A 72,089-nucleotide genomic window follows, 5' to 3' on the forward strand; every position below is an offset into this window, starting at 1 on the left:
GACTCTTGTATCTCTATCCCACAGCACACATAAAGTCTGTTCAAGAGATGGTCTGTTCTGCAAGGACTTTGAATTGACTTAAATAGCTTTTTGACATCAGGTTAGTTGTTGTCCTTCATACTCAATGAGGACCAAACTGTTCAGTGTCCGGCTGTGGCTGATCAGACCAAAGCAAGGCTCTACCAAAGGTTGGGCACAACTAGCCCATTTAAACATTTGAGATAGAGATGTTCTCTAAATGTGTGCATCTCACCTTTCATTTGAACTAATGTAATTTTGCTTTGTTCATTCAGCATAGTGCCTTCTTTGATTGGGAGCACACTATGAGGACATGTCTTCCATGTCTCACAATCAATACTAAAGATCTCCTGAGAGACCTTGAGAGTGTCCTTGTATTATTTCTTCTGATCTCTTTGTGAGTGCTTACTTTCTCCACAAAATAGTCTTTTAGGCAAAGGAAAGTTTGGCATTTGAACAATGTGGCCAGCTCACTGGAGTTATGCTCTCTGCAGTAGAATACGAATGCTTGATATTTGAGCTTGAGAAAGGACCTTGGTGTCTGGTGCCTTATTTTGCCAAATGATTTTTAGAATCTTCTTAAGACAATTCAAATGGAAGCTATTCAGTTTCCCAAAATGCTGGTATCCTGTCTAGGTTTCACAGTCATACAGCAATGAGGTCAGCACAGCAGTTCTGTAGACCTTCAGTTTGGTAAGCAGACTAAAACCTCTTCTTTCCCATATTTTTCCTTTAGAGCCTCCCAAACACTGAGCTCTCTCTGACAATGCATGCATCAACCTCATCGTGTGTGGACATCCCTGGAAAGTAAACTGCTACGGAAAGTGAACTTATCCACAGCATTCAAAATTTATCCATTTGTTGTAATAACCAATTGTTTCATGTATGGATGGTGTGGTGCTGGCTGATGGAAAACCTCTGTTTTCTTCATGTTGTCAAGTCACAATTCACACAAGTGACAGAGAATCAATCCATGCTCTATTGTTCTCATTCCCAGAGGATGCATTGAGTGTATAATCATTTGCAAACAAAAAGTTATACACCATCTGTCTCTCTACTTGGTTTGTGGATTTTTTAAGTTAAATAATTTACTATCAATACTGTTGTTGACCTTGATGCCCTTTTTTATCCTCACTGAAAGCATTTGACAACATTGCTGAAAATGTTACACTAAAAAAGCATAGAAGTAAGCCCAAAGTCCTACTTCACTCCACTGATGACTGGGAATGTGTGAGAAAATTGTTTATTATCCAGAACCCATGCAATCATACTGGCATACAATATTGATGAAGTTCTTCAGGCAAACAATCAAAGGCCTTCATTAGATCAACAACTGTGTACAGATCTCTGTTCTGCTCCTGGCATGTCTCCTGGAGTTGTCAGGCAGCAAACACCATATCAAGCATTCCTCAGCCCTTTCTGAAGCCACACTGGTTCTCAAGTAAATGCTCATCTTCCAGGTAAAAGGTCAACCTATTAAAGAAGACTCTAGTCAAAATCTTGCCAGCAATAACTAAGAGAAAAAGCCTTCCCTGTGGTTGTCACAGGACAATCTATTTCCTTATCCTTCATAGAGGTCCTGGGATAACCTCTCTTGCCACATAAACCATAAGATTTTATTCTCCTTTTGTATGAGCAGTAGATCCCCTGCCTTGTTAATGTCTGCTGGAATGGAATAAGCACCAGGAACTTTGCCACATGAGAGGAGTCTAGTGACATTCAAAACTTCTTCTTCAGTTGGAAGTTCACCTAGAAAAAAAATTGGCTTTAATGTAGGGTATACGGTCAGTGGTTTTAGCATTATTTGATGACCATCTGTTGAAAACCCCATGGAAGTATTCAGCACATCTCTCTCCAGGATCACAACCTTATCGCTGATCATTGTGGGTCCATCAGTGCCAAATAGTTGAGATACACCATAGGTTTTTGTCTTTACATAGCTTTCAGGCCATTATGTGCTTTGGGTTGTTACTATCAGCATAAAACTGCCAGGACTACTTTAGATTAGCTTAAATAGCTTTTAGACATTAGGACAAAATGATGAATGTGCCTCCAGAACATGATCTGTATTCACACCCTTTTATCCTAGTCATTTATCTGTTTAAGATTCCCCAGGTGAAACATGGGAGATGAAAATAACTAATCATCCTATAGCTATATGGTTTAGCTTATGACAGGAAGTGATTTTTGAGTGAAGAATTTTGAAAAGATAGGGGGCATTGTTTGCTGAAGAAACCTCAGTTAGAGAATGCTTTAGTCCCCATCCCTCCCCCCCCAACCTGATTTTAGTCATTAGCCAAGAAAGGAAAAAAGATAACAGCTGTCCATCCAGAAATAAACCTAGGAAGCCATCAAGTTGACCCATTCAGCAGAGGCCCCGTTCCCTGAAAAGAGCAAGAACAATCCATCAGGCCAAAGAATGAGAAACCAGCAAAGTGAAAACCCTCTGGAGAGAGTAAAAGCCTTGAGCACCTCTAGTCCTAGAGCTGTAAATTGCCTTTGGTCATATGTGTCCCCTATTTTAAATTCATGCCCACTTTTACCTTCCTAGACCCTGGGTGTATTTTTAAGAGAGTACATGCATGATGTGTGGTTGACATTCGCAGTAACTGCTGCTATTGGTATACCATTTGAGAAAATGCTTTGCAAAAGAATTGAATATGCTAGCTGATCAAGGGGAAGCATACTGGTTGAGGCTAATGAGCTAGTGTTTAGAAGGATAACAACCACAAGGTTAATTTTATAAATCCAGAAATAATAACAAATACCACTCTGAGGATCTACCATGTCAATACAAGTGTCAATGGGGGGGGGAGGGGACAGAGAGAGACAGAGGGACAGAGACAGAGATAGAGAGAAAAGATTTAACTGTTAGTCTACTTCACAAAGCTCAGGACATAGATCTTCACTATCTCTTGAATACCTCCTCTCTCTTCATAAGGAAAAAATCAGACCAACTGAATTAAACTAAACTCTCTGTGGAAGATTTATGCAAGACAGGGAGCTGTAAATAACAGCAAGAGATTAGTGCAATATGCCGAAATTCCATCAGTTAGGATCCCACCTGGCAGATTTAATAAATGAGATATGTCCCCATTTGTGGATGTAATAGCACAAGTAACATCTAAATGAGGATGGCACAGAATCAAGTGACCTGATAGCTATTTTTTAGCTGGATAGGAATTATATATACAGAATTTTAAAAGATCTTACACTGGGATTCAAGAAACATTATATTCATCTTGAATTAACTAATTTTCACAATCAAAATACTGTGAGTGATAAGCTCCTGCCAAAGAGGATTTGTGACCTGCCTGAAGTACCAATTATGCTCCATTTTATACGGTAAATCCATTTGATAACGTGAGTTGTTGCAGCAATTTTAACACAACAGCAAAGATGAAAATCAATTTATTTTGCTTAGCATCCGGAAACAAGTTTTGTAAATAAAACAAGAAGAGAAGAGATTTCTGAGGCCCCAGCCAGAGCTGCTGTATTATATTCTGTCTAGTAAAGCTTATTGTAAAAGCATGAGTTTTTTTGGTGGTGTTTTTTTTTTTTTCCTGAAGTGGCAAAGTGCACCAAGGTAAGACTCAAGATCAGTCCATTGGAGAAGTGTGGCTTTCCAAGGAAAGTTGTTTCCCCTCTACTAGAAAAACTGAGTTAACCATACCTGGAGTTTAACCAAATGAACTGAACAAATGAAGTGAATTAACAAAAATCCTTTAATATAGGGTTCCCCAAACTATGGCCCCCTGAGGCTGTCTATCCAGCCCCTGCCACACTTCCGGAAGGGGCACCTCTTTCACTGGTGGTCAGTGAGAGGAGCATGTATGTGGCAGCGCCCCAAAGCGTAGCAACGCTCACACACAGTACTACTTCAAGTGACATAATCTTTTATGTGGTGCCTTGTTCTGAGAGTAACTGAACGAGAACGAGGTGGCACTCAGAGGATTATGTGGCTGCACAATGGAAGACTTCAGCTTGGTGAGCAGCAATTTGGGAGAGGGGATTCCGCACTGTGCATACTGCTGCCCAGTATAGTGGTGGCAGTGATGGGCCTATGCAAGGTGTGACAGGCCCATCCCAGACAGTGCTATACAGATTTGTTCACAGTTTGTTTGTTTTTTATAGTGCGGCCCTCCAACAGTCTGAGAAACAGTGAACTGGCCCCCTATGTAAAAAGTTTGGGCACCCCTGCTCTAATAGATCAAAAGAGAAACTTTTTTTGGCCACCAAGAGATCATTTTTGGAATCTCAAGAAAAAAGTTTGGAATCAGAATAAGGAAAAGTCTTGGAAGCTCTGGTTAAAATAAAAACTTCAGTTAGAAGAAGGTTGGGTACTTCCAAGAAACAGTATGGGTCCTAGCTCAGAACAGTAGGAGGGAATCGCTTTTATGGTAGCTGACATTATGGAGAGATGTTGGTCCCACTATCCCACTGAGTGTTCCCACAGATGTTGTTGCCTTGCATGGCAGTATTTTTTTACTCATATCCACTCCTGGCTTTATATACCTCAGGGTTTTAAGTATAAAAGTTCTAGCCTAAAGTGGGAAAGACTATCTGGGGATATGGCTGAGTTTTTATAGGTCCTGAAAACACCAAGATGATTGGTTGCCATGGGACCAATGGATTTTTTCTGTCTGTGGGGACACTTTATTTGATTTCCTGACCTGATAATCTAGAAAGAAGAGAGGCATAACTTTTATCCCTTTTTAACCTTGTTTGACTATTTGACTAGAAAAATTAATCTAAATTAGATTTTTGTGGCCCATGAGTACTTATCGAACATCAAATCTACTGGACTGGCTATGGTTCACAATATTTGGAGCAGAAACCAAGTTTTTTGGTTTTTTGTTTTCTTTTTGCATTAGACTTATGGTTAAATTTATTTTATTTTTAAAGAGAGAAGGGTGTTTTGTAAGAAATAGAGATTTGGGTTTTGATATTGCTAGACAGTTTGGGTTTTTTTGTCAGGGTGGGGTGGGGTGTTGACCTGTACAAAAGGCTTATTTTATGGAATTGGCATATATTTAAGGACAGAAGAAATATTTCCCTTCATCTGAAAACTGTGTTAGGAATTGGGTAATGAAAGATAGGTTCTCTAACAAGAAGTTAGGGCACAGGAAACTTCTATTGCTAAGCTAAACTGGAATAGTCAATATTGTGTTTTCCAAGATTCCTCAGATGTGCCCTTCATGAATGGGATCTGACCTTGCTGAAGATCAAGGACTCCAGTTCTAACAATAATGCTTTACCCCTTCACCTAATTTAATGGTTCCCTACCTGTGAGGGCTCCTGTGGAACTCCCTCCCCCTTAGTTTACTGATGTCTTTGCCTAGATGACAAATAATAATACTGATGACTATTATTATTATGTAGCACTTTTAAATTTTGGGAAATGTTTTTATAAGTAATTATTCAGTTTATTCTCACAACAATCTTAGGAGATAGGTGTTAGAACTCTCATCATTTTACAAATGAGTCAAGAAAGATGTGTGTAATTGGATCTCTGTAATAATTTACCCATCAGTCAGGAATAGGGGTCCTGGCAAATTTGCCAAATGGGCTGAGCTGTGATCTGTATGTTTGACACAGTAGAGAACCTCAAAGGAAGGTCTAATTAAGATATTTACTTATACTAAGAGTTCTCAACCCTTTTTATGTCATGGACCCTTTGGCAGTCTAATGAAACCTCACAATAATGCTTTTATGAATAACATAAAATGCACATGATTACAAAGAAAATCAATTACATTAAAATACAGTTATCAAAATATTTTTAAAACAAATTCTTGAACCCAATGTCAAAGATTCCTGACATTGGTTTGGGAGGTGGCTATGGATTTGATTGAATGGTCCAGGATCCATAGAGAACAGAAAGAGGCATTTTAGTATCTATCAAAGGTTCAATAACCAAGATGATGCCTTCACAGAACAGCAGAAATTAGACATTATTCCATAATAAATCTGGACATGGGTGCCATGATTCTATGTTGTGGTAGGTAGCTAGACCACATGATCCCCTTAACCAAAGATGCTGCTGTTTCTTCTCATTGATGGTCTTTTTGCCAGAATGTTTGATTTAGAAGTATCAGTGATGGTTCTCAACATGCTTCTGTTTGGAAAATTGATTATGTTGGCCCTCTTCTTTCATTATGGGGCAAGAGATTGCAAATCTTGCGCCATAATGAAAGAAGAGGGCCAACATAATACATATATATATATATATACATGAAAGACTTTTACAATATGTATGTATACATATATGCACATTTATTTAAGATATAGGAGTACAATGCCAATTAATTCTGTTAACATGGAAGGAATAAGGTCTTTATGGAATATATTCCTCTTCCCTTTGATTTCCCTTGCATCACTGTGCATTGTTTTGCTATAATGAAAGTCTAGTATTAGGTGTATTGATATCACTTTTACTGGGTTGTACACCTTCCATACCATTCATAGGCAGCTAATATCATAGAATAGTGAAGTAACCTTTTAAAAGAATAGCTTTATGATTGCACCCCTGATTACCAGGAGTAGCTGACCTGTCTCCCAGAGGCTATGTTTTTGATAAATCATCACAACTTCGAGGAAGAAGAATAACTGTCCATTCCAAAAGTGTCTTGGATTCCACCTTTATAGAACCACTTTTGTATATGATCCCAGTTGACCCTTCTTCAATTCATCTTCTGTACGTCAAAGTTTTTAAACTCTCATGATGTCTTTTTCCTAACTGAGGAAATAATCCAGGTCCCTCTTAACCAGTAGGTTTCATTTCCCTAAAGGATTTGGGAGACCAAGGAGTAGAATTATTGGAAGGAGTTTGCTTTTTAATAATATGAGATGAAGGAAATTGTTTTAAAATTAAGATGAGTGGAAATTCACTTGAAGAAAAGGAGAATCCTTTAAATCACTTGATTGTGATTTTGAGTCCCTGGAAGAAGGTAAAAATGAATTTCACTCCTAGAGAAAGAGAGGGTATCCATTTAGCTAAGGACTCTAAAAGTCAAAATATATTTTTCTCATATGACTCTCAAGGAGTACCATCAAGACCTTGGCTATGATTGAAGAAAATATCTGAAGTGTTAGATAATACTCACACAGCTATTGTACCCTGATCTCTCTCTCTCTCTCTCTCTCTCTCTCTCTCTCTCTCTCTCTCTCTCTCTGTCTGTCTGTCTGTCTGTCTGTCTGTCTGTCTGTCTGTCTCTCTCTGTCTCTCTGTCTCTGTCTCTATCTCTGTCTCTGTCTCTGTCTCTCTGTCTCTGCCTCTCTCTCTCTGTGTCTCTGTGTCTCTGTCTCTGTCTCTCTGTATCTCTCTGTCTCTCTCTCTCTCTGTCTCTCTGTCTCTGTCTGTCTGTCTGTCTGTCTCTCTCTCTCTCTCTCTCTCTCTTCCCTGGAACTTTACATATCCAATGGTATTATGTATGAAAGGCTTAGCCTGAAGGGGAAAAGTCTATTGCAGAATATTGCTGAGCTTTTACTGTTCCCAGGAATGCCAAGCTGATTGGTTGCCAAGGGACTGTTGAGCTTTTACTGCCATTGGGTAGCTCTCTTGGGTGTCCTGACCTAATGATCCAGAAAGCAAAGGGGAATAACTTTTATCCTTTTTAACTTTGAAGCATATACTTTTAATGTTCAACTTAGTAAAGCTGATTTTAATTGGATTTTGTAGTCCATGAGCTTACATATAAGTAACCTACATATCAGACCTAGAACCTACTAGACTGACCTGTGATAGTCTTCAAGTAATTAATCTACATTTAAATTGAGGCTACTCAAAAATATGCCAAGAGTCCATACCTTCCAGGAACTTATATAGTAGAATAGATAAAATATATTTCTCTGAAAAGACAATGCCTTAAAATTTCTTAAAAAAAAAACAAATGTAAAATTGTTTTACAAGTAATTAAAGAAAAAAATAACATTATCAAATAAAACCAAAATAAATTAAAATGACGAATTAGGCACTCAAATAGGCAGTGCCTAAATAAAGGTTTAAGAGAAGATAAGAAATCATTGAAGGATGTAAAGTCTAAACAATGAAGGAAACAGGAATGTATCAAATGCTTAAAATATGCTAAGTACACTGTAAGTGATTTATGAATATTATCTCACCTTGAACCTCTCAACAACCCTGAGAGGTAACTGTTATTATTTTTCCCATTTTATAGTTAAGCAAACTGAAATAGACAAAGGTTAAGTAACTTACTCAGAGTCATACCGCAAGTTAGTGTTTAAGGTCAAATTTGAACTTAACATCTTCCCTACTCTACCACCAACACTCTATCCCACTCACCACCTACCTGGACCAGGGCTTTGAAGGACAGATACAATTAAAGTAGAAAAAAATGTTTACATTTTGTTCCAAGCAATGGTTCCATAGAGAGAAGGAGGGAAAGAATAAAAGCCGAGGTGATTTAAAAACAAAATATATAAATATGTGTATATGTGTGTATTTAAAGATTAGGCAGTGAGATGAAATAAGGTATTCTAAGCAAAGTGGAACCAATGTGATTGTTCAGAGGTAGAAAAGTACAAGTGAATAAGCCACTCTATCTGAAGCATGAGCTTTATAAAAAGCTATGGTAGCATATAAGGCTAGAAAAAGTAATTGTAATGTAAAGACCCTTGAAAATTAAGCCAGGAAATCATGTAATAAATCATTAATAATTTATGTAGCATTTACATCATGCTAATGGTCTCACAATTATTATCTCATTTGATCTTCACAATAATCCTGGAAATAAAGTACATTTATCATCTCTATTTTACAGTTGAAGACACTGAGGCAAACTGAGCTTACAGGACTTCCCAGGGTCATATAGTAATATCTGAGATCTGATTGGGACTTGGTTTTTTTGTTTTTTGTTTTTTTTTTTACTCTAAAGACAGCTACATGGCTAAATGTGGATAGATCACTGGATCTGTAGTAAGGAAGACCTGAATTCAAATTTAGCCTCAGACATTCACTATGTGACCCTGGACAAATCACTTAACTTCTATTTGCCTTGGAGGCATTGAGGTGACTCAGTGGAATAGAGCCATAGGTCTAGCACCAGGAATACCTGAATTCAAATTAAGCCTCAAACACATTAACTGCGTGACCCTGGACAAGTCTCTTAATCTCTGTTTACCTTAATCCACTGGAGAAAGAAATGGTAAATCAGTATCTTTGCCAAGAAAGCCCTACATATATTCATAAAGAGTCAGGCAAAACTAAATGACTGAAGAAATTTTTTTTATTGCAAGCCCAACACTCTGATAATGATGATGATGATGATGTTTATAAGTATTTTAATGTTTGCAAAAGGCTTCCTTCCCAAAGATCCTGTGTGTCAAGTAGTGCAAGTATTACTATTCCAATTCACAGATGAAGAAACTGAGGCTTTGAGAGATTAAATGAGTTGCCCATTATCACATGACTAGTTGGTATCTCAAACAGAGATCTAACTAGATCTCCAAGTCCAAGGCTTTGTCCCTTAAGACACATTGATTCCCACCTTGTATGTGTTAGAGATGCAAAGATTTTTGAGTAGGAAACTGACATGATTTCACTGAAGTGTGAAGAATGGGGGGGGGGCAACTCTGTGGAAGTCCTCATCATAGAGGGAGCCATGTTATACTTATTTGATACATATGTATGTAATATATATGTATACATAGCACACACACATGTTGTTTCCCCTTACAGAATGTAAAAACTCCTTGAGGACAGAAACTTTCATTTTTGTCTTCGGATTCCCAGAGTTGAGTATAAGCTTTGGTCACATATAGTAAATAATGAATAAATGATTGTTAATTTAGTGGGTGTTAACTGTGGGAAATAGCAAGATAATAATTGGAGATAGTCAACTAATATTTATTAAGCACCTGCTATTTGCTAGGCATTGTACTGAGTGACATTAGAAGGCAAAAATGAATAGGCTTTGGGTCAGACAAGACAATATGCCTTTATATCTACTCTATCTCTCTCAACATCAATCTCAGGAAATTAACATCTTCCCTTGTCTACACAACAGTAAGCCGTAGCAACTCCAATAAAAGCAATGAGCCAGTAGACATACTGGTGTATGATGTACATTCTAATTTTATCCTTCCCTTTATACAACAAGTAGACATTTCTCCCTCAAAAGTAGAATTTATTTGTGATTTATTTGTGAGGAGTTCTCAGGTAGGACAATCAACAAAACATGTCTGTTATCTGGCAAATATTAAAGAAATGAGGAGATTAACCCCTTACAAAAATAAAATGGATCACCTCCCAGCCTAAAATTAGGATATAAATTAAGTATAGTTGAACCCCATGTTTTAAGGGCTATCCCCAGCATGTAACATGGGGTATCATTGTGTGGCTCAAAGGGGGGTAGAATAGACCTCTCTAGCCTCTTCTTGCCACAACTTTCTCCAAGGGAGATTTCATTTCCTGCCAGAAAGGGAAGAAGGAGGTTTCTTTGGTCAGCTGTCCTCAAAGAAAGGATAGACTTATAACTATATGCTCCCTTAAATATTATTAGTCTAAGGAATATGATTTTCAGGTTCAAGCTAACTTCTAACTGCTATTCATTATTGAGGGGAAGCAATAAATCAAACTTTATATCTAGGAGTTGACTCCCTTCCCACCAAATACCAATTCCACAAAATACACATAGTGATGATCAAAGAAACCATCTGATTCAATAGCAAAATAGAATTCAGAGAAAGTATACAAAGGAATATAAAATATATATACATATATATAATTAAAATATAAACTACATATAGACTCCATGTGAAGAAGTTCTCTCATTAGGAATGAGTTCTCCATCAAAAGAGAGTGCTAGATCTCACTCAAGAGGAATTTCCCCAAAGTCTCTGCTATAGTAACCTAGGATAGGGTTGTGAGAGGCTGCCAGATCTTCTCATGTTTTCCCAGAGTATTTTTCTCCAGCAACTTGAAGTAGGGCTAGCATTTTCTCCTTTCTCTCTTAAAGTCAGAAGCACCTGAAGTCCAAAAGCAGAACATTGATCTTCACCAAGGAAAAGAAAGTCCACACCAATGGACTTTGAGACTGAAATTATATAACATTATATTACCTACAGATTTACACCTTAAAGTGAATGGACTGGATTCTTGGCATAATGAAAAAATTAGGAGATTTGGACTAGGGAGTCAGAGATACAATTTATATTCTAGTCAAATCTGCCATTAATGAGTTATGTGATCTTGTGGGTTAACTAAACTCTCTTGTATTTCTTCTCCATAAAATAGGAATAATTTTCTTACCTGTCACAACCTTTCCTTACCCTTCACCACCTCTGACATCAAAGGTCCTGTGATTTCTAGAGAAGGAAGAGTTGATGAAGGTCACATTTGTCACTAACCTTGTGACAGTGTCATAACTGTCTAGCCCTTTGGTGTATTATGTGCTTAGGACAGTAAGTATTTATAGTACTGCTCAATACATAAAATATTTCTAGGGATATGCATAATAGAGGGAGATGAAAATACATGTATACAGGGAAATTCAATACAGTATCCACACTTCCAAGAGTTATTGCTCTCAGTCAAAAAAGGTCTTACTTATTCCTCCTTTTCTCTTTCTTGCCAATACTCTCAACTGCAGTGTAAGGGTCTAACATTATCTGCTGCTCAAAATAAATCAATTCTTTTGCCATCCTGATTGCATACAATTTCTTACTACTAAGTGTTGGGTTCAATTGTACCTTACACCTGAAATGGTCTTCCTTTCTCCCCTGTCTCTATATACTCACATACTGCCCCTCCTTCAAGACTCAGTTTAAATGTCTTCCTCCGTAATCTTTGATTTTACCTCCACCTCTACCCAACAAGTAGTGATCTCTTTTTTAATCTGATTTCATAGTTTTTTGTACAACTCCAGGACACTCAGGTAATTCTGCCTAACATCTTTCTGCCTAGGCTTTATGTAATGTGAACTTATCCAGAGTTACTATGTTTTATTCTTCTAGAACCTGTTTCTTCAGCTCTCATTTTTGGAATAGGAAACCCCAACACTTAAATACTTCCATTCTACATACCTGCTAGAGAAATACCTCTATCCCAAAGTCACTGTCCCAGGGATCTAGGAAACTCTTTAACCATACCACCTCATCCTTATTCTGGAGCTGATTATCATAATGTATGTACACACGTAGCCTATATACATATATATGTATACATGCATATAAACATTTATTGCTTTATAACATGGATACATAAAATATACATGTTTGATGTGTGTATTATATATAACAATATATTTGTTTTATAGATTGATAACTATATTCAAAATACTTTATTTCCTTATCAATCCTATGTATTTAATTTTATGCATTTTAAATATTATTCTGAGAAAGGGTCTATAGTGTCCACAGACTGTTAAAATTCAGTGTATCCGTGGCACAAAAGCCTCCTGACAGCAAAGTGATGGACTCAAGGTGAAGAATGAAACTTTTTTTCTGATGTGAGGCAGGAATTTATTTTCCTTAACTATTCATATTTGTTATAAAGGTTTGGTAGCAATTATAATGAATTAAATTAAAAGGAGTTTCTAATTCTGATCCTGTCTTTTACTACTCAGTTGATACTGAGTAATTCGCTGCTTTTGAGAATCTCAATTTCCTCATCTGTAAAATAATAGAACTGAGCAAAAGGATGTCTATTAATTCACTTATTTTCCCATTTTTCTTTCTTCTGAATAATCCCTAAAGGCAAATGTTATTAACTGTATCTTTTTTGTCAGTTCATTTGATGATAATTATCCATTTATATTTCAGTTTAAGTGATGATAAAATCACCTCTTCTATCAGACTATGTGGTCTGTGAACTTTATATCCAATGACCTTGACCCATTGCCCAGGACCTTCTGAAACTTCTCTTCATGGCTTCTTCAACTCAATATAACTCCCCAGGTAGATATGAACTACTCCCTAATCCTCTTCAAGGTGATAAGTCATTACCACCATTTGGATCCCTTGTGCTATGTGTCTTTACAGTCTTCAAATGGAAACTGTGTACATGCCTCAATGTCCCATAATATCATATAAGCAAGTTCCCACTCCTACATAGAGAGAAGATCTAGTATAAGTTGGTGGAGAAAGGGAAAAAAATGTTAGCTGATATGTGATAAGATACAAGGCAGCTAGGTGGCACAGTGGATAGAGTACCAACCTGCATTCAGGAAGACTTATCTTCCTGAGTTGAAATCTGACCTCAGACACTAACTAGCTGTGTGACCCTGAGCAATTCACTTCCTCTTCTGTAAAATGAGCTGGAGAAGGGAATGGCAAACCATTCCAATATCTTTGCCAAGAAAACAGAACATACATATATATCCATATATATGTACATTCACGTATATGTATGTATATTTATACACATATATGGATACAAATATATACAAAAAGGGTAAATGCAAGGTAGTTTAGGAACAAGGGCTCTAGCATTGAGGCAATTGGAAATATTTCAGGCAGAAGATGATGTCTAGTGGAATCCTAAAGGAAGAAAGAGACTCTTTCTTGCAGGTGAGAAGGAAGTGAATTCCAGTCAGGGAGGATGGCCATTACTACAAAAGCCCAAATATAGAATATGGAATATCTTGAAAGAGGAAGAAAGAGAAGATCAGTTTGTCTAGATTGCAGAGCAGAGAGGGGATTGTTATGTTCAATCAGGCTGAAAATGTGAAAGCCAGAAATGAGGCTTTTAAAACTAAATAGAAGAATTTATATTTGATCCTAGAAGCAACAGGAAACCAGTGGAATTGGCTGAGTAGGAGAGTCCCATGTTCTGGAAGATGACTTAGGGGAAAGGGTTTAGGATAGAGGTAGGATAGAGTCCTACCCAAGCCATGTGGAGCCCAAAGTCCAGGGATCTTTCTATTACAGCACAAAGTATGGAATGAAAGATGCCATCCCTTGATAAAGGAGCTTTAGACATTCAAAATCAGAAGAGGTATCTTATGGGAGCAGACTGCTATGATTCACAAAAAAAAAAAAAAAGGTTAGGAAACCCTGCTCTAGTGAGCCCAACCCACAGTTGCACCTTCTTGAGCACCAACCCAGAGTCCTTAAGTAGTAGTAGGAGGGGCTACTAAAGAAGATTATATCTCCTCCTACCTCTGAATCTGATACCCTATCAGATTCTAAATTTAAATTCTGATTAAGCAATATGAATGCCTTTGCAATGATGGACTATTTCCCAGTAGCAGGGACAATTGGCCATTTAATCTTAAGAAAAGGAAAGGCACATGAAATTTTCTTCCCATTTCACTATAATTGGCAGGGTATGATTGATGGACTTGTTCTGTATTTGGATCCTCTGACATGTGTCTTTTTTTTTTCCTCCCTTTTTCTCTGTGCTTGTACATAGATAGATAGATAGATAGATAGATAGATAGATAGATAGATATAGATATAGATATAGATATAGATATAGATATAGATATAGATATAGATATAGATATAGATATAGATATAGATATAGATATAGATATAGATATAGATATAGATATAGATATAGATATAGATATAGATATAGATATAGATATAGATATAGATATAGATATAGATATAGATATAGATATAGATATAGATATAGATATAGATAGATGCATCACAAGTCAAGCAGAAGCACATGTATTTCCTTCCTTGATGAGGAAAAATGTGACAGCTGTAAAGAGTTTTCTTATAGAAACCCCCACGTGTTAGCTTAAATGTGAATCAAGTTGCTTCTTACCAGGATGCCCGAGTACAGTAGATGGCTTGAATGTTACACAGACAATGTATCATATTGGGTTCCCTTTTCAACCTGGCAGCCCGTGGTTTCTAAAAATCTCCTTCTAGGAGTATGCTTGAAGCAATTTTCACACTTTTTGTAGTTATATACCCTTAGGCCAATTTCCAAGTTAATGAGGGACAAAGAGTCTATACCAAGGTTAGCTTTAGTTTTTCTAATAAGAACATTTGTGGGAATACTCCAGAGCTCCTTTTGGGATGGAAAACAATATTCTTTTATTCACTTCCAAATTCCCATTGGCTTCTTTGGCTAGGTAGATAGGTGGTGCAGGAGAAACAATGCCAGGCTTGGAATTAAGAAGACCTGAATTCAAATTCTGCATCAGACATTTACTGTATGATCCCTGTTAAGTCACGTAAGCTCTACCTGTTTCAGTTACTTCCATTGTAAAATGAGGGAAAGAGCACTTACTTCCCAGGGTTGTTACTTATTAAGTTTTTTCTATACTTTATAATACTCCATTAGTGTATCTATTTTTCCTCATTTCTTCCAGTATTTGTCATTTCTGATAGATGTGAGTTGATATCTCAGAGTTGTTTTTAATTTCCATTTCTCTAATCAATAGTGATTTAGAGTATTTTTTCATGTGACTATAGATAGCTTTGATTTCTTCTAAAAACTGCCTGTTCATGCTCTCTGAACACTGTTAATTGAGAAATGGCTCTTATTTTTATAAATCTGACTCAGTTTTCTATGAACTGAGAAATGAGACCTTTATTAGATAAATTTGCTATTAAAATGTCTGATATTACTTCAGTTTCTATGCTACTTTTAGAATAATTCAGTTTTCTAGATAATCTCTTTAAATTAGGTTTATTTTTGCTTTTTATTTGTCTGAGATTATGATTGCTACCCTTCCCTTTTTTACTTCTGCTAAAGCATATTAGATTCTTTTCAAGTCCTTTATTTTAACACTGTGTCTTTCTGCTTCAAGTATGTCTCTTGTAAAGAATATATTATTGGATTCTAATTTCTAATTCACTTTGCTATCAATTCTGTTTTATGAGTGAAGTCATCACATTCACATTATAAATATTAATGGTTTATTCCCCTCTATCCACCTTTCTTCCTCTTCTTGTTCCTTTTCTTCTCCTCCTACTCCTCCTTCTTCATAAAGTTGTTCAACTATTTCCCAATTGAAGAGCAATCCCTCAATTTCCAATTCTTTGCCATCTCAAAAAGAACTGCTATAAATACTTTTGTACATGTAGATAGGCCCTTTGTCCTTTTCCTTTTATTTCTATAGGGTAAAGACCTAGTGGTGGTATTGCTACTCTCCTATTTCCATGTTGGGTAAAATAGATTTCTATTCCCAACTGAGTGTATATATATTTTTCCTTCCCTCTTTGAACCAATTCCAATGAGAATGAGGTTCAAGCATTGCCTGTCACTTCTCTCCATTTTCCACTCCACCATAAAACTTCTTCCTTAAATGTCTTTTATATGAAAGTTTTCCTTAGTCTGTCTCCCTGTTTTCTCCCATGCCTTCACTGTTTTTGAGATTACTCTAAGATAATCAACTCACATCCATGCCTTCTGTTTATGCAGATTCTTTCTAACCAACCTAAAAGTGATAAAGTTCTTAGGAGTTGCATGTATCATCTTCCCTTACAGGAAGATCAACAGCTTTACTTTATCAACACTTTATTACTAATCTTTCATGTTTACATTTTTATGCTTCTCAGCTCTTAGGTTTGAATGTCAAATTTTCTATTCAGCTCTGATCTTTTTGTGAGGAACACTTAAAAGTACTCTATTTACATTTTTTTCTCCTGAATGATTATACTTAGTTTTTCCCCTTAGGCTATTCTTGGTTGTAATCCTAGTTCCTTTGCTTTCTGGAATATAACAATTCAAGCCCTCTACTCCCTTAACATGGAAGCCACTGAATCTTAGGTGATCCTGACTGTGGCTCCATGATATTTTAATTGTTTCTTTCTGGTTATTGATAATATTTTCTCCTTAAAACAGGAGCTCTGGAATTTAATTATATATTCCTTGGAGTTTTCATTTTGGAATCACTTTCAGGAGGTGGTTGGTGGATTTTTTCAATTTCTACTTTATCCTCTAGATTCAAGATATCAGGACAGTTTTCCTCTGTAATTTCTTGAAGTATAGTTTAAAGAATTTTTTATTGTGATTTTAAGATAGTTCAATGATCTTTAAATTATTTCTCCTCAAACTATTTTCTAGATAATTTGTTTTACTCGTGAGATTTTTCATATTATCACTTACTTTTCATTCTTTTCACTTTCTTTTCTTATTTCTTGCTGACTCATGGCATCATTAGTTACACTTATCCAATTCTGATTTTTAAGAAATTGTTTTCTTCACTGAGTTTTTTTACTACCTCTTTCTTCATCTGATCTATTCTGCTTTTTGGAAAGTTCTTTATTTCAGTACAATTTTATGCCTCTTTTACCATTAGGCCAATTCTGGCTTTTAAGTGCTTATTTTCTTCAGTATTTTTTCTCCTCTTAATGTTCTTTTCATAATTTTCTTGCATCATTCTTATTTCTTTTCCCAATTTTCCCAATTTTTTCCCTTTTTAGGAATTCTTAATGGGCCTGCAAAGAACTAGATGTTTTTCCTCTTCTAAGCCTTTGTTTGTAGCTATTTTCACATTGTTTTCTTCTTCTGAGTTTATGTCTTTAGTCTTCCTTGCCACCATGGTAGTAGATTTTTTTAGTCAAGTTCTTTGTTGTTGTTTCCTCACTTTTCCAGCCTACTTCTTGACTTTTAGCTTGGGCTTTGTTCAACCAAGAGTTCAGGGGATAAGGCATACTATCCCAAGGTTCAATCTTTTTTTTTTCATGCTACTGTTTTCAGAGCTAGTTCTTGGGGTCTTCAAGTTTTTTGGAACATTTAAAGTAGTATGATCCAGGAAGAAGTTTTTCTTTGTATTCTGGTCTGCTCTCTGGTCTTTCTCTAGGATTGAGCTCCATTTCCCTGCAGCCACAGCCATCAGTGCTCCTCTTAGTCCTGGAACTGTTATCAGCTCCCTTGCTCTCCTATGGCAGCAAAAGCTAGTGATCCTCTCTACCTTGAAACAGGGATCAGTACCTCTATGCCCTTATAATTATCCACAAGTTTTCCTCTCCTCCCTCAAACTATGCCCCAGAATGTTTTGAGCTGAGATATCCCTAAACTATTGCTGCCTCTGTCCCTGCTGCCTCCAGAGCCTGCTTCTGGTGCTGCAACTGCATTTTCTCTGGGCCAGTCCCTATATCCCAGGTCACAGTCCTTTCATGCTGACTTCTTAAATTTTCTTAGGCTAGAAAAAAAATGTCTTACTCTGACCTTTCATTGGTTCTGCTTCTCCAAAATTAAATTGAGGCATTATTTTAAAGTTGTTTGAAAGGGAACATTAACATTGAAAGATTTCATTTGGGCAGCTATTTCAAATCCATCATCTTGGCTCCACCTCCAGGAATTGTGAGGATCACTTTGGAAGCCTTAAAACATTTTATATGAAAATGTTATCTATCTATCTATCTATCTATCTATCTATCATCATCATCATCATTATTATGTTTGTATTATTAACTTTGCATTAAATGTATTTTTGTTTGAACATTTCTTCCCCTTTAGAATTCAAACTCATACTTAGATGTATTGATACAAAGTAAAGTGAGAAGCAGGAAAACAATGAACATAGTAACAGCACTATTATAATGATAATCAGCTGTGAAAGACTCAGCAACTTTGATCAATACAATGGACCCTGACAACTACAAAGGAATCATGATGAAAAATGCTAAGTACCTCCAGATAGAAAGCTGATAGACTCTGAGTATAGAATGAAGTACATTTGTTTCTTTTTCTTGCTTCTTTTTTTGCAACATGGCTAATGTGAAAATGTTTCATATGATTTTAAATACATAATTGACATTGTATTTCTTGATTTCTCAATGGGTAGGGGAGGCAGTAAAGCAAAAAAGAGAATTTGGAGTTGAAAATAAAAAATCTAAAACAATTTTTTTAAAATTCAAATTCATTTTGAGGAGGGACCGTTTCAGTCTGCCAAACATTTAATTAGTATAGGGCCTAGCATACTGCCTTACACATAGTAGGTGCTTAATGAATATTATTGATGATTAGGGAAGTTACCTGGCTCAGTGGCAGTTACAGCATCTAACCTGGAGTCAGGAAGATTTGAATTCACATCTGGCCTTGGACACTTCTTAGCTGTGTGACCCTAGGCAAGTCACTGAACGCCAGTTGCCTAACCTTTATCACTCTTCTGCCTTGGAACTGATACTTTAACAATTCTAAGAGAGATGGTAAGAGTTTTGAAAATGAATGAATGAATGAATGAATGAATGAATGAATGAATGAATGTGTTGACTGATTAATTGTATAACCTTAGACAGTCCTTTTGTTTCTTTGATCTTAAATTTCCCTATCTATAAAATGAGTGGTTAGATTTGATGATCTCTATAATGCCGTTTCTACTTCTAAAACTTAAAGTTAGGGAGTTAGATGCTTGTATAAAATGCACAACTGAACATACACAGATATTTTGTATAAGACAACATATTGATGTGAATTTGTAGTAAGGTCTAAGGCTCTGATATGAAATCCTGAGAGCAGACATTCATAAGAGGAGAGAATGTTAGTTATCTAAAGGTTAAGAAGGAGAGGATCATTACCGAAGTAAGAATTTGTTGGTTAATGTTCAATTATTTCAGTCATGTCTAGTTTTTCATGATTCCATTTGGGGTTTTCTTGACAAAAACGCTAGAATTGTTTGCTATTTCCTTTTCCAGCTCATTTTACAGATGAGGAAACTGAGGCAAATAAGAATTATGGGACATTCACAGTATCACACATCTAGTAATTATCTGAGACTATATTTGAATTTAGGTCTTCCTGATTACTGACCAGGTGCTCTATCCACTGCATCACACAGCTGCCTCCTTTCAACAATGACATACAAATCATGAGCAGGGGGGAAAATCAGAAAAAAAATCTTCTTCCAGTTTCAGAATGTCAGAGTTAGAAAAGTTCCTAAAGAACATAAGATATGAGAAGATGTACCCAAGATGGTACACAGAACCACCAGATCTCTACCAAATTACTCTCAAAACTCCTATGCTTCAAAATGAATTCTACAGCAGCATAACCCACAAAAAGATAGGGAGAAATAATTTTTTCAGTATAGAACAACTTAGAAGGCCAGCATAAAAGAAATATTACACTGGGATGGAAATGGAACACAAGGCATTTCACCAGTATAGTCTCTACCACAGCAATAGGAATTGGGGGCAGCAAAATTAGCAGCAAACCTTCTAGAACTCTCAGCCATAATTATTAAAGGGGGGCAAACAGCTGCTACAAAGGAGATTAGGGTGGTCCCTTTGCTGGTTCTGAGTGTAAGACTTATTGCATTGTCCATATAAAGACCTAGGTACCAGCCTTTAAAAATAAAATAAGAGAGGTAGAAGAAAAATTAGAAAAAGAAATGAGAGTAATGCAGAAAAATCATGAAAAAAGTTAACAGCTTGGTAAAAGAGGGACCAAAAAAAAAAAGATAAAGAAAATAATACCTTTAGTCCAATTGGTAAAAGAAGCATAAAATTTCACTGAAGAGAAGAACTGTTTGAAAAAGCAGAATGGAGGGGGAGGGACAGCTGAGTAGTTCGGTCTACTGAGAGCCAAGCCAGAACAATTCTGAAGGACTTATGAGAAATAACACTATCCACATTCAGAGAAAGAACTGTGGGAGTAGAAACACAGAAGAAAAACAACTGCTTGATCACATGGATTGATGGGTATATGATTGGGGATGTAAATTCTAAATGATCACCCTAGTGCAAACATCAGTAATAAGAAAATAGATTTTGATTAAGGACATATATAAAACCCAGTGGAATTGTGGGTCAGCTATGGAAGGGAGAGGAGAGAGGGGAGGGAAAGAACATGACTCTAGTAACCAAGGAAAAATATTCTAAATTGACTAATTAAATAAAATTTTCAAAAAAAAATACCCTTTGGGGCAGCTGGGTAGCTCAGTGTATTGAGAGCCAAGCCCAGAGATGGTTGGTCCTGAGTTCAAATCTGGCCTCAGACACTTCACAGCTATATAACTCTGGGCAAGTCACTTAACCCCCATTGTCTAGTCATTACCATTCTCCTGCCTTAGAACCAATATATGGTATTGATTCTAAAATAGAAGTTAAGGGTCTAAAAATGTTTTAATATTACCTTAATAATTAAATAGAGCAAGTGGAAGCTAATGTAGGCATCAAGAAAGAATTTGTAAAAAGTCAAAAGTATGAAAAAGTAGAAGAAAATATGAAATATCTCATTGGGGAAACAACTAACCTGGAAAATAAATCAATAAGAGATCACCCAAAATTATTAGATTACCTGAAAACCATTGTCAAAAAAAGAATTTAGACATCATCTTTCAGAAAATGATCAAAGAAAACTGCCTTCATAGTCTAGAAACATTGGGTAAAACAAAACTTTAAAGTATTCACCAATTACCTCCTAAAAGAGATCCCAAATATATACCATTCAGGAATATAGCCGAATTTCAGAATTCCCAGTCAAGGAGAAATGTCATGCAGCTAAAATGAAACCACTCAAATAACATAGAACCACATTCAGAATAACACAAGATTTCACAGTTTCTACATTAAAGGAACAGAAAGCCTGGAATATATATGCCAGAAGGCAAAGGAGCCAAGACTTCAACCAAGAATCACTTACTTAGTAAAAGTGAGCATACTCCTGTAAGGGAAAAATAAAGGGTATCTAATGAAATAGAGGATTTCAAACATTCCTGATGAAAAGACCAAACTGGATGCAAAGTTTGACTCACAGATACAAGACTCAAGAGAAGCACAAAAAAAGGTAAACAAGAAAGAGAAACCAAAAGACATACAATTAAATTAAAATTTTGTATAACTATATAAAAATATGATTCTTCTAACTCCTAAGAATTTATCATTATTAAGGCAATTAGAAGGCAAATACATAGGCAGAAGGCAAGGAGTTGACTTGAATAGGATGAGATGATATTTAAAATAATAAAACTAAGATATGAGAAAGAAGAATACATTGGGAATGGGAGGAAGGGAGAATAGAATGGGGTAAATTAACTCACACAAAAGAAGCATAAAAGAGCTCTTACAAGGGAGAGAAAGGTAAAAGAGGTGGGGAGGGGAACCCTTGAACCTTATTATAATCAGAATTGGTTCAAAGAGGGAAGACATACACAACCAATTAGATATAAAAATCTATCTTACCCTATAGGAAAGAAACTAGGAAGGAAAGAGGGCAAGAAATGGGAAGGAGGGAGGGAACAGGTAATAGAAAAGGAGGAAAATTAGTGATGTAATGGTAAGAAACTAAACACTTTTGAGGATGGACAACATGAAAGGAGAGAAAAGGATAAATTGTGGGAAATAAAATTGAGAGTAATATACAGTAATCATAAGAGAAATAAAAATTTTCATAAGAAGTCTCTAAAAAAGGCCTCCTTTCTCAAATACATAGAGAAATGAGTTGAATGTATAAGAATTCAAGTCATTCCCCAAATGATGTGAACAGGAAGTTCTCAAAGTAATTAAATTTCTTTATAAGCATGCAAAAATGCTCTAAAATTCTCTAAGTCACTACTAATTAGAGAAATGCAAATGAAAACAGCTCTGAGATACCACCCCACTCCTATCAAATTGCCTATTATGGCAGAAAAGGAAAATAACAAAACTTGGAGGGGATGTGGGAAAATTGACATTAATGCACTTTTGGAGGAATTGTGAACTGATTCAGCCATTCTGGAGATCAATTTGGATCTATGTCCAAAGAGGTATAAAACAGTATAGATCTGACCCAGTAATATTATTAGTAGGTTTATTTTAAAAAAAAAGATTTAAAAAAATACTTAAGGACTTCTATTTACAATATTTAAAGCTGCTTTCTTTGCTGGGGTGAAGAATTCAAAGTGAGGGGATACTCATCAACTGAGGAATGGATGAATAAATTATAGTATATCATGGTAACAGAATACTATTGTGCTATAAGAAATGATGAGCAGGAGGAACTCAGGAAAGCCTGGAAAGACTTAAACAAATTGAAGAAGAGTGAAGTAAGCAGAACCAGAAGAACGTTGAACATAATGACAGCAATACTGGAAGATGAACAACTGTGAATAACTTAGCTATTCTCAGCCATACAGTCATCCAAAACAATCCCAAAGGCCTCTTTATAAAAAAAAATGCCATCTGCTTTCAGATAAAGAACTAATGGAGTCTGAATCCAGACCAAAGCAAACTTTTTTCAGTCTCTTAAATTTTTTGTTTATGTTTCCTTCCACAAAAAGATTAAAATATTAAAATGTTTTACATGATTACACAAGTAAAATCTATATCAGATTGTTCACCATCTCACTGGAGGAGGGCAGTGAAGAAAGCTTTATACTCAAAAATCTTTTTAAAATGTTTAAAATGTTGGAAGAATAATGCAGTGATGATGACAGATGAAGATCCTATAGAAGACCCCTAGTGACAACTCAGAGAAATACTGAAGAGATCAGGCCAAGATAGCCAAGTACAAAAAACTCAAAGCCTGACAACCATCCTCCAAACAACCACAGGAAAAAAAATGCCTCAAAATTAATACTGGAGCAACAGAATCAACAGAAGAAGGGATGAAGCAATGCTCCAGTCCAGAACAATAAAAAAAAAGACAGCAAAGAAGACGGATCTCACTGGGGTATGACAAAAAAAAAAGCAGTAAACAAGCTTGAGTGGAACTCAGATGCAATACAGTGCAAGCTATAGGGGAAGGGACACCGCCAGCTTAGTCAAACCTCAGAATTGTCAGAGTGGAAACCAACGCAATATAGAAAAAGTAAAATTGGAAGAAACTCAACCCAACAAGGTACAGCCTCTATGGTACTGGGAAGAACCTAATTCTAAACAGCTAAACTGATATACTGCAAACCTCCACACAGAAGACCAAAAAGACTAACTCTGCAAAGTGCTCAATCTGAGATTGAGACAGCTGAGTTGATCCCAGGCACAGTACAAACACAGGATAGTACCCCTCACCACCAGAGAAATGGCACTAGACTTCAGCATATAGACAAAATCAGGGGGAGGAAATAACCCCCAAATTAGCAAAAGACAGAGAAAGAACCTGATGCTAGAAAAATACTTCAGCCAAAGAGATAACCAAAATACAATCACAGAAGAGGCCAGCAAAACAAAAATGAAAACATGTGAAGTCTCAAAGGAAAAGGTGAAAGGATTTCAAATCCAAAGTAAACCCCTGGAAATGCTCAAAAAAAATGAATGAAAGACACATAATACAAAACAGGAAAAAAATTAGAGAAGAAAATTATAGAAAAAAATCAACAACTTAGAACAAAAACTTACTGAAGAAAACAGTTCCCAAAAGAAGGAAACACAATAACTTAAATAGGAAAATAACTCCCTAAGAAAAGTACAAAACCTCAAAGAAAAAAAAATGCTTCCTGAATATCAGAATTATGTCCATGAGTAAATAAATAGAAGCTAACAGATTCTTGAGACAACAGGAAACAATATCAAAAATTCTCACAGTCCTCCTACTCTCTGAGCAATGCTCCTTTGCATAGTTCTATCCATATTTCAGGTCCTAGATCTGATTCCTCTGCTATGCTCCTCTCCTACTTCTTGCCCTCTTTGGTTTCTTCAGGAACAAGGGATCAGGGGCCATTGACCAGTCACAGAACAGTTTCCGCAGAAGAGACTGCCTCCCTCCTACTATAACTATACCTGCTTCAATCCAAAGTTCAGCAAGGACCTATAGTGAAAATCCAGGGATTTTCTACACTCCACATAGAGATTTCAGCCAAGTTCTTTACCCCCCACACACCAAACTTATGCTTTCCCCAAGCACAAGTTCCTACTTATTGATATTAGAACATGTATGATTTGCTATTATACATAAAATGTGTAAATATCACTTAGCAATGAATGATCATAATCCAAGAAATTGAATCTAATGGATTTCCTGAGCTCTGGAGTTCAGAGTTGGCTAAGTCAATCAGCTGCACAAACTAAGTTTAGCATTAATATGGTGATCCAAAGGAGTGTGGTTGCTCAAGTAGAAGTGGACTGGCCCAAGTCAGGAACAGAGCCAGTCAAAGATTCCATTCCATTTAGATTCAGCCCATGAGTAATCATTGTACTTTCAGCCTAGGTAAGACTGGATGACCCAATCATTAAACAAATTAATGAATAACCAAACATTGGTTTTTATATTTTTTAAAAGGAAGAAAAAGTGGATAGATTATGATGTCACTGTACCAGGAGTCAGGAGGAGGAAAAGAAGACTAACATGCTGTTTCACCAGCTTCTAACATTTATACATAAATTGGGTCACTTTCTATGTACTGCCATAAATAGGCCAATAAGAATTTAGAAGTGAAAGAGGGTTTAGAGATCATTTAGCCCAAATCCCTTACTCCCATTTTATAGATGAGGAAACTGAGTCTAAGAGACTAAGTAATTTGCCCAAGGTTGAACACAGTAACTAGTGTCAGAACTGGTATCCAAACCTGGGTCTTTTAATGTCAAATCTAGTGGTTTCTCCATGGTTATTCCTGTGGTGTTTTCCCTAAAGGGAGATTGGAAACATTGATTTCTTGACAGTTTTCCCTCTCCAACATCTCTTCTAAAAACTGTAAAACTCCACCACAGGTGGAAGTGTCACATTTTGTCAATAACCAGCAATTTTGACTGGTATAACACACTGACAAAGACAAGTTGAAAAGAGACCAATGGGAGGTGAAAAATGAATCTAAAGGGAAAGAAATGCCCACTGTCCAATAGGAAAGCATGACTCAATGAACAGGGGAAAATCAATGAACCAAAAAATGATCTGCTTAAAAAAAACAATAAGGTGAAAATGGACTGTATGCAGTCCTACTGAGAGACTTTCACCTTCTCTTCTTGACTCCAAAAATGGTTTGCATTATCTTTGCTTACCAGGCAGGTCCTACTTCATCTGAAACAACTGCTATGCTGCATCTACCTCTTCTTACTCTAACAATATCTTTATAGGTGCTTAAATCATAAGATTATAGACTTAGAGGTAGAAAGAATTTTCATTTTACATATTAGGAAATTGAGGCCCAAAATTATTAAATGACTTTTCCAAAGTCGCATAGATAAGATAGCTCAGCAAAATTTGAACCTAGGGACTCTGATTCCAAATTTTGTATGCTTTCCATTGACCACACTGCCTTTCATGCACTGTTTATAATAACTATTGTATTGGAATCAGTTAGACTAGTTGAAGAAGTGCCAATTATTAAATTTTCAATGTGAGCATTTATACATAGGAAATAAACAATATCTACAAATCAAGTAATTTATTGTGTTAATTGACTAGACTTTAAAAAGTGATGAAGAAAATGCCATTGATACAATTAAGCATAAATTATATCATGAGTATATTCCCCCCACCCCAGAAGCTACTTGTTAGATATTTACTGGCATACCCCTGACTATAGCCAAACTAGACACCACATAACAATGTCTCTCGCATACCTTACTTTCTTTTCATTACTATCACCAAACCAATTCAGTTCCATGAGCATAGCAAAGTGTTATGCTATAGGCAGGGAATACAAGGATCAAAAACAAAGACCTTGTATGCATGTGTGTGTATAAATATATATGTACATATATTTGGAAAACAGGACAGCTAATTCATGTGGGGCAGGATTTGAACATAGGTCTTGCTGATTGCAATTCCACCATTGTATCCCTTGAATGATCTAGGAAATACAGATGACTTTATTTTTTTTTAATTTAAGGTAATTTATTTAGTCAATTTAGAACACTATTCCTCGGTTACAAGAATTATATTATTTCCCTCCCTCCCTTAATCCCATCCTTCCCACAGCTGACATGCAATTTCATTGGGTGTTACATATATCCTTAATCAAAACCTATTTCCATGTAGTTGGAGTTTGCATTAGGATATTCATTTAGAGTCTATATCCCCAACCATATTCCCTAGAACCATATATTGAAGCAGTTGTTTTTTCTTCTATGTTTCTACTCCCACAGTTTTTCCTCTGAATGTGGATAGTGTTTTTCATCATGGACTTCTCCAAGTTGTTTGGATCACTACATTGCCACTAATGGAGAAGTCCATTACATTCAATTGTACCACAGTGTACCAATTTCTGTGTACAATGTTTTCCTGGTTCTGCTCCTCTCACTCTGCATCAATTCCTAGAGGTTGTTCCAGATCCCATGGAATTCCTCCACTTCATTATTTCTTTGAGCACAATAGTATTCCATCATCAACATATACCACAATTTCTTCAGCCATTTCCCAATTGAAGGGCATCCACTCATTTTACAAATTTTTGCTACCACAAAGAGCTCAGCTATGAATATTTTTCTACATGTCTTTTTCCTTACTATTTCTTTGGGGTACGAACTCAGCAGTAATATGGCTGGACCAAAAGGTAGGCAGTCTTTTATCGCCATTTGGGCATAGTTCCAAATTGCCCTCCAGAATGGTTGGATCAATTCACAACTTCACCAGTAATGCTTTAATGTCCCAACTTTGCCACAACCCCTCCAGCATTCACTACTTTCCATTGTTGACATGTTAGCCAATCAGCTAGGTGTGAGGTGATACCTGTAAAAGAGAGAATATACATGCATTCATTACATACCTAAGAATTGTTTTAATTTGCATTTCTTTGATTATAAGAGATTTAGAACACTTTTTATGTGCTTATTAATAGATTTGATTTCATTAACTGAAAATTGCCTATTCATGTACCTTGCCCATTTATCAATTGGAGAATGGCTTAATTTTTTCTACAACTGGTTTAGCTCTATAAATTTGAGTAATTAGACCTTTGTCAGAGGTTTTTGTTATGAAGATTTTTTTCCCAATTTGTAAAACAATGTTTTAATTTGATGTAATCAAAATTATTCATTTTATATTTTGTGAGTTTTTCTAGCTCCTGCTTGGTTTTAAAGTCTTTCCTTTCCCAAAGATCTGACACATACACTATTCTGTGTTCACCTAATTTGCTTATAGTTTCCTTCTTTATATTCAGGTCATTCACCCATTCTGAATTTATCTTGGTGTAGGGTGTGATATGTTGATCCAAACCTAATTTCTCCCATAATTTCTTCCAATTTTCCCAGCAGTTTTTTATCAAATACTGGGTTTTGGTCCCAAAAGCTGTGATCTTTGGGCTTCTTATAGACTGTTTGGATGAGGTCACTAACATCAAGTCTATTCCACTGGTCCTCCTTTCTGTCTCTTAGCCAGTACCAAATTGTTTTGATGACCACTGCTTTATAGTATAGTTTGAGATCTGGGACTGCAAGTCCTCCTTCCTTTGCTTTTTTTTCATGATTTCCTGGATATCCTTAATCTTTTGTTCTTCCAAATGAACTTTGTTATGTTGTTTTTCTAATTCAGTAAAAAAAAGTTTTTTGGTAGTTCAATAAGCATGGCACTGAAAAAATTAATTAATTTGGGTAGGATTGTCATTTTTATTATGATAGCTGGTCCTACCCATAAGCAATCAATATTTTTTGAATTGATTAGATCTATTTTTGTTGTGTGGAGAGTGTTTTGTAGTTGTGTTCATATAGTTCCTGTGTTTGTCTCAGAAAATAGATTCCCAAGTATTTTCTATTGTCTAGGGTGATTTTAAATGTTATTTTTCTTTCTAGTTCTTGCTGCTGAGCTGTATTGGAAATATATAGAAATGCTGATGACTTATGTGGGTTTATTTTGTATCCTGCAACTTTGCTAAACTTGTTGATTATTTCGATTAGCTTTTTGGTTGAATCTCTAGGATTCTTTAAGTAGACCATGATATCATCCGCAAAGAGTGACAGCTTGGTCTCCTCATTGCCAATTTTAATACCTTCAATTTCTTTTTCTTCTCTAATTGCTACTGCTAGTGTTTCTAGTACAATGTTAAATAAGAGAGGTGATAATGAGCATCCTTCTTTCACTCCTGATCTTAATGGGAAGGCTTATAGTTTATCCCCATTGCAAATGATGTTTGCTGATGGTTTTAGATATATACTGTTTATTAATTTTATGAAAGGCCAGTCTATTCCTATGCTTTCTAGTGTTTTCAATAGGAATGGGTGTTGTCTTTTGTCAAAGGCTTTTTCTGCATCTATTGAGATAAGCAGGTGATTTTTTTTTGGTTTGCTTTTTATATGGTCAATTATGTAGATGGTTTTTCCAATATTGAATCATCCTCGCATTCTTGGTATGAATCCTACCTGGTCATAGTGAATAAACTTCATAATCACATGCTGCAATCTTTTTTGCTATTATACTATTTAAGATTTTTGCATCTATATTCATTAAGGAGATTGGTCTATAGTTTTCTTTCTCTGTTTTTTACCTGCCTGTCTTTGGAATAAGTACCTATTTGTGTTGTAAAAGCAATTTGGTAGAACCCCTTATTTACTCATTCTGTCAAAAAGTTTGCTTAATATTGGGATTAGTTGTTCTTTGAATTTTTGATAGAATTCATTTGTGAATCCATCTGGACCTGGGGGTTTTTTCTTAGGGAGTCTTTGATGGCTTGTTCAATTGCATTTTTCTAATATGGGGTTGTTTTGGTAATCTATTTCTTCCTCTGTTAGTCTAGGCAAATTATCTTTTTGTAAGTATTCATCCATATCACCTAGATTGCCATATTTGTTACCATATAATTGGGCATAATACTCTTTAATGATTGCCTTAATTTCTTCTTCATTAGAGGTAAGATCTCCCTTTTCATCTTGTATACTGTCAATTTAGTTTTCTTCTTTCCTTTTTTTAATTAGACTGACCACTACTTTGTCTATTTTATTTGTTTTTTCAAAGTACCAGCTTCTAGTCTTATTTATTAAATCAATACTTCTTTGACTTTTAATTTTATTAATTTCTCCTTTGATTTTTAGGATGTCTAATTTATTTTTCATCTGAGGATTTTTAATTTATTCGCTTTCTAGTTTTTTTTTTTTAATTTGCATGCCCAATTCATTGACTTCTGCCCTCCCTAATTTGTTAATATATGACCTCAAGGATATAAATTTCCCCCTGAGTACTTCCTTGGTTGCATCCCATAGGTTTTGAATAGATGTCTCATTATTGTAATTTTCTTCAATTAAGTTATTAATTGTTTCTATGATTTGTTCTTTGACTGGTTTTGGAGAATTGTATTGTTTAATTGCCAATTAATTTTTTATTTCACTCTCCATGTACCCTTACTAATTATTATTTTCATTGCATTATGATATGAGGAGGTTGCATTTATTATTTCTGCTCTTTTGCACTTGTTTGCAATGTTTTTATACCCTAATACATGGTCACTTTTTGTGAATGCACCATGTGCTGCTGAAAAGGTGTATTCCTTTTTGTCCCTATTTATTTTTCTCCACATTTCTAATAACTCTAATTTTTTCTAAGGTTTCATTCACTTCTCTTATCTCTTTCTTATTTATTTTTTAGTTTGATTTTTCTAGTTCAGATAGAGGAAACTTCAGGTCTCCCATTAGTATAGTTTTTCTATCTATTTTATCCTTGAGCTCCACTAATTTCTCCTTTAGAAATTTGGATGCTATGCCATTTGCTACATACATATTGAGTACTGATATTTCCTCATTGTCTGTACTGCCTTTTATCAGGATGTAATTACCTTCCCTATCTCTTTTAACTAGATTTATTTTTACTTTGGCTTTGTCAGATATCATAATTGAGACTCCTGCCTTCTTTATCTCAGTTGATGACCAATCAATTTGGCTCCATCCTCTTACTTTCACCCTATGTGTATCTACCTTCCTCATGTGTGTTTCTTATCTAGTTTTTGTTGTGTGAAGAGTTTTTTCTAGTTGTGTATATGTAGTTCCTGTGTTTGTCTTGGCAGATAGATTCCTAAGTATTTTCTATTGTTTGGGGTGATTTTGAATGGAATTTCTCTTTCTAGTTCCTGTTGCTGAAATATGTTGGAGATATATAGAAATGCTGATGACTTATGTGGGTTTATTTTGTATCCTACAACTTTGTTAAAGTTGTTAATTATTTCCACTAGCTTTTTAGTTGTTTCTTTAGGATTATTTAAGTAGACCATCATACATCCACAAAGAGTGATAGTTTGGTCTCTTTATTGTCAATTTTAATACCTTCAATTTCTTTTTCATCTCTAATTGCTACTGCTAGTGTTTCTAGTACAATGTTAAATAATACAGGTGATAATGGACATCCTTGTTTCACTCCTGATATTATTGGGAATCCATCTAGTTTGTCCCCAATGCAGATGATGTTGGCTGATGATTTTAGATAGATACTGTTTATTATTTTAAGGAAAGACTCTTCTATTCCTATAATTTCTAATGATGTTAGACTTTTTCTGCATCTATTGAGATAATCATGTGATTTTTGTTGTTTTGCTGGTTGATATGGTCAATTATGTGGATAGTTTTCCTAATATTGAATCATCCTTGCATTCCTGGTATAAATCCTATCTGATCATAATAAATAACCATCCTCATCACTTGCTGGAGTCTTTTTCCTAATATCCTATTGAAGATTTATGCATATTTATTCATTAGGGTGATTGGTCTATAGTTTTCTTTCTCTATTTTTGACCTCCCTGGCTATAGAATCAGTACCATATTTGTGTCATAAAAGAAATTTGGTAGAACTCTCTCTTTGCTTATTATGTCAAATAGTTTGTATAGTATTGGGATTAGCTGTTCTTTGAATGTTTGATAGAATTCACTTGTGAATCCATCAGGCCCTGGGGATTTTTTCTTAAGTAGTTCTTTGATGGCCTGTTCAATTTCTTTTTCTGATATGGGATTATTTAAGAATTCCATTTCTTCTTCTATTAATCTAGGCAATTTATATTTTTATAAATATTCATCCATATTACCTAGATTGGCATATTTACTGCCATGTAATTGGGCAAAATAGTTTTTAATGATTGCCTTCATTGGAGGTGATCTCTCCCTTTTTATCTATGATACTATTAATTTGGGTTTATTTTGTCCTTTTTTTTTTCATTAGGTTGACCAGTACTTTGTCTGTTTTGTTTGTTTTTTCAAAATACCAGATTTTAGTCTTATTTATTAGTTCAATAGTTCTATCTCTCTCAATTTTTTTAAATTTATCCCTTCATTTTTAGGATCTCTAATTTAGTTTTCTTCTGGGGTTTTTCATTTGTTCACTTTCAAGTTCTTTTTATTTGAATTTCCAATTCATTGACCTCTGCCCTCCCTAATTTGTTAATATATGAGCTCAAAGGTATAAATTTTCCCCTGAGTACTTCTTTCACTGTATCACATAGAGTTTGAAAGGATCTCATCATTGCCATTTTCTTTGATGAAATTATTAATTGTTTTTATGATTTGTTCTCTAACTGATTTTGGAGAATCATATTATTTAATTTCCAATTAATTTTTGATTTGGCTCTCCATGTACCCTTACTGATCATTATTTTTATTGCCTTATGATCTGAAAAGATTGCATTTAGTATTTCTGCTTTTCTGCATTTGTTTGACATGCTTATATGACCTAGTATAAGGCAATCTTTGTAAATGTACCATGTACTGCTGAAAAGAAGCTTTATTCCTTTTTGTCCCTATTTATTTTGCTCCATATATCTATTAACTCTAATTTTTCTAAGATTTCATTCACATCTTTTACCTCTTTCTTATTTATTTTTTTAATTAGATTTATCTAAATTTGATAGTGGTCTGGTCTCCCACTATTATAGTTTTACTATCTATTTCCTCCTTCAATTCTACTACTTTCTCCTTTAGAAATGTGGATGCTATACCATTTGGTGCATGCATGTTAATTATTTATATTTCCTCATTGTCTATACTCCCTTTTATCAGGATGTATTTGCCTTCCCTATCCCTTTTAATCAGGTCTATTTTTACTTTGGCTTTGTCAGATATCATGATTGCAAATCCTGCTTTCTTTATATCAGTTGAGGCCCAATAGGTCTTGCTCCAACATTTAATTCTGACATTGTGAGTATCTACCCACCTCATGTATGTTTCTTGTAGACAAGGTATGGTAGGATTTTGGATTCTAATGCAGTCTCCTATTATTTTACATTTTATGGGTGAGTTCAAATCATTCACATTCTGAGTTATGATTGTCACTTGTGAATTCCCTAGCATTGTGATATCTTTTTCTAGTTCTGTCCTTTCACCTTTTGCTATATCATTTTAAACCAGTAGTTTACTTTTAATCAATCTCCCTAATCCCCTCCCTTAATATGCTTCCCTTTCTGTTCCCTCCCTTTTTATTCCCTTATTGATTTTTTAGAGTATTTTAAGTTCCCTCCCCCTTCTCCTTCCCTCCCTTTTTGTACTCCCTCAGCCATACCCCCTTTAGTTTTCCCTTATCACTTATCCTGTAGGATAAGATAGAATTCAAGATCCCAGTGGATCTAGATGCTCTTCCTTCTCAGAATTGATTTCACTGAGAGAAAGGTTTAAGTTTTACCTATTAGTACTCTCTTCCTCTCCTTCTTATAAGATTATTCTTCCCCTCCCCTTCTCATGTGTATCTTTGTGTAATAAGGATTATTCTGTTTATTTTATTTCTTCAAGTATCTCTTTGTACCATCTTTGATTCCCCCAACACTTTTTCTTTTTGTGAATATCATCTTATAACCCTTAATGCCCCAATCTTTTCCTATGAGTGATTCTTCTAATTACTATAATAACAAATACAATTTTGAGAATTACAAATAACATTTTCCCCATATATAATTTCATCTCATTGTAGCCCTTAAACAAGGGAGTTTGAATTTTTAAAAAAATTCCCTTTTTCCCTCTCTTTCTCATCTACCTTTTCTTCTTTCTCTTGATCGTTTTGTTTGCATATCAAACTTTCCACTTAGTTATGGTCTTTTCTTTAAAAATACTTTGAAATCTTTTATTTTGTTGAATGTCCATACTTTCCCTGGAAGTATATAGTCAGTTTTGATGAATAGATGATCCTTGGTTGAAGACACCAGTTCTCTTGCCTTTCTGAAAATCATGTTCCAGGCCTTGTGGTCCTTTAGTGTGGAAGCTGCCAGGTTTGGTGTGATCCTGATTGGTGTTCCTTGGTATCTGAATTGTCTCTTTTTGGCTTCTTGTAGAATTTTCTCCTTAGCTTTAGAGCTCTTAAATTTGGCAATTACATTCCTGGGAGTTGTCTTTTGAGGATTTAGTGTAGAAGGTGCTCTATGCACTCTTTCAATGTCTATTTTGCCTCCTTGTTCAAAAACATCAGGGCAGTTTTCTTGGATGATTTCTTGTAGTATGGTTTCAAGATTTCTATTTATTTCTGGCTTTTCAGGTAGATCAATGATTCTCGAATTGTCTCATCATGATCTCTTTTCTTGATCTGTCATCTTGTCAGTGAGATATTTTATGTTTTCTTCTATTTTGTCAGTCTTTTGACTTTGCTTTATTAATTCTTGCTGTTTTGCAAGATCACTGGCTTCCAATTGCCCATTAAGTCCAGCTGGGTTGGGTTTGATGTGCCCTGAGGCCAAAACCTCCTGGAAAGGGGGAGCAATATGGAGAGTCTCCACTGCTGCAACTAGACTGCCCACTCTGGGCTTCTTCTCTAATTCCTTACCCACCACCTGTGTTTGATTCTCTGAGCCTAGCACAGCTTTTCCCACAAGGTACTTCCTCCAGACCAGCACCTTTGCCCACCCCGAGGTTCCAGCTGCCACTGGAGGCTTAGTGCTCTTGGTGGGCAGGTGGGGAGGTCCTGGGACCTTCCTCCTTCCTTCCCCTTAAACTGAAGTGTTCTTGAATTCTGTCTTTTCTGGGGCATATCTTTTAAATTGAGTCCAGCAAGAGTGTTCCTTGGCTCTGTCTTGTTGTTAGGTTTGATTTTTCAGTCCCCTAGGAGTATTTAGTTTGTAATTACTAAGGAAGGGTTTTCAGAGGTCTGAACTTTCATTGCCTCTCTGCCACCATCTTGACTCTGCCTCTACAGATCACTTTAAGCTGAGTGAGAAATTATGGTCAATCCCTTCCCTGATATCTTCTCCTCATCTCTAGGTTATTATTGAAAACTTTTCTGCCTCTAAGCTACTCTTCCTGATCAATCATTCAAGGCTCTCCATAATTTGACTTTGCCCTACCAATTAAACCTATGACTGCTGCCCAGCATGTACTCTTTTGTTCTAGTATAATTTAAGCTCTTCCTGTCACCCATATGTATATATTAGTTAATTCTAGACTTTGGTTCTCTCCACCTAAAATGACTTTCTCCTTTCCCTCTTCCAATTCAATTCCTATATTTTCCTTAAAGTCCAATTCAATTCTTACCACATTTGAAGGGCTTTTCCTGAATTCTTCAAACTTTATATGCTTTTCTCGTTTCTGAATTTTTCAATCATTCAATAAACTTTTGTTAAGTGCCAGGCACTATGCCAAGCACTGAAAATACAAGAAGAGGCAAAAGGCAGTTCCTGTGGTGTTTCTGGAGTGGGGTGGGGATAAGGGAGCTAGGGAGATCAGTGTATTAAGAGCCAGGTTTAGAGAAGGGAGTTCTTGGGTTTAAATATAGCCTCAGACACTGCCTACCTGTGTGACCCTGGGAAAGTCACTTAACCCTCATTGCCTAACCTCAACCCCTCTTCTGCCTTGGAACCAATAACCAATATCAATTCTAAGAAGGATGGTAATGTGTTTTTTTAAATAGTCCCTGCCCTTACCATCTAATGGAGGAGACAAGCAAATAAATATATACAAACAGACTATAGATAAAATAAATAGGAAATAATTAACAGAGGGAATATATGAGAATTAAGAAGGTCTTAGAAAGACTAAATTTTGATATCATTTAATATTAGTGCAATTTTAACCCTACTGTTGCCCCTGCTTTTCCCTCTAAATCAAACCTCCAGAAATCATGCTCAGCCAGAGATAAGCTCCAAACTACCTCATACTATGCTTCATCCTATCCTTTACTGTTCTGTGTGTCATCCCTTTCCTTTTCCTTAAATTTTCATCTTGGTCTAAGAATTGTAATCAAATCAGCATTACCTTTGAACCTGAAGAGGGAATATCAATTAATTACCCTATTGATCTACATTTCATCTCTATGGCTTCTCAAGCCAAAATGCCTTCCCTGCACATCATTTTTCTATATGCAGGAATTTGCTGGAGCCAGATCCTGCTAACTATTAAGAAACAATATGGGGCAGATAGGTAGCACAGTGGAGGACCTAGCCAAATCTGGCTTCAGACACTTCCTCGCTGTATGACCCTAGGCAAGTCACTTAACCCCACTTGCCTAGTCTTGCAACTCTTCTGCCTTAAAGCCAATATTTGGTATCAGAAGGGAAGGATAAAAAGAAAAGAACAAATTGCTAAATTTTCAATGTGAGCATTTATTTACATTGAGAAAATCAGGTAACACTACAAATTGGGGCTTGTTTTACTGTTTCATTGATTGCCTACACAGACCTTTAATAATACAGATTAATATAATATAATGTATCAAGCATATTTTTGTACTATATATGTGTTATATAATATATATGCATTTATCAATACTCCTCTTTTTATAGGTATTCATCTCTCCTTATTAGAACATAAGGTCCTTGAGGGCAAAGACTATCTCACCTTTATATTTGTATTCCCAGTGCTTTAACCTGATGCTTGAAAAATATCTAAGTACTTAATAAATGCTTTTTCAACTTTTGATTAAGATGGTAATGGTGAAATGATCTAAAGGAATTGCAAAGATGCAAAAGAATATCAAATGGAATAAAGACTAGTCTCTATGCTTGCTTTGGCAAGCACATACACTAAAATTAGAATGATACAGAGAAAATTAGTATGGCCTCTACAAAGAATAACATAAAGAGTTACATATTTTTGCATGTCAGACTGCATGTTCCATACACATTTTAAATTTAACATGGTTAAAATTGGATTCATTATCTTTCCCCCCAAACTCTCTTCTCTTCTTCACGTTCCTGTTAGTGTCAAAGGTATCACTATCCTTGTAGTCATGCAGGAGGCTCACAACCTAGTTTTCATATCTGACTCCTTACTCTCTCCAACCACCCCAGCACACTTCCCCCATACCTATGTGTTGTCAAATTCTATCAATTCTACTGTAACAGGGCTTTGGCATATATTCAGATCACCTAAGATCATGGTACTCACATAGGAAAAGCCAGTGACCTCTTCTTGGAGAAAACATTCTGCATTAGCCTACCTTGTCATGCTGAGAGTGGTCTCTTTACATTAGCTATGTAGCCAGAACTGGCTTCATCACTGAGATATAATTATTCACTATTTTCCTGGTCGTGTCCAAGGACAAAGGTGTCCTTCACCAACAAAAGGGGAATTTAGGTTTAGTGGTCCTAAAAGACCAGCTTGGAATTTGGTTTTGGCTTTGTTCATTCTTTTGGGCTCTCAGTGAAGAGAATAGAGTCCCTAATTTAATTGCTCCAAAAATAGTGACATCAGAGTCCAAGATTTCAGGCTAGATTTTACAACCAGCCCAGCAGAGGTGCCATGAGAATCCAGAGTCTCAGAACATAAGACCTTTGCACTTGCAAGTTGTTGGGACTGATGCCATTTAGGAATTAAGTTAAGTTGAGAACCTAACCTATCTTCTCTCCTAAGAGACTTTATACTATAAAGATTATGCTTTAAAGGGTAGAGGGAGAGGGTTGTATACTTATTTTTAATACACGTTTGTAGTAAATATTCTTTGGTAATATTTGTCACATTAGTGGGTGGTTAAATTAATAGCAGTACTTGGACCCTCAAAACTAAGGGAATACAATCAGTGGGGATTTGAGTCAATGGCAAAAACTATATCCCCCAACTCTTAATGGAACCAGAGAACTCTAGAGTAAGGGTGGACATACATATACCTAGTATTCAGCCAATGGAGAAGGGGTGAGGCCAGAAAAATCACTGTTCTACTACTTTTTTTAAAAACTCTTACCTTTTACTGAGTATTGGTTCCAAGGTAGAAGAGAGGTAGGGACTAGGGAATTGGGATTAAGTGATTTACCCAAAGTCACACAGCAAGGAAGTGTTTGAGGTCAGATTTGAAACCAGAACGTCCCGTCTCCAGATCTAAATCTCAATCTACTGAGCCACCTAACTGACCCTGTTACACTGCTTTTATAGTATATTTCATATCTCCTCCTGAGACCAAGTGTCATTCCCCCCACCTTTATCCCACACAGAGAGGGAAAAAGCACTCTCACTGGGCTGCTGGGCAAGGGGGCGGGTGAAGTAAGGAACATCCTCAGCTAGTATAGAAAGGGGAAGAGAGTGGCCTGAGTGTTCCACTCCTCTCTAGCTCTGCTGCCTGTGAGCTGCCCACCTTACCCTCTGTGCACTCCCATTGGGCTGCTGGGCAGAGAGGTGGAGGATGGGAAAAAATGTCATCAGGCTTGGTGGAGAGAGGGGGAGGTAGAAACTCTGCTCAGTTCCTGTGCCTTTCTAGTAACAAACTGTATAGGTGGAGAGGGGTGACTGTGTGCCCACACAGAGCACCTATGTGGAATCTTTGGCATGCATGCCATGAAGTTTGCCATTACTGCTCTGATCCATCTTCCATTCAGCTAGCATAATGATCTTCAGGTCTTCCCATGCCACACATAAATACTAATAATCATCTCTTATTGTGAAGATTAAATTATAATCCCCTGTCTATTTTTAGGTTCTAATCCCTAAAGTGTAAACCCAGTATTTAAAGTAGATCTACCCATTTTAATCACAAAAAGGCATGAACTAACTACAAAAAAGATGTGAACTAACCACAAAAGGTATGAACATACATTTCATACAGTAAGTGGGAGCTCTGTGACCCATGTGTGAAAGAGTGGGCAGTCCTGGAGAGGAGCATTGGCTGTGATTGGTAGACAGAAAATTTAGGGGAGGTGACAGAGGAGAAAAAGGTCTTTAAATAGTGGAAACAGAGATACACAGGAATCATCAGTCACTCGGGCTTGGACTGGGATGAATCAGTCTCTCGGAGTTGGACTGGAAGACAGATCACTCGGAACACAGAATTGGAGTGAAGACTGACACTTGAGGAGAGACTGGAGGACAGACACTTGGACTTGGATTGAAGAGGGAGACTTGGCAGTGGAACTTGATCCTGGAGGAGCTTGTGCAGGAGACCTCAGACTGCTTTCCTTTTAGACAGTGACCATGGTGAGTGATAAGGCTGATTCCCCTTTTCCTTGGCTTTCTGGAGAGGCCTCTGAACTCCTGCCTGGCTCAGATCAGGTCAGAGCAGATCAATTCCCTTTTCCCTCTTTCTCTTCATTAATATCTTCCCTCTATTGTAAAAGAAACTACCATAAATTCCATTTGATTTTAGTAATTCGTTTTTGGGACTTAGAAATTAGAAATTAAAGCCCTGGCAATCACCAAGTTGATATTCAGTCCAACTATAAATTTAACAGCCTAAAGATTGTTGTTTAGTTGTTCTGGGTCTTGTCCCATTCTTTATGACCCTATTTGGAGTTTTCTTAGCAAAGATCCTGAAGTGGTTTACCATTTTCTTCTCCAGTTCATTTTATAGATGAGGAAACTAAGGCAAACAGGATTAAGTGACTTACTCAGGATCATACAATTAGTGAATGTCTGATACCAATTTGAATCCAGGGTGATGAGTCTTCTTGCCTCCAGTCCCAGCACTATATATCCACTTAGCCCACTGCCATCTCTAATCACCATGAAAATATCTACATATAAACAAGATAAATGCAGGGGGAAAATAGGGGTTATCTCAGAGGAAAGGCACCAAAATTAAAGAGGACTGGGCCAGGCATCTTGCAGAAAATAACACTTTAACTGAGTTTTAAAGGAAAATCAGGAAGCTAGAAGGCAAGACTATGAAAGGAGACAAACTGAAAATAGTCAGGAGATGGAGTGTCATGTGTGAGGAAGAGCATAAGGCCAGTGTCACTGAATCAAAGAGTACAGGAAGAGGAGCAAGATGTAAGAAGGTGGGAAAGGTAGGAAAGGGCTAGGTTAAGAAGAGCTTTAAAAACCAAAGAGAAGATTTTATATTTGATTCTGGTGGTAGCAAGAAGTCACTGGACTTAATTGACTTAGGGGTTGAGCAAGGGGAGGAGATGATAAAGTCACACCTGAGCTTTTAGAAAATTAATTTGACAACTGAATAAAGCATCCCAGAGTTGGGGAAGACTTGCTTCAAGGAGATGGATGAGCCCCAGGACTGTGACAGTGTCAGGGAAGAGAAGGGATGTTACCAAGGCAAAATCCACAGGCCTTGGCAACAGATTGGCTGGAGGGCAGTGAGAGGGAGAATGAGGAGTTGAAGATGACACTTAGGTTTGGAGTTTAGGTACCTGGGAGGAGAGTGCTATCAAAAAAAAAACATAATAGCAAAGTTAGAAAGAGGGGAGGGTATGGAGAGAAAGATAATGAGTTCATTTTTGGACATGTTGAGACAGGAGAAATTGAAGATAATCTCAGAAGGGAAAACATTCATTAAGAAGGATCAGGAAAGGTTCTTTTTTCTCTTTTTTAAAAATTTATTTATTTGTTATATAAAAATATTTAGTTAACCCCCTCCCTCCCCTCCTCTCAATAAAGAAGGAATAATTTAACAAAAAGATATACATATATAAAACTATATCTAATTTATTTATTTTTATCAGTTCTTTATCTCAAGTGGGCAGATATAAATCATTCTTCAAACTGATGTGGGAGAGCTTTGAAGTAAATCCCTGGGCTCAGAACCCATACCTTTGTCAAGAATGACAAACTCCAATAAGCTTAAAATAAAAGAGAAATTTATTAAATTGAATGCAAGCTGAATTAAGTTAAATGTCTGGGGAGGCAAAAATAGGTGGAAAATTGCCTCCCAGACGAAATGGGGTTTGGGATATTTATACTCTCTTGAGTGACCAGAGATGAAGAGACAAGATAATGGTATTATTTAATCTGGAATTGGGCAGTATTTTGTGTCCTGAAAGCACAAGGAAGGGATGACCTGTGAAGTTCAAGGGATGACTAGATTAGATATAACCCAATGCTTATCAGGGTGGAACATAACTATGCTAATCAAGGGTCTAGGGGGAAGTTCAAGAGGAATGTTTCTCTCACGGATCTTAAAGGAATACTTCTGGAGTTTGTGGTGTCCAGAGGGAAACCCTGGGTCCCATGCCAAAACAATATTTCTGTTGCTGCCTATAGTGTTCTCTTGGTTCTTCTAGTTCCATTCTATTTCTTTTTTAAATCCTTCCCTTCCCTCTTAGAATTAGTAGTAAATATTGGTTCTCTAAGGCAGAAGAGCTGTAAGGGCTAGGCAATGGGAGCTAGGAAGTGTCTGAGGCTATATTTGAACCCAGGACCTCCCGTATCTGGACCTGGTTCTCACTTTACTAAGCCACCTATCTACCCCCTTGTTTCATTCTTTTTAATTTCAAGTAGGTCTCTATGTTTTTCCAAAATTAACCTGCTTGTCATTTCTTACAGCATGGTAGTATTATCACAATCAGATGTCACAATTTGTTTAGCTATTTTATTTTTTTCCTTTAAGTATTTTATTTTTCCCCCAATTACATGAAAAAGCACTTTCCTACATTTTTTAAACCCTTAACTTCCATCTTGGGCAGAAGAGTGGTAAGGGCTAGGCAATGGGGGTCAAGTGACTTGCCCAGGGTCACACAGCTAGGAAGTGTCTGAGGCCAGAGTTGAACCTAGGACCTCCCGTCTCTAGGCCTGACTCTCAATCCACTGAGCTACCCAACTGTCCCCTTTTCCTACATTTTTAAAAGAATATCGGGTATCAAATTCTCTTGCTCATTCTCTTCCCAACTTGAGATGGTAAGCAGTCTCATAGATTTTATATGTGCAATCACATGTAAACCATTTTTCCATATTAGTCCCTTTGTGGAAGGAAATGCAAATAGAAAAAAATGAGATGTTTGCTTTATTCTGGATTCAGATTCAGTTATTTTTCTCTGGAAGTAGATGTTTTATTTTGTTTTGTTTTGTTTTTTTATCATGAGTCCATTGGGAAAATTTCAGGTCATTGTATTGCTGAGAATAGTTGTTATTCACCATTGTTCTTGTCACTATGTACAATGTTCTCCTTGTTCTACTTATTTCACTCTGCTTTTGTTCCTGTATGAGCTCTTTCTGCTTGTAATTTCTTACAGCACAATACATTTAGATACTTTAATTTCCTCAGTCATTCACCAATTGATGGGTATCCCTTCACTTTCCAAATCTTTACCCCTCTAAAAAGAGCTGCTTTACATATTTTTGTACATATAAGTCCTTCCCATTTTTGATTCTTTTTAAATCACTTTGGGGTACAAACCTAATAATGGTATTGCTGGGTCAAAGGATATCAGGTTTATAGCCCTTTGGGTATAGGTCCAAATTGCTCTCCTGAATGACTAAATCAGTTCACTCCTCCCCAAACAATGCATTCATGTCCCAGCTTTCCAATATCCCCTCCAAGTTTTGTCATTTTTTTCTATCAAAATAGCCAATCTGATGGATGTGGAGTGGTACCTTAAAGTTGCTTGAATTTGCACTTCTCTAAATAATAGTGATAGAGTGTATTTTTGCATCACTATAAAGAGCTTTAATTATTTTGTCTGAGAACTCCATGTTCATAACCTTTGACCATTTATCAACTGAGGACTGACTTGTATGCTTATATATTCAACTCATTTCTAAATGTATTTGAGAAATGAGGCCTTTATTAGAAAAATTTGTAAAATATGTTTGCATCATTATGATTACTATGTTTTTAGTTTCCATCCTATTTACCTCTGTTTAGTTTCTGATCTCCAACTCCCCCAACTTACCCTTTTTTCTATCAGCTCCATCCACACTCAACTGATTGTATATATTCTTCTTTTGAAATATATTCTTCTCTTGAGTCAATTTTGATGAGAGGAAGATACACATGCTCACCTCCCCATCTTCCCCTCCATTGAGAATGTGCATCCATGCCTCTTTTATGTGCAATAATTTACCCCATTCTTTTTTCCTTCCCCCATCCTGCATTCCTCTCTCTCATGCCTTAATTTAATTTTACTTATATCATCCCATGAGATTCAACTGATACCTTCACCTTCTGTCTATTTATATTCATTCTAATTGCCCCAATAATGACAAAGTTCTTTGGCATTACAAGCATCATCTCCCCACATAAGGTTCTACATAGTTTAGTCTTTTGATTTCTCTTTTCCTGTTTACCTTTTAATGATTCTCTTGATTCTTGTATTTGAGGGTCAAATTTTCCATTTATTTCTCCTCTTTTCATCAAGAACATTTGGAAGTTCTCTATTTCATTGAATATTTATTTTTTTCTCCTGAAGGCTTATGCTCAGTTTTGTTGAATAACTGATTCTGAGTCAAAACCCTAGCTTCTTTTGCCTTTTGGCATATTGTATTCCAGGCAACCATATCCTTTAATGTAGAAACCATTAAGTCTTTTGTGATCCTAACTGGGCTCCATGATATTTGAATTGTTTCTTTTTGGCTGCTTGAAATATTTTCTCCTTGACCTAGGAGTTTTGGAATTTGGCTATAATATTCCTGAGAATTATCTTTTGGAGATCTGTTTCAGGAAGTGATAGGTAAATTCTTTCAATTTTTATTTTGTCCTCTGTTTCTAGAATGTCAGGGCAGTTTTTCTTATTGATTTCTTGAAAAGATGAAGTCTATGCTCTTTTATTGATCATGGCTTTCAGGTAGTTCATTAATTCTTAAATTATCTCTAATAGATTTATTTTCCAAGTCAGTTATTTTCCCATGAGATATTTCATATTTGGTTTCATTCTTGTGACTTTGATTATTTCTTGATGTCTCACAGAGTCATGAGCTTCTACTTGCCTAATTCTAGTTTTTAAGTTTGGATTTTCATGAGTGAAGTTCCTTTTCCATTTGGCCAATTCTACTTTGTAAGTTACAAATAACATGTCCCCATATATTAATATATATATATATATATATATATATATATATAATTTCATCTAATTGTAGCCCTTAAAGAAGAGAGTTTGAATAAAAAAAAAACATTTTTCCTGTTTTCCCTCTCTTTCTTATTTATCTTTTCATGTTTCTCTTGATCTTTGTGTTTGCATATCAAACTTTCCACTTAGTTATGGTCTTTTCTTTAAAAATACTTGGAAATATTCTATTTTGTTTAATGCCCATACTTTCTCCCTGGAAGTATATAGTCAGTTTTGATGGATACATGATCCTTGGTTGAAGACACCAGTTCTCTTGCCTTTCTGAAAATCATGTTCCAGGCCTTGCAGTCCTTTAGTGTGGAAGCTGCCAGGTTTGGTGTGATCCTGAATGGTGTTCCTTGGTATCTGAATTGTCTCTTTTTGTCTTCTTATAGAATTGTCTCCTTAGCTTGAGAGCTCTTGAATTTGGCAATTACATTCCTTGGAGCTGTCTTTTGAGGATTTAGTGTAGAGGTTGTTCTATGAACTCTTTCAATCTCTATTTTGCCCCCTTATTCAAGAACATCAGGGCAGTTTTCTTGGATGATTTCTTGTAGTATGATGTCAAGATTTCTACTTTTCAAGTAGACCAAGGATTCTCAAATTGTCTTGGCATGATCTGTTTTCCTTATCTGTCTTCTTGTCAGTAAGATATTTTATGTTTTCTTCTATTTTGTCAGTCTTTTGATTTTGCTTTATTAATTCTTGCTGTTTTGCAAGATTATTGTCTTTCAGTTGCATAATTCTGGTCTTTAAGGACTGATTTTCCACTATAATTATTTGATTTTTCTTTCTGGTTTGGTCTATCCTGCTTTTCATGGCTTCCAGCTGTTCCTCCAATTGGGAGCTCTTGTCCTTTAAACTGTTATTTTTCTTTGAATTATTTCCCACTATTCTTGCCAGAAGGCTTCCATCGTTTTGATAAGTTCCAATTTAAATTCTTCAAGAGATTGTGGAGGATTTCCATTTTGGGAAAATGTTTTGGGTTTATTTAAATTTCCTCCTGTATTTCCTTTATAGCCTGGGTTTTTTCCTCCATAAAAATTTTCCAGGGTCATCCCCTTCTTCCTGTTTTTCTTGAAGGGAGATTGTTGCTCCTGGGCACAATTTGCCATCACTGTGGGGTTTTTTCCTTCCCTTTTTAGTCAGAAATCTGAGTGAGATGGGTTTTCTGTGTATGGAGCTAAGGAGCAAGGATTTTGCCTAAGCCTAACTTTCGATTCTCCACAGCTTCTGCTGTTTTCTGCCCTTCTTTGTGCTATATTCCCACAACCGCCCATGGTCTGTACTCTTCAGCCTGCTGGGGTTTCAGGTGTAGCTTCTCTCAGTGGTAGGTCTTTCCTGGTCTTAGTCAGCTCCCAAGGACCTAGAGGTGCCCCTCACTCACTAGAGGTTCCCCTCACTCACTGATTCTGGTGCACGCTGGCTCTGACTCTGGCTCCGTAGGTGGGGTGGGGGAGGGTAGATCAGCTTGCATTTTGGTGGGAGCTTTCTCACCCCCTTATAATGTGGAAATGCCCAAATCCCACATACCTTCAATGCTGCACCCTACCGTAGAGTACCTTCGTTCTTATGAATTTGGTTTTTTTGGTCTTTTCAGGTAGTCTATATCGTTGGGTGCTGAGGAGAGTTTTGCATCTAGACTGCCACCATGTTTAAATGGAAGCCTGGCCAATTCTACTTTGTAAATAATTCTTTTCCTTGGTGAATTTTATACTTTTTATTCCAGAGAGCCAATGACAGTACATTTTTGTATATATTTTTTCATTTGTCCAATTCTGCTTTTTATGAAGTTCTTCGCTTCTTTAGATTTTTGTGCCATTTTTACCAACTGACATATTTGTTTTTTAAGATATTCGTTTCTTCAGTATTTTTGTGCCTCCTTTTCTAAGCTTTATGAGTCTCTTTTCATGATTTTCCTGTATTATTCTCATTTCTTTTCCCATTTTTTCTTCTACCTCTCTTATTTGGTTTTTGAAGTTCTTTTTGAGCTCCTCCATTATTTTTTGGTTTTGAGAGCAATTATTATGTTTTTGTGGAGCCTTTGAATGCAGCAGTATTGGCTTTGCTGTTTTCCCAATTTGATTCTACCTTGTCACCAAAATAACTTTCTATTGTTGATTTTTTTTTGTTCTTTGCTCATTATCCAACCAGAGATGGTCTCTTTGTCCTCTGAGCAAAAGATTAGGGTTCCTGTTTACATCCAGAAAAGGGCCCTTCTAACAAAGGTCCATACTCTATAATTCCAAGTTAATTGTGGATGCCTTAAATTGATCAAGGTTCCCTTGATTATCTGTCCCAGTAAAAGTTTATCTGTGTTGCAGTATATGCATATGATGGGAAGAAAGAAAGAAAGAAAGAAAGAAGAAAGAAAGAAAGAAAGAAAGAAAGAAAGAAAGAAAGAAAGAAAGAAAGAAAGAAAGAAAGAAAGAAAGAAAGAAAGAAAGAAAGAAAGAAAGAAAGAAAGAAAGAAAGAAAGAAAGAAAGAAAGAAAGAAAGAAAGAAAGAAAGAAAGAAAGAAAGAAAGAAAGAGAGAGAGAGAGAGAGAGAGAGAGAGAGAGAGAGAGAGAGAGAGAGAGGGAGGGAGGGAGGGAGGGAGGGAGGGAGGGAGGAAGGAAGGAAGGAAGGAAGGAAGGAAGGAAGGAAGGAAGGAAGGAAGGAAGGAAGGAAGGAAGGAAGGAAGGAAGGAAGGAAGGAAGGAAGGAAGGAAGGAAGGAGAGAGGGAGGGAGGGAGGGAGGGAGGGAGGGAGGGAGGGAAGGAAGATGTAAAGATAATTTTAGGGTTGTGACTTAAAATTAGATTTAATTGGTCACCAAGGGAAATCTCAAATAAAATACCCAAGTCAATTTGGAAATTTATGGTAATTTAATTAAAATAGAGGGAAGGAATTTAAGGAGAAGGAGGAAAGATGATATAGGATTTCTTCTGCCTGGCCTGTGCCAGGGAGGAGTTTTAAATCCCCTCCTCTAGTTCTCTGAAGGAGATTAGAGGCTTCTAAGAGGATAAAGTTGGAAAGTAAAGGAGAAAAACTCAGCCAGAAACTCAACACCAAACCGGACAATAGCTTGTAGCCATGCTAAAATGCGGAAAAGCCCAGCAAGTTGCCACCAGCCAACTCTCTGCTACCAGAAAGGTGCCCGAGAGAGGAAGTAAGTCAAATATATAGACCTTTCACTCTTGTGTGTCTTCCTGTAAATGCCCATATCTTTTAGAGTTGTCATCTTCTTTGATTAGATTATCTTTAGAGTTACTTAACACTTCTTTGTTAAGTTCACCTTTTGTGAGTTACTTAACCTTTTTGTGATTAATTTAACCTTTATAGTTATTTAACACCTTTTTGTATTAATATCTTAAAATAGACTTAACTTAAAGTTCTAGCTTAACTATAAGGTAAGAGTTAAGTACCTTCATTGTTCAATCAGGAAATTACAACTTTATCTTCCCCTAAAGTACGGTCTAAGTAGGGTGGAGTAATTTAATGTTCACAATTCCCCCCTGATTTTGTTAGACTAAGTATCTTCATTGTTAAAATCAGGAAATAGCTAAATCCAATCGTCACAAAGAGTAAGGATATGGTTCAGAGGTCCCTGGTCATTTAAGGGTAAGGATTCAAAACATTAATGAACTTCTTTAAAATAAGTGAAATATTTTATTAATGCCTTTTTTGTCCCCACATTCCACTAGTAAACAATTTTTAAGCCCTCCCACATCTCCAAATTAAACTCCACCCTGTGCCAAAGAGAAACAACAAGGAAAAAAACCTCTATTATGGAAAGAATATCTACTGATAGGCAGAGTTATCCCCTTCTCACAAAAGGAGGGAACTGTTTTTCATTAATTATTCTTCAGATTCTTTACCAATATCCTTCTTTAATAAGACCTTTTTTTTTCTTTTCAAAGGAGAGGCATTTAATAATGATTTGCTCCTCCTGCAATTTATTTCTAAAAGTAAGAATATGGAGAAATATTGCTATTAATAATAATACTATAATAGCTGTTTACAAAGCACCATACTTATATTATCTCATTTGATCTTCACAACTCTGAGAGAGATGCTATTATTATCTCCATTTTACAAATGAGTAAGACTAAGAGAGTTTAAGTGTCTTGCCCAAGATTGCACAGCTGTCATGCAAGATTGAATCTGAACTCACTTGGTGCTTTGTAACATACACAGACAGCCAGGGTCAGAGATGATAAAATATCCTCAGTGTAGAACTCAATTTAAAGACTAAAACTGGCTGCAAATCAAAACCTATCAGAGAGTTAATATCAAAAAAGAAGTATCCCCAGAAAACTATTCCTTTGAAAAGGGGCATAGTTCCCTTCCTAAGAAGGAAGGAGACTGGTAGCAAAGGACAACAAATAATAATAATTGATAACATTTATATAGGGCTTACTATGTTCCAGACATTATGCTAGGTACTTTACAAATATCTTTTCTCACAACAACCCCACAAGGTAGCTATTATTATTGTCTCCCATTTTAGACAAGAGAAAACTGAGGCAAACAGATTAACTGATTTGATTTGCCCAGGTTCACACAGTTAGTATCTAAGGGTCGATTTGAGCTCAGGTCTTTCTGATTCCAGACCCAAAACTTGAGTTTCTAAGCTAAATACATTTTTAGAAAACAAAATGATGAAAGCCTCGGTCAGACACACTAACTCAGAAAATTACATTAGGATACTTGTTCTCACTACTTCCACCTCCAAAAAATAAAATAAAATTCATTCCCACTCCTTTTTAGATGTTTCAATGTTTCATCCCATAGATAGAACTAATATAATCTGAGTTTTTAAAACGTATAGGACTAGGGGTGAAGGTAAAAAATTAGTATAAATATATTTGTGTTTGTATGTATGTGTGTTTTTCAAGCAAATAAAAAATGCTTAGAAAATGGAAAAATATACAAATACCTGTGGTACTTTACAGGGTGAAGAAGGCCTTCTTCCTTCCCTTCGTACCCAGGACAAATCCTTACCTTTCAGGGACTTCATGAGGTCTTTCAGCATCTTCACAATGGTTCTAGTGAAACTCTTCCCCACCCCCTCAATGTTAATTTTTGCAAGAGGCTGCTGGCTAAAGAACCAATTAATGTCAACTGTGATGTCAATACTTACCTGTCCACTAGGAATCTGATTTAGCCACATCTACCTAATAAAGCTCTGAACTGTTTAATTGGGAGCTGCTGTTACAAGTCTGTGTTGCATCAGCAACCCACTGGAATCCAAAAAAGAGAATTTCCACTGAACCTGTACAGCAACACTTGCTCTGTACCCTGAATAAAGTGGGAAGCTTTCACTTTATTACTGCAGGAAAATGAAATGTGATGGTGCTTTCTTAATACATCAAAGGGGCTCATGTGAAGAAACATAAATGTCTAAGACCGAAAATTTTCCTTGAGCTGGGCAGCATTTTATCCTCTGTCTCTTCATTCTAATGAGTGCTTTTCAAAGAAGAGGATTTTTTTAAAACAACTTAAAAAGACAAGTCATTCGATTTTGATCAGTGAAATGCATAGAATCATAGCATCTTAGAGTAGGAAGGAACTGGAAAGGTTCAACAAATTGAACTGAAAAAACATTATTAAACACTTATACCACACAATGCACTGTGCCAGGTAATGGGTCAAGAGATGAAAAATGACATAGCTCACTTTTAAGAAACTTACAGTCTAAAAGGGGGGGGGGGGGTTATGGCCTACACAAATAAGTATGATACAAGATAGAATGACAGAAGGATGAAAGAGAGAGCCAAACAAAGTGTTCTAGGAAAATTGGAGCAGGTAGGAATTACTCTGAGTTGAGGGGGATAAAAGGAGGCTTCATGGAGATGGTAACTTAGCTTTAAAGAAGAAAAATACTTCAACCAGTGGAGGCTAGGGTAGGATCAGGACAGGGTCCAGTTTAGCTAGAATAGAAAAATAAGGCTAATAAAGTTAACAAAGATTTATTAAATGCCTACTATGTGTCAATATGCAAAGCACCAGAGATGCAAAGGCAAAAGGACCCCTGCTGTCAAGTAGTCACAATCTAATGGAAAATGTGAAAAAGAAAGTTAGAATGAAGAATTGACTGTATACCTATTATATGCCAGATTAACACAACAACTTCAAGAGGTATTTTATAGTTGAGTAAACTGAAATTAAGTGACTTTCTCAGGGTCACACAGCTATTAAGTATCTGAGGCTAGATTTGAATTTAGATCTTCCTGATTCTAGGTCCAGTGTTATAACCACTATGTTGCTTAATTAGGAACAAAATTGTGGAGGTCCTTAAATAGTAGGTAAGGACTTTGTGTATTTTATCCTAAAAGCAATAAGAAACCACTAAAGGCTTTTTTTTTCTTGTTAAACATTATTTTATTTGGTCATTTTCAAACATTATTCATTAGAAAAAAAATGAAAGATCATTTTCTTTTCCTCCCCTCCTTACACCACCCCTCCCTTAGCTGACCCACAATTCCACTGGGTATCACATGTGTCCTTGATTTGAACCCATTTCCATCTTGTTTGTATTTGCATTAGGGTGTTCATTTAGCGTCTCTCCTCAATCATATCCCCTCAACCCCTGTAGTCATGCAATTGCTTTTCCTCAGTGTTTTTACTCCCACAGTTTGTCCTCTGCTTGTGGATAGTGTTTTTTCTCCTAGATCCCTGCAGATTGTTCTGAGACATTGCATTGACACTAATGGAGAAGTCCATTACATTTGATTGTACCACAGTGTATCATTCTCTGTGTACAATGTTTTCCTGGTTCTGCTTCTTTAGTTCTGCATCACTCCCTGGAGGTTGTTCCAGTCGCCATTGAATTCCTCCACTTTATTATTCCTTTTAGAACAATAGTATTCCATCACCAACATATATCACAATTTGATCAGCCATTCCCCAATTGAAGGGCATCCCCTCGTTTTCCAATTTTTGGCCACCACAAAGAGCTCAGCTATGAATATTCTTGTACAAGTTTTTTCCTTATTATCTCTTTGGGGTACAAACCCAGCTGTGCTATGGCTGGATCAAAAGGCAGACAGTCTTTTATCGCCCTTTGAGCATAGTTCCAAATTGCCCTCCAGAATGGTTGGATCAGTTCACAACTCCACCGGCAATGAATTAATGTCCCCACTTTGCCACACCCCCTCCAACATTCATTACTTTCCTTTGCTGTCATGTTAGTCAATCTGTTAGGTGTGAGGTGATACCTCAGAGTTGTTTTGATTTGCATCTCTCTGATTATCAGAGATTTAGAACACTTTTTCATGTGCTTATTAATACTTTTTATTTCCTTAACTGAAAACTGCCTATTCATGTCCCTTGCCCATTTATAAATTGGAAAATGACTTTATTTTTTGTACAATTGATTTATCTCTTTATAAATTTAAGTAATTAGACCTTTGTAAGAGGTTTTTGTTATGGAGATTGTTTCCCAATTTGTTGCTTCCCTTCTAATTTTGGTTATATTGGTTTTCTTTGTACAAAAACTTTTTAATTTGATGTAATCAAAATTATTTATTTTATATTTTGTGACTCTTTCTATGTCTTGCTTGGTTTTAAAATCTTTCCCTTCCCAAAGGTCTGACATATATATTATTCTGTGTTCACCTAATTTACATAGTTTCCTTCTTTATATTCAGGTCATTCACCCATTCTGAGTTTATCTTGGTGTAGGGTGTGAGGTGTTGATCCAGACCTAATCTCTCCCATACTATCTTCCAGTTTTCCCAGTAGTTTTTGTCAAATAGTGGATTTTTGTCCCAAAAGCTATTTGTCATAGACTGTCTTGCTGAGGTCATTTACCCCAAGTCTATTCCACTGATTCTCCTTTCTGTCTCTTAGCCAGTACCAAATTGTTTTCATGACCACTGCTATATAGTGTAGTTTGAGATCTGGGACTACAAGGCCCCCTACCTTTGTATTTTTTTTTTCATTATTTCCCTGGATATTCTTGATCCTTTGTCCTTCCAAATGAACTTTGTTATGTTTTTTTTCTAATTAAGTAAAAAAAAATTTTGGAAGTTCAATGGGTATGGCACTAAATAGATAGATCAGTTTGGGTAGGATGTTCATTTTTATTATATTGGCTCGTCCTACCCATGAGCAGTTAATGTTTTTCCAATTGCTCAAGTCTAGTTTTAATTGTTTAGAGAGTGTTTTGTAGTTGTGTTCATATAGTTCCTGTGATTGTCTCGGGAGATATGAAGGCTTTTAAAGAAAGGAGTGTCTCAAAAAAGGCCTGGTCATTTGGAAAATTATCTTGGTAGTTGTTAGGAGAATAGATTACAGTGGGAAGAAATTGAAGAAAGGGTCACACAGCTAATGTGTCTAAAGCCAAATTGAATTCAGATCTTTCCTATTCCAGGCCTAGCATTCAATCAACTGAGACAACTAGCTGCCTATAAGGATTATGGAATAAAATCAACAAAGAATGGATTCATTAAATTGTGAGTTTCTTGAGGGCAGGGCCTGTCTTTTACTTCTTTCATTTTTTACTATTTTTACTATCTTTCACACTTTACACAGTACCTGACACATAGTAGGTATTTAATAAATGCTTGTAATGAATATTAAGTACCTACTATGTATGAGGAACTATGCTAGGCTTCTGGGGATAAAAATAAGAAAGACACAGGCTGTGCCCTACAGGACCATAGAGTCTAATGGGGGAAAGCAATACTCAAAAGGAAGTTAAAAACCAGGAGCACTAGGGGGAATCCAGGTTGGAAGCATGTTGTTCTGTGGAGTTGAAACCAAGCAGAACTGCTGTGAATGGAAATACCAGATAGGGTGTTGCTGTTCAGTTGGGTCAGACTCTTGGTGACCCCCGTCTGGGGTTTTCTTGGCAAAGATAGTGGAGTGAAACCATCTCCCCCTCCAGCTTATTTTGTAGATGAGGAAACCAATTAAACAGGGTAAAGTGACTTGCCCAGGGCCATACAGTTAGTAAGTGTCTGAGGCCAGATTTTAACTGAATAAGAGAAGTCTTCCTGCCTCCACATATGGTATTCCATACACTGTGCCATGTAGAAAGGCCCTCAGCCATCTGGAAAGGAGAGTTTTGAGAGAATGTTCATACACCATCTCCAGTCAGAGGAAAAAGGCAACTGAAGGTGACTTGGGAAGGTATTGATTACCAAAACCTGAGTCAATCATCCAGATGACAAGATTTCAAGAGATCAGCTTATCCTAAGGTTGTTGAGAAAGTATAGAAGGGGGAAGGGGATTATTGGGTGGAAATATTGCTTCTTAAAGTCAAACCAAATGGAAGGTACTAATGATTGGCTCATTCCTCTGCATTTTCAGATGTTTATATGACCATTTGCCATCCTAATCAATCTGACTCACAGGATGGGATCAACAATCAGATGCTCCAAGTTCTCACAGATACAGAAGAGGGGTAAGTAATTACCCCTATTCCAACTCCAAGAATAGGATTGAGATTCCTGTTAGTCCCGCTACCTTTCCCTGTCTTTTCTTCTTCTAGTGTACTCAAAGAAACTTTGACACATCTCTTTAAGTTCTATCCAATCGTGGTTCTACATCATCAGTTGTTACAATCCATACTTTGAGAAAATGTCAATGATTTGACAACAAAGTAGATATTAGTGATCTTGGAGACAAAAGTTTCAGTAGTGAGGAAGATGAAAGACATAATTGAGGGTGTTGAAAGGTAACTAAATGGTGAAGGAAAAGAAACAGTGAATAGACATAAGTTTAGCAATGAAGTGGAAGACAGATATAGGACAATAATTTACAGGATGGTAGTCAAGGATTATATATATATATATATATATATATATATATATATATATATAAAGAATAGAGCCAGCAAGGAGCATGAATATTAAGTGAAAGAAGGCTCAAGATCACGTGGGAGGATATGGAACCAATAGAACAATTTAAGGGATTAGGCTTGACAAGGAAAAAGATCACCTCAAGGTCTAAGGACTGAAGGAAGAGAGTATCAAATGGATAGAAACCTAAACATTTTTGAGGTACACAGAAAGGAAAATAAACTCATGTTGAATGGTTTCATTCTTTGTAGTAAAATAAGAGGCAAGGTAATCTGCTTAAGGAGATATTGAGGGTAGAACTGGGGACTTGAGGAGAGAAGGTTTAGAAGGTACTGTGGGGAACATAACTGGGACTAAATCAGAAATAAACAAAAGTATTTGCATGTAATATGCAAATACTATGCCTTAGTTGAAATTAGGTAACATGATACCAGCCAGCACTATTCCATAACTTTCTCTTGCAGTACTCAGAAAAACCCAGATTTAGGGATCTAGGAGTATAGGAATTTTTAAAAATACAAAAAAATCGGGAGTTTGTTAAGATGTTGCATAATTCCATGCAAAAGCGACTAAATAAATGATCAAAAGAGTAAAGGGAGTAACCAAGAACAGGATGATTTGCTATGTCTAATATGTATTAGACATTATTAAAAGTTTGTTGATTTTTTGAATATTTTACTTAGTTCCTTATATATTTGGGAAATTAAACCTTTATCAGAAAATTGTGTTATAAAAATGTTTTCCCAATTTGTTGCTTTACTTCTATTTTTGGTTGCATTGGTTTTGTTTGTACAAAACCTTTTTAATTTGATATAATCAAAATCAAAGTCATTCATTTTACATTTTGCAATTTTTTCTAACTCTTGCTTGGTCTTAAAAATCTTTCATTTCCCTAAGATCTAACAAGTATACCATTCTGTGTTCACCTAATTTACTTATAGTTTCCTTCTTTATATTCAAGTCATTCACCGATTCTGAGTTTATCTTGGTATAAAAGATGTAAGATGTTGATCTAAACCTAATTCTTCCCATAATGTTTTCCAATTTTCCTTGCAGTTTTTGTCAAATAGTGAGTTCTCATCCACAAAGCTGGGATCTTTGGGTTTATTGAACACTAGCTTGCTGAGGTCATTTACCCCAAGTCTATCCCATTGATCCACCCTTATGTCTCTTAGCCAGTACCATATTGTTTGGATGACCACTGCTTTATAGTACAGTTTGGGATTTGGTACTGCTAGGCCCCCATCCTTCACATTTTTTTAAATTATTTCCCTTGATACTATTGATCTTTTGTTCTTCCAGATTAACTTTGCCATTCCCCAATTGACAAATGGTCAAGGGACATGAATAGGCAGTTTTCACATGAAGAAATCAAAACTATCATTAAAAAGTGTTCTAAATTGCTCCTGATTAGAGAAATGCAAATAAAAGCAACAGCTACCAAACTGGCTAATATGGCAGCAAAAGAAAGTGATAAATGTTGGAAGGGATATGGAAAATTTGGGACACTAATACATTGCTGGTGGATTGTTATGAATTGGTCCAACCATTCTGGAGGGCAATTTGGAAGTTTGCAAAAAGGGCTTTAAAAGAATGCCTGCCCTTTGATTTAGCCATACCACTGCTGAGTCTGTACCCCAAAGAGATAATAGAGGAAAATACTCATACAAAAATATTTATAGCCATGCTCTTTATGGTGGCAAAAAAAAATTGGAAAATGTGGGTGGTCCATTGATTGGGGAATGGCTGAACAACTTGTGATATCTGATGCTGATGGAATACTATTGTGCAGAAAGGAATGATGAACTGGAATTCCATGTGACCTGAAAAGATTTCCAGAAATTGACACAGAGTGAACCAGAACATTGTACACAGGGACTGATACACTCTGGCACAATGAAATGCGATAGACTTTTCTACTAGAGCAATGCAAGGACCCAGGACAATCCAGAAGAATTTATGAGAAAGAACACTATCCACATCCAGGGAAAGAACTGTGGAAGCAGAAAAACATATGATCGATCATGTAGTTCAATGGGGATATGATTAGGGTTTTGATGTTAAAGAATCACTCTACTGCAGATATGAATAACATGGAAATAGGTTTTGAACAATTATACATATATAACCCAATGGAATTGTTTGTCAGCTCCAGGAGTGGGGAGGGACGAGAGGAAGGAAAGAACATGAATCATGTAACCATGGAAAATATTCTGAATTTTAAAAAAGTTTGTTGAATTGTTGAATTAAGTTAATTAGGACAATGGGAAGAGACAGAGAGCATGGAAGTCATAATGAAGGAGAATATAATTAAATAAATTTAATGTATAATTTAAATATAAATAAATGAAATGATGTAAATGTGGGAGAACAGGTGATTGTGACTTCAGGGGTGAATTTCAGAGGTCAATATCTTGGAGATAAAAAACAGTTTGAGGTTATGTTGATATCCACAATGTAATTTTTCCTTTAGATATCTGAAGTAGAATAGAGCTGAAGATCATGAGCACTGAGGAAGTTAATGAACTAAAAGACTAATGTGTCCAAAGGATAACCAACATAAATACTGAGAATATTCAAAAATAGGATGGATTGAAAAGACACCAATGGGAAATATGAAGGGCTACTCACTACAGCAATAGGACTGAGGATTCCTTGAGTTTGAGTAGTTTAAAAATTAGAAGGCAATCTGTTTCTCCTACTATTTTCAATGCCTTCATTTGGTTACAAGTGTCTCTCCAAAAAGAGCAATTATGTTATAACCGAAGAATCTATGTCAGGGAGTAGAAGAGGAAACCCATGTTCAAGACATGTGTCCAAAAAGGATTTATTAGAGAATATTCTGTAAAATCATTAGAAACTTTAGAAAAAAGAAAATTATATTTAATTCCACAGACTGTGGAGTCTTTAAGCCCAGTAATTGATTGGAGGGGGGAGGGGGTGAAGTATAAAATCAGAGAATGAACTCAAAGCTGACTAGGAGAGTATGTAGTTTTATCTACAATATCAGATGCTAGGGGACTATCTTGGCCCAGATAGACATTTTATCTATGGGATTATTATTGAGAAAAAAGAGGTAGAGACTTCATTTGGTTTTGGTGGTAAAAGTAAAAATCAAGGAACTATTAAAACTTGTGAGATTTATGCCAGATATCTGGCAAATGTCAGGAGAATGACGTTGGGATATTTCCTCAAGTGAGTAATCAGAGGATTCATAAAGGTGTTTATGTAAGCCATTATTATTATTATTGTTACTATTATCATGTCATTGTCATTACTCTTGTTATTATTGTATATGCTAGCCCTTCAAATATTTAAAGAATAGTATCTTGACATCTACTTCAGTCTTCTTTTTTTATTTATCTGTTTGTTGGTTACATTAAAATTCCCAGGTATTTCATCTCTCTCCTCCCCTCTCCACACCATAGAAGGCATTACCCAACACAAAAAAAAAATAGAGAGAAATATAAATTATGTTGTTCATGTTTCTGTTTAACAAGTTCTTTCTCTGGAGGTGGACATTCATAAGTTATTCTTCAAACATTAATTCTGTAGCTGTATATAAGTTCTCTTGGTCCTACTCATTTTACTCTTCATAATTTCATGTAGGTCTTTCTGAATTAAAAAAAATTAATCTGCTCATCATTTCTTTTTACACATTAGTATTCTAATACAATTACATATCACAACTTGTTTAGCTATTCCCCAATTAATGAATATCCCCTAAATTTCCAGTTCATTGCCACCACAAAAAGAGATGCTATAGATATTTTGGAATATATGCATTCTCTTCCAATGAAAAATTGATCTCCTTGGGAAATGGACCCCATACTAGTATTGCTGGGTCTAAGGGTATATATAGTATTATAACTCTGTTCCACCAACAGTGTATTAGTGCCAAGTCCTCTGTTCTTCTCTTCTTAACTTCAACTTCCCTAGATCCTTCGAAGTTTTCTCCTCTTGGTGCTCTCTTGTTTATCAATATTCTTTCTCTCTCTCCCTTCCCCTTTTATCTCTCTCTCTCTCTCTCTCTCTCTCTCTTTTTTTTCTCTATATGTGTGTGTCTGTCTCTCTCTGTCTCTTTCTCACATACACACATTCTCCAACATGATTCTGAGAACTATTTCTCCTTTTAAGGTTCACCATATTTTTTGAATGAACATCTACTTAAATTCATACCTAAGGATACAAACAACATATTTCCATAGCAGACCATATTGAATGATATATGAATTCAAAGCAATCTATATGAAGATGGATACCCCTTCTCATGCCTCCAAAGAAGACTTCAAGTCAATTCTCCCACACCAAAAGGGGAACACAGTCTGATCATTTAAAGAATGAAGAGCCAAAGGCAGTCTACTTGATCACTTTCCTTTTAATCCTAGCACAATAGCATAGAAGATAACATTTTCATTTGCAAAATTCTAAAAAAAAGCAAAACATATTATTTTATACAAAATAAGAAAAATGTATATAACTAAGAAACCATACCTCATAGAAAGCATTCTAGCAGTTAAAGATTGATTGACCCTGATAGAAGACTCTAAGACAATAATGGCAAACCTTTTAGAAATGGATTACCATGCCCCAGGCCCTGTCCCCAGAGACCTTATGCTATGCCCCACCCTCTCTACCCAGTGCCAGGTGTGCCCTGCCCCTCCCCTTATCCCACACAGGTAAGGGAGAAAATGCTCCCATTGGACTGCTGGAGCGGTGGGAAAATAAGAAATGTCCTTGGGAAATGTAGAGAGGGGAAGGGGAGTGGCCCAAGCACACCTATCCCCTCCATCTGTGAGCTGCCCATCTTACTCAATGTGCAATCCCATAGGCCTGCTGAGCAGACGGGCAGATAAAGTGAAGAATGCTCTTAGCCCCAATAGAGAGGGGGAGGGGAGTAAGTGCTCCCATTGGGCTGCCCAGCAAAGGGGCAGGGATGTGAAAAAATGTCAGCAGGCACAATGGAAAGGGGGAAGAGAGCAGCTCCATTGGAGTCCCTCTATCTTTCTAGTAACAAACTGGGGGTGGGGGCACATGGGCCCAAAGAGAGCACTCCGCATGCCATCTTTGGCACATGTGCCACAGGTTTGCCATCACTGCTCTAAGACATATGTTAACATCTTTTAGGAAGGTAAGAGAGTATCCTACAGAGAATGGCAATCTTAGTGAAAAGAGCATTGGAATTTAAATCAAGGAAAACTATATCCAAAATTCAGTTCTGTCACTATCTATGTGACCTTGGGCAAGTCGCAATTTCTCCAGGCTCCATTTTATTCATCTAGGGGATATATAGAGTGTTCAGAAAGAACTAGCATCTCTGATGTGAGGGCTTGCTAAGTGCTTTTCAGGGCTGTTTAGCCAATTTTGGTGTCTACCTGTCACCTAATTCTCATTATGGCTCTGAGAACATGCTCAGCAGTCACACCCCAGATAAAAACCATATCACCAGACAGGCTAAACTAAATTGAGAGTAACCAAGGGTCCACAAACCCACTGGTGAGTTGTGGAGATGTCTACTCCAAGCATATGAAGACTTTCCTTGGCAGATGAGAACAATTTTTCCAATGGCCACTATAATGGCAAAAGTAGGTGCCATTGAACACTTAGAGCTTGATTAGACAAAGACACCAAAGTCATCTACTGTACCCCTTGCCATTATAAGTCATTCCCAACTTTTGTCTTGCCACTGGACTTCAATGACTGTAAAAGAAAGCGAGGCTGATGATTTTGTGCAACTCTGCCTCACTTAAATCCAACTCACAAAGAAGTCAAAATATAACTCCACAATGCCATCAATCCTCTTCAGGACTAAGGATGAACAATAATTCATCAAGGAAATGAGAATGTTGGAGGGGTAGGGATCAGGGGGTCTAAGGGAGGGAGAAAATTTGGAACTCAAAAATTTTTAAAGAATGTTAAAATTGATTTTACATGTAATTGGAGAAAAATAAAATATATGTAATTAAAATTTTAAAACACAAATTTCCATTAAAATATCATTTTTAAACATACAAAAATTGACTCATACCATTGTGTAATAGTAGATTTTTTTCTGGACATCGTACTTTTTAAAAGTAGGATCAATGACTGCATTAATGTTTTGGTTTGGGGCATCTATATCACACTAAGAATGAAGGTAAGGTAGAATGGAGCTTAACATTCCTCTCCTTTTTCTCTTCCTTCTCTCTCCTCTGACCCCCACCCTGAAACAAATCCAAAGCTCAACTATAGCTAATTTATTAATGTAGAAGAAAAACATCAGTATTCTGCCTTTGGGACACAGACCTTTTGAAGGCAAATTTATTAATTAAATTATTTGAAGTCTAAATATCTTTGCTTAAAGAAAAAGAAATCCAAAGGAGGCACAGTTTCCCAATGCCATTGAAAATCTCTCATCACAGGCATTTCCATTCACAATTTATAGTATTACCATATAAGAAACAAAATTCCACTATGACAAAAAACCAGTTCACTTAACAGTTTTGATTCATCAAACATAATAGTCACTTAACTTTTAATGTACTCTGAAAAATCATTATCCTAAAACCATTCAGTCCTTTTTTTTCACCAGTCTTTCAAAGGATTTTTCTTTCATCTGATTTAAGGTGAACTCAAATCAAAGATTTTGTCCTCTTTGCTGATAGTCACTTTAATCATTTCAGCAGGGGGAGTCTTTCTTGGATTCATCATCCCAAACTATTTTTTTCCAGAATTGATAGTTAAAGATTGATAAGATTTCTCATTCAGATGGGACCAAGTACTTCAGACTAAAATATTCTCCTAATATTATTTTATGATATATAGCCCAAAGAAGGAATAGGGGCAGGAAATTTATTCTACTTTCACATTAGGAATATGCCACCTAATTTATTCATTTCAGTTTTTATTAAATAGGAATGAGAATCTCAGTCTTCTTCTTTACAGCCTTGAGGTCCAGAAGAATCTGGAGTTCTGAGTAACTCAGACTATAAAAACCCTTTGAAAAGGTTAAGATGTTAGAAAAGCTGAAGAGTTTCAATAATAACATGCTGAATTTGTTCTATACTTAAAGGGATAAGTATGCTATCCATCGTGCAGATCCATAGCTTCAATTGCAATCCTCTTTCCCTGATCTGCTTTGCATATGAAAATGCTCATCTTACTTGGCATGGGTAAAATTCAGAATAAAGAACATTAACTTAATCTTTAAAAAAGAAAATGTAAAGATCCTAAACAGAAGCAACACAAATAAGCAATTTGTAGCCTTACTACTGTAACTTCCAGGAGGAAGATGTGGTTGCAGAGTCAACCCTTCCCTTGGAGTATTTTGGGGCCACACAGAGTATTGCTATGTAGTTTAGAAGTCATGAAACTGAGAGGAAGATTTAAATTGATCTGATTTCATTGATATCCCACTCCCATTTCAACACAAAAAAACAAGATTTATAAGTCTCTAATATAGAGATTGTTTTAAAAGAAGGAAACTACCCCTATTCCTGCCCAAGTCACCTGTAATATCTGTAATAAATCTTCATTCTTTTTTCCAAGAGTTGGTCTTTTACCCTTGAATTTGCTACTTTTTATCCCAGAAGATACCCAGCCTGTCTGTGTACAATGCCCATTAGAAAAAAGAGTGAGGTTACTACAAAAAACAACTAATTATTATGTGTTCAGAGGAGGAGAGATTAACTGGGAGCAAAATCCATTTAGATTATTCTATTTCTCACTCAATTTGCACCACAGGTCAAAAGGATTTTTTTCTTAATTCTGACAGAGATTTCCAAGCTTGGTGCCACCCTTCTGTGCATGTGGCATTTTGCTGTTGGCACATCTACAAACCCAATTCTTTCTCCACAGAGCCAGGCAAGGAAGGAGTAAGAGACAAAAGAGTGTCAACCTGTTGGTGTTCTGTGATTTCAGGAGTTATATACATCCAGGAGTAGGTCTTTTCCATTGCAACTACAAGTCTTGTTCCAGATGGCAAGATAAAATGGGTAAAGAAAAGCCATTAGGTTGTGGGGTTTTTTTAAGCAAATACTATGCATCATGCACTGTACTAAACACTTTACAAATATCTCATTTCATCCTCACAGCAACCCTGGAAGGGAAGTGCTATTATTATCCCCATTTTACAGTTAAAGAAAATGAGGTAGATAACGGTGGTGATTTTCCCAGGGTTCCACAGCTAGTGATTGTCCAAGGCCATATTTAAATTTAAGTCTTCCTGACTCAATCTAAGACTCTAGCTGCCCCTGGGTTCAAAACAAGGGGGTTCTACTGGACTTGCAGGAAGGAAAAATATTCCTTATTTGTCCTAGTCAAAGAAAGAAGCCAGAGAGCTACAATAAAGAATCTCTGGGCAAATCTGATTTCAATGGTATCCCCCTCTCAATTCAGAACAAAAAAAAATTTTTTTTTCATTAAAATTTTTATTTTTATTTTAAAACTATTCCTATAATGTATAGAATACACTGGAAAAAGTATTAGACTTGTAATCATGGGACTAACATTCAAATCTTGCCATCTGCTACCTATATGATGTCAAAGCCCAGAGCTAAGCACCAGACTGGGAAGAGATAGAACATGTCAGCCACATCCCCCAGAAGAGAGACATCAGCAACAATTCAGAGGCATTCTGACTGAGCACTCTTACTAGTCAAGATTCTGAGAAAATCCAGGATCAGAAGGGGAGAGATAACTGCCAGATCCAGGAAGAGAGTGGACACCAGGTAACCTAAAACATCCCCATGGCATTATTTGGCTTGGTTCTCCATTGTCACCAATGGCCATCACATATGGATTTTTTTTAATATTATTTTATTTGGTCGTTTTCATACATTATTCACTGGAAACAAAGATCGTTTTCTTTTCTTCCCCTCCCTTCCCCCCCCCCCCCCGCCTTTCCCTCTCCCATAGCCGACGCATGATTCCACTGGTTATCACATGTGTTCTTGACTCGAACCCATTTCCCTGTTGTTGGAGTTTGCATTATAGTGTTCATTTAGAGTCTTTCCTCAGTCTTATCTCCTCCACCCTGTAGTCAAGCAGTTGCTTTTCAGCGGTGTTTTTACTCCCACAGTTTATCCTCTGCTTGTGGGTAGTATTTTTTTTAGATCCCTGCAGATTGTTCAGGGAAATTGCATTGATACTAATGGAGAAGTCCATCACCTTCGATTGTACCACAATGTATCAGTCTCTGTGTATAATGTTTTCCTGGTTCTGCTCCTTTCGCTCTGCATCACTTCCTGGAGGTTGTTCCAGTCTCCATGGAATTCCTCCACTTTATTATTCCTTTGAGCACAATAGTATTCCATCACCAACATATACCACAATTTGTTCAGCCATTCCCCAATTGAAGGGCATCCCCTCATTTTCCAATTTTTGGCCACCAGAAAGAGCGCAGCTATGAATATTTTTGTACAAGTCTTTTTGTCCATTATCTCTTTGGGGTACAAGCCCAGCAGTGCTATGGCTGGATCAAAGGGCAGACAGTCTTTTATCGCCCTTTGGACATAGTTCCAAATTGCCCTCCAGAATGGTTGGATCAATTCACAACTCCACCAGCAATGAATTAATGTCCCCACTTTGCCACATCCCCTCCAGCATTCATTACTTTGCATAGCTGTCATGTTAGCCAATCTGCTAGGTGTGAGATGATACCTCAGAGTTGTTTTGATTTGCATCTCTCTGATTATAAGAGATGTAGAGCACTTTTGCATGTGCTTATTAATAGTTTTGATTTCTTTGGCTGAGAATTGCCTGTTCATGTCCCTTGCCCATTTGTCAATTGGAGAATGGCTTGATTTTTTGTACAATTGATTTAGTTCTTTATAAATTTTAGTAATTAAACCTTTGTCAGAGGTTTTTATGAAGATTGTTTCCCAATTTGTTGCTACCCTTCTGATTTTGGTTACATTGGTTTTATTTGTACAAAAACTTTTTAATTTGATGTAATCCAGATTATTTATTTTGCATTTTGTAATTCTTTCTAATTCTTGCTTGGTTTTGAAGTATTTCCCTTCCCAAAGGTCTGACATGTATACTATTCTGTGTTCGCCTAATTTTCTTATAGTTTCCTTCTTTATGTTCAAGTCATTCATCCATTTTGAATTTATCTTGGTGTAGGGTGTGAGGTGTTGATCTAAGCCTAATCTTTCCCATACTGTCCTCCAATTTTCCCAATAGTTTTTATGAAATAGTGGATTTTTGTCCCAAAAGCTGGGATCTTTGGGTTTGTCATATACTGTCTTGCTGAGGTTGCTTGCCCCCAGTCTATTCCACTGATCCTCCTTTCTGTCTCTTAGCCAGTACCAAATTGTTTTGATGACCGCTGCTTTATAATATAGTCTGAGATCTGGGACTGCAAGACCCCCTTCCTTTGTATTTTTTTTCATTAATTCCCTGGATATCCTTGATCTTTTGTTCTTCCAAATGAACTTTGTTATGTTTTTTTCTAAATCAGTAAAAAAAATTTTTGGAAGTTCCATGGGTATGGCACTAAATAGATAGATGAGTTTGGGTAGGATGGTCATTTTTATTATATTGGCTCGTCCTACCCATGAGCAGTTAATGTTCTTCCAATTGTTCAAGTCTAGTTTTAGTTGTGTGGAAAGTGTTTTGTAGTTGTGTTCCTATAGATCCTGTGTTTGTCTCGGGAGATAGATTCCTAAGTATTTTATTTTGTCTTGGGTAATTTTCAATGCGATTTCTCTTTCTAGTTCTTGCTGCTGAGCTGTGTTGGAATTATATAGAAATGCTGATGACTTATGTGGGTTTATTTTGTATCCTGCAACTTTGCTAAAGTTGTTGATTATTTCAATTAGCTTTTTGGTTGAGTCTCTAGGATTCTTTAAGTAGACCATCATGTCATCTGCAAAGAGTGATAATTTGGTCTCCTCCTTGCCTATTTTGATGCCTTCAATTTCTTTTTCTTCTCTAATTGCTACTGCTAGTGTTTCTAATACAATGTCAAATAATAAAGGTGATCTTAATGGGAATGCATCTAGTTTATCCCCATTGCAGATGATATTAGTTGATGGATTTAGATATATACTCTTTATTATTTTTAGGAAAGACCCTTCTATTCCTATGCTTTCCAGTGTTTTTAATAGGAATGGGTGTTGTATTTTATCAAAGGCTTTTTCTGCATCTATTGAAATAATCATGTGATTTTTGTTGGTTTGCTTGTTGATGTGGTCAATTATGTGGATGGTTTTCCTAATGTTGAACCAGCCCTGCATCCCTGGTATGAATCCTACTTGATCATGGTGAATGATTCTTCTGATCACTTGCTGGAGTTTTTTTTTTTTTTTGCTAGTATCCTATTTAAGATTTTTGTATCTATATTCATTAGGGAGATTGGTCTATAATTTTTTTTTCTCTGTTTTTGGCCTGCCTGGCTTTGGAATTAGTACCATGTTTGTGTCATAAAAGGAATTTGGTAGAACTCCCTCTTTGCTTATTATGTCAAATAGTGTGTATATTATTGGGTTTAGCTTTTCTTTGAATGTTTGATAGAATTCACTGGTGAATCTATCAGGCCCTGGGGATTTTTTCTTAGGAAGTTCTGTGATGGCCTGTTGGATTTCTTTTTCTGATATGGGATTATTTAAGAAAACTATTTCTTCTTCTGTTAGTCTAGGCAATTTATATTTTTGTAAATATTCATCCATATCACCTAGGTTGGTATATTTATTGCCATATAGTTGGGCAAAGTAGTTTTTAATGATTGCCTTAATTTCCTCTTCATTTGAGGTGAGATCCCCCTTTTCATCCTTGATGCTATTAATTTGCCTTTCTTCTTTCCTTTTTTTAATTAAATTAACCAGTACTTTGTCTATTTTGTCTGTTTTTTCAAAGTACCAGCTTCTAGTCTTGTTTATTAGCTCAATAGTTCTGTCACTTTCTATTTTATTAATTTCTCCCTTAATTTTTAAGATATCTAGTATGGTTTTCTTCTGGGGGTTTTTAATTTGTTCATTCTCAAGTTTTTTGATTTGCATTTCCAATTCCTTGGTCTCTGTCCTCCCTAATTTGTTAATATATGCACTCAGGGATATGAATTTTCCTCTAAGTACTGCCTTGGCTGCATCCCATAAGGTTTGAAAGGATGTTTCGCTGTTGTCATTTTCTTCAACAAAATTGTTAATTGTTTCTATGATTTCTTCTCTAACTATCCAATTTTGGAATATCATGTTATTTAATTTCCAATTAATTTTTGATTTGGGTCTCCATGTACCCTTGCTGATCAATATTTTAATTGCCTTGTGATCTGAAAAGGCTGCAGTTAATATTTCTGCTTTTCTGCATTTAAGTGCCATGTTTCTATGACCTAGTGTATGATCTATTTTTGTGAATGTGCCATGTGGTGCTGAAAAGAAGGTGTATTCTTTTTTGTCCCTATTTATTTTTCTCCATATGTCTATTAATTCTAATTTTTCTAAGATTTCATTCACCTCTTTTACCTCTTTCTTATTTATTTTTTGATTTGATTTATCTAAATTTGATAGTGGTTGGTTCAAGTCTCCCACTAATATGGTTTTACTGTCTATTTCCTCCTTCAATTCTCCTAGTTTCTCTATTAAAAATTTGGATGCTATACCATTTGGTGCATACATGTTGATTAGTGATATTTCCTCATTGTCTATACTTCCTTTTAGCAGAATATATTTACCTTCCCTATCCCTTTTGATCAGGTCTATTTGTACTTTGGCTTTGTCAGATATCATGATTGCAACTCCTGCCTTCTTTCTATTGGTTGAGGCCCAAAAGGTCTTACTCCAACCTTTAATTCTAACCTTGTGAGTGTCAACCCGTCTCATATGTGTTTCTTGAAGACAACATATGGTAGGGTTTTGGGTTCTAATCCAATCTGCTATTTGTCTGCGTTTTATGGGTGAGTTCATCCCATTCATGTTCAAAGTTATGATTGTTATTTGTGGATTCGCTGGCATTTTGATATCTTCCCCTAGTTCTGACCTTTCTTCTTTAGCTTTCTCCTTTTGAACCAGTGATTTACTTTAGGTCAGTCCCCCTAGTCCCCTCCCTTGAGATGCTTCCCTTTCTAGCCCCTCCCTTTTTATGCTCCCTTCCCCTCCCCCCTCTCCTTCCCTCCCTTTTTGTACTCCCTCCTCCCTCCCCCTCCTTAATTTTCCTTTCTTTCTTGCCCTAATGGATAAGATAGAATTCAGGATCCCACTGGATCTAGATGTTCTTCCCTCTCAGATTTGATTTCACTGAGAGTAAGGTTTAAGTAATTCCACTTCACGCTCTCTTCCTCTCCTTCTCATATGAGAGTTCTTCCCCTCCCCTTCCCATGTGTATCTTTATATGGGAAAGTTTATTCTATTGATTCCCCCCCCTAATTCTTGAAGTTAATCTTAGTATTATCACGGTTCCCCCCTCCCTTTTCCTTTTTTTGCCCCAACTTTCCCCAAATCTTCTTAATTCCCCAATCTTTCCCTATGCATGTTTCTTCTAACTACTCTTATGATGATACAATTTATGAGAGTTACACAAAACATTTTCCCCACATATTAATATATATAATTTGATGTAAATGTAGTCCTTATAGAAGAGAGTTTGACTTAAAGAAAAAGATAAGATTTATCTCCTTTTCCCTTTCTTTCATATTTACCTTTTCATGTTTCTCTTGCTTTCTGTGCTTGGATATCGAACTTTCCACAGAGCTCTGGTCTTTTCTTAGCAAATGCTTGGAAATCTTCTATTTTGTTGAATGCCCATACTTTCCCCTGGAAGTATATAGTCAGTTTTGCTGGGTAGTTGATTCTTGGTTGGAGACCCAGCTCTCTTGCCTTTCTAAATATCGTGTTCCATGCTTTGCGGTCTCTTAGTGTGTTAGCCGCTAAGTCATGTGTGATCCTTATGGGAGCCCCCTTATATCTGAAGCTCTTCTTCTTGGCTTCTTGTAGGATTTTCTCCTTTACTTGGAAGCTCTTGAATTTGGCAATTACATTCCTAGGCGTTGTCTTTTGGGGATTTAGTATAGAAAGTGTTCTATGAATCCTTTCTATTTCTATTTTGCCCCCTTGCTCCAGAACGTGAGGGCAATTTTCTTTTATAATCTCCTGTAGAATAATATCCAATTTGTTGTTTACCTCTGGTTTTTCTGGGAGACCGATGATACGGAGATTTTCTCGTCTTCCTCTGTTCTCCAGGTCCATGACCTTCTCAGTGAGATATTTTATGTTTTCTTCCAATTCATTAATTATTTGGGTTTGCTTTATTGATTCTTGCTGTTTTATCATCTCACTTTCTTTGAGGTGCTTAATTCTGGTCATTAGGGACTGGTTTTGCTTTTCAGCCTTGTCTGCCCTTCTATTGGATGCTTCGAGTTCTTTTTCCAATTGAGCAGTCTTATCTGTCAGACAGCTGATCTCTTTCTCCCATTTTTCTTTCCAGAAGGTTTCCATCTTTTGGATAAGTTCCAGTTTGAGATCTTCCAGAGCTTGTTTATAGTTTCCATTTTGGGAGGCGTGTTCTGAATTTTTTTGGATTTCCTCCTCATTCTCCTCTTTTCCTTGGGTACTTCCACCATAAAAGTTTTCAATAGTCACTTTTTTCCCTTTCTTCCTGGAGGCTTGATTTTGGGCCATGTGAGCCATCCCTTTGGTGGTTTTATTCCCCTTTCCTTTTTGGTCTGGGGTCTGGGTTATAAGAGCGGTTTTTCTGTGAATTTAGGTTGCTTCAGACTAGTTCTTCCCAGCCTCGGAGCCCAGGTATTCAGCTCCGCCCAGATAATCAGCGCGCGTTGTTCAGCGCAGCCCGCCCCAAGTACAGTTCCGCTGGATTCTCTAGTGAAAGCGCCCTGAGACGTTTTTTCCTGGCAGTCCCCAGATCCCAAGGACCCTGGAGTGCCCCCCCAGACAGAGACGCTCCCCACTCACTCGCTGTCCCGGTGTGCGCTCAGGTAGCTCACTCTGGTTTAGTGGGGGAGGTGGGGTGGGGGAAGGGCGGCTCAGTTCACTTTTCTGTGCAAGCTTTTCCTTCTTATTTTAGTGTGGAAATGTTCAAGCCCCACGTACCTTTGCCTCTGTGGGGTACTGGGGAGTCCTTCTGTTCCTCCAAAGGTGATTTTATGTTCCTTTGATGTAGTCTATTTCGTTCGGTGCTGGGGAGAGGAAGCGTGTGGCGTCTAGATTGCAGCCATGATTACCCGGAAGTCACCACATATGGATTTTTAAGAAGGACTAAGAAGACTTGCCAAGCCCTTTTCAGGAGTTTCTACCTTTGGTGTCCATCTGGCACTCAAATCTCACCTGTTAATCCAAGAAACTGTAGCATGTACTGTGACAACACCCCAATGTGACACATGGGCTAAACCAGGTTGAGGGTAATTGACAGGCTTCAAATCCATCACTGAGTTAGGGGAATGTCTATCCCAAACATACGAAGATTTTTTCCCAGAGGAATGACCACAAAGGCAGCTCAAAAGGTGCTGTGGAACACTTAGAGCTTAGTCAGACCAACAAATATACCAAGACCATTCACTGCATCCCCAGCTATCACTGGGCATCCTGGCTTTGGTCTTGCCACTGGCCTTTGAGAACTCACAAGAAGAGAGTTAGGCTAAAAACTGTGCAACTCTGCCTCATTTAAATTCAATTCACATACAAGTCTAAACATTAATTCAAGATCTCATTGGTCTCTTTGAGATCAAAGGACAAACAACAACAATCTGGTACCAAATAAGTCCTTTTGCCTCTTTAGATCACAGTTTTCCCATTTGTAAAATTAAATTGTTGGTCCAGATGACCTCTAAAGTCTCTTCTAGTTAGAAATCTATGATCCTATTGCGAACTTTAGATCACTCTACCCTACTCAGTCTAAAAAAAAACAGGAATGTCTACACCCATACTTAAGGATTAAGTATTTAGGAGGATGGCCTATGACAAACATGCACAAATCAGAAACAACTGACAGACCCCTGGGCTGTCCTAAGTCAAGCTTAAGCTACCATTGGTACATGTGAGAAGCAGGAAAGTGATGTAAAAATCATCTATATTTCACGTCACTTCCTCTCTCTGGCCTCTTTGGCGGCGGAGAGGTGGCTGGTGGTAGCGTGCTGAGCATTTCGGCATCTTGACATGGCAGCAGCTATCATCCCAGTTAGTGGTAAGTTTTCCTTGATACCATGCTGGAAGAAGCCTAGTAACCTAGTTCAGGTGAGGCATCTACTCTGAGCTCTCTTGGAGTTTTAGGCTGATTCTTTCCTTCTTTACCTTTCAAACCCTATCCTCTCAGAAAAAGCCTCTAATCTTCAAAGACCTCATGGCAGAGGACTTGGAACTCCCTCTGACACAGTCCAGGCAGGAGAAATCCTATACCTTTCCCTCTCTCTTCTCCTTAATTTTTTCCCTCTATGTTAATTAAACCACCATAAATTTCCAAGCTGACTTGGGTATTTTATTCAGGATATTCCCTGGCAACCAAAATTAATTTAGATTAGGTCACAACCCTAAATTATCCTTACCCTATCAAACTGTCTTAAGGTATTGTGGTTGGGAAAAGCTAGTTTAGAAAAAAACTAGTTTGAAAACAAAATTTCAGACAATGACAAGAAAAAAAAGATTAAATTAGAAACAAAAAATCATGTCAGTGTTTCTCTAAACTAGAGTGAGAAGGGATTGCCCTGCTCACCTAATCTCCCTCATGGGATGATGTACTAGAGGTGACTGCTCATCATCTCACTCTCATGAAAAGGAGGCAGATGTGCCAAGACAGATGGCAGATAAAAAGGACTATATAGTATAAACCCATTCTCCATCATAGTCGAGATACTATCTGCAAACCTAATATAGAGAATCAGAGAACTACACATTCCAACACCTCTAACAGCATTATGATACATGCATATTAGGGGTCCCCAAACTATGGCATACAGGCCAAATGTGGCCCTCTGAGGCCATTTATCTGGCCCCCACCACACTTCTGGAAGGGGCACCTCTTTCATTGGTGGTCAGTGAAAGGAACACAGGATGCATTCTCATCCTGTGCTCCTGAAGTACTGTATGTGGCTGTGCCAGCATGGCGACACTTACGTACAGTACTACTTCTGATGACATAATCCTTTGGGTGGTGCCTTGTTCTGAGAGTAACTAAACAAAAACTAGGCACCGCGCAAAGGATTATGTGACTGCACAATGGTAGATGACAGCATGGTGAGTGGCAATCTGGGGGAGGGGATTCTGCACTGTCTATATTGCTGCCTGATATAGTGGTGGTGGTGATGGGCCTGTGCAAAGTGTCACAGCCAGTGCTGCAGCCTCTGCTATCCCAGTCAGTGGTATACAGTGTCACAGGCCCAGCACCTCCTCCAGTACTGTATACAGGCATTGGATAGCGCTGATCTGGCCTGTGACATCAGCGGTGGGCCACTAGTGTGAGAAGCCCACCACTGCCACTGGATGTTTTATAAGACTCACCCTGTTTTGGGGGGTTCAAAATATGAGACAGTGTCTTATTTGGGGGGAATTAGAGTAGTACAATGGCCCCCATACTCCCCCAGATCCACAACATATTAGGGGCCATTATGTTGTGCATCTGGGGGACTATGGTTGTCATTGTACTATGTGGGAGAAGTGAGGCATTTGTTTTTTGTATTAAAGTCTATAATTACAGATCCATAAATATGGACAGCAAGAGGACACATACTAGTGTCATGCCTTCTTTTTTCCTGCCATGGAATCTGATTGACGATCAGATTCCTGTGTGAGTTCACAGATCGCAGTGCAGTTTGCACAGGGTAACATGAACTGGATAGGTGGTAGAGGATCCAGCTCTGTAATCATGCCAGTTCCCACACTGCATCAGTGTGAACCTGAGGTAAAAGTGGAGTTCCACCAATATGGCCACTGGTTAGACTGAAATGATGTAGACTGGGAAGGACACAGATCAGACTGTGTTGATGGGCAGTGCAGTCTGTATGCCTCTGTGTGGGCAAAATTATTGTTGATATATTGTGTTTGTAGGGATATATATTCATATATATATGTGTGTGTATATATATATATATATATATATATATATATATATATATATAGTTTACTAATAACAATTTGGAATCCCTAGGAAACAATGACGTCAAAAAAGACAAAAATTGACTCAGAGTGTAGGGTATTCAAAGAATAGTGGATTTATGGTTACTTTTTCATGCAGTACAAGGAAAGAGCTGTGTGTTTGATATGCCAAAATATAGTGTCTGTGTTCAAAGAATACAATTTGCATCGACACTATCAAACTCAACATAAATATGATTGTTTTGTCGGAGATGTGAGAAAATATAAAATATTAAAACTGAAAAATACATTGACAACTCAGCAAAATACTTTTGGGAAGCAGAAGCAGCTAAATATTTCATCACTGCAAGCAAGTTTTCAAGTTGCCAAGCTAATAGTGTGCACTGGCAGACCATTCGTGGAGAGAGAATCTGTTAAAGAGTGCCTTCTTTCTGTTGCCAAAGAGATGTATATGTCCAG

General features: G+C 36.7%; 1 pseudogene; it reads left to right on the top strand.

Moving 5' to 3' along the window:
• Positions 1–36,624: 36,624 nt before the first annotated feature.
• Positions 36,625–36,719, top strand: LOC130456676 (U6 spliceosomal RNA; annotated as a pseudogene).
• Positions 36,720–72,089: the final 35,370 nt, after the last annotated feature.

Source organism: Monodelphis domestica, chromosome 1 (assembly GCF_027887165.1).
Source record: "Monodelphis domestica isolate mMonDom1 chromosome 1, mMonDom1.pri, whole genome shotgun sequence".
Taxonomy (NCBI): Eukaryota; Metazoa; Chordata; class Mammalia; order Didelphimorphia; family Didelphidae; genus Monodelphis; species Monodelphis domestica.